General features: G+C 30.9%; 8 protein-coding genes, 1 non-coding gene and 1 pseudogene across 11 annotated transcripts; 5 read left to right on the forward strand and 5 right to left on the reverse strand.

Annotated features, from left to right (window-relative positions):
* The first annotated feature begins 11,359 nt into the window (after positions 1-11,359).
* Positions 11,360-14,328, forward strand: HDR (4-hydroxy-3-methylbut-2-enyl diphosphate reductase). The gene is made up of 10 exons (XM_028053696.2): positions 11,360-11,685; positions 12,020-12,216; positions 12,394-12,573; positions 12,691-12,822; positions 12,915-12,989; positions 13,079-13,184; positions 13,284-13,378; positions 13,512-13,697; positions 13,785-13,871; positions 14,139-14,328. The coding sequence occupies exons 1-10, from the start codon at positions 11,421-11,423 to the stop codon at positions 14,202-14,204; spliced, it is 1,389 nt and encodes a 462-aa protein (XP_027909497.1). The 5' UTR covers positions 11,360-11,420; the 3' UTR covers positions 14,205-14,328.
* A 315-nt stretch (positions 14,329-14,643) lies between these two features.
* On the reverse strand, positions 14,644-19,698 carry LOC114168769 (cytochrome c biogenesis protein family). Of its 2 annotated transcripts, XM_028053698.2 has the most exons (9): positions 19,189-19,698; positions 17,538-17,757; positions 17,345-17,456; positions 16,457-16,729; positions 16,066-16,331; positions 15,818-15,974; positions 15,647-15,730; positions 15,213-15,393; positions 14,644-14,852 (listed from the first exon to the last, which is right to left on the reverse strand). In XM_028053698.2, the coding sequence occupies exons 1-8, from the start codon at positions 19,619-19,621 to the stop codon at positions 15,238-15,240; spliced, it is 1,701 nt and encodes a 566-aa protein (XP_027909499.2). In that variant the 5' UTR covers positions 19,622-19,698; the 3' UTR covers positions 14,644-14,852; positions 15,213-15,237. The 2 variants fall into 2 exon arrangements, with proteins under 2 accessions (XP_027909499.2, XP_027909498.2); XM_028053697.2 differs by having other exon boundaries at positions 14,644-15,393.
* A 678-nt stretch (positions 19,699-20,376) lies between these two features.
* Positions 20,377-31,017, reverse strand: LOC114169752 (transducin family protein / WD-40 repeat family protein). Its single transcript, XM_028055038.2, has 23 exons — positions 30,810-31,017; positions 30,368-30,693; positions 30,111-30,214; positions 29,830-29,898; positions 29,413-29,473; positions 29,170-29,309; positions 28,397-28,586; positions 27,989-28,050; positions 27,340-27,428; positions 27,120-27,189; positions 26,974-27,033; positions 26,014-26,160; positions 25,870-25,908; positions 25,713-25,750; positions 24,839-24,925; positions 24,260-24,425; positions 24,006-24,083; positions 23,307-23,443; positions 22,830-22,906; positions 22,194-22,263; positions 21,494-21,559; positions 21,206-21,372; positions 20,377-20,729 (listed from the first exon to the last, which is right to left on the reverse strand). Exons 1-22 carry the CDS (start codon positions 30,867-30,869, stop codon positions 21,238-21,240), a joined length of 2,271 nt encoding a protein of 756 aa, XP_027910839.1. The 5' UTR covers positions 30,870-31,017; the 3' UTR covers positions 20,377-20,729; positions 21,206-21,237.
* A 1,827-nt stretch (positions 31,018-32,844) lies between these two features.
* Positions 32,845-36,396, forward strand: LPAT5 (lysophosphatidyl acyltransferase 5). 2 transcript variants are annotated; one of them, XM_028053867.2, is made up of 5 exons: positions 32,846-33,068; positions 33,552-33,630; positions 34,187-35,024; positions 35,331-35,461; positions 35,817-36,396. In XM_028053867.2, the coding sequence occupies exons 3-5, from the start codon at positions 34,450-34,452 to the stop codon at positions 36,257-36,259; spliced, it is 1,149 nt and encodes a 382-aa protein (XP_027909668.1). In that variant the 5' UTR covers positions 32,846-33,068; positions 33,552-33,630; positions 34,187-34,449; the 3' UTR covers positions 36,260-36,396. The 2 variants fall into 2 exon arrangements, with proteins under 2 accessions (XP_027909667.1, XP_027909668.1); XM_028053866.2 differs by lacking the exon at positions 33,552-33,630 and having other exon boundaries at positions 32,845-33,068.
* Positions 36,397-38,329: 1,933 nt separating this feature from the next.
* Positions 38,330-40,455, reverse strand: LOC114168954 (UPF0496 protein At4g34320-like). The gene is made up of 2 exons (XM_028053948.2): positions 39,887-40,455; positions 38,330-39,664 (listed from the first exon to the last, which is right to left on the reverse strand). The coding sequence occupies exon 2, from the start codon at positions 39,653-39,655 to the stop codon at positions 38,534-38,536; it is 1,122 nt and encodes a 373-aa protein (XP_027909749.1). The 5' UTR covers positions 39,656-39,664; positions 39,887-40,455; the 3' UTR covers positions 38,330-38,533.
* A 4,219-nt stretch (positions 40,456-44,674) lies between these two features.
* LOC114168913 (putative lipid-transfer protein DIR1 pseudogene) lies at positions 44,675-45,242 on the forward strand (annotated as a pseudogene).
* Positions 45,243-46,933: 1,691 nt separating this feature from the next.
* Positions 46,934-47,069, forward strand: LOC114170960 (small nucleolar RNA snoR83). The gene has a single exon (XR_003601310.1). It is a non-coding gene; the product is annotated as a small nucleolar RNA snoR83 (small nucleolar RNA).
* Positions 47,070-48,862: 1,793 nt separating this feature from the next.
* Positions 48,863-53,201, reverse strand: DGL1 (dolichyl-diphosphooligosaccharide-protein glycosyltransferase 48kDa subunit family protein). Its single transcript, XM_028055450.2, has 13 exons — positions 52,870-53,201; positions 52,557-52,693; positions 51,813-51,938; positions 51,541-51,594; positions 51,327-51,440; positions 50,898-50,953; positions 50,764-50,805; positions 50,487-50,562; positions 50,297-50,368; positions 50,068-50,193; positions 49,873-49,977; positions 49,386-49,469; positions 48,863-49,042 (listed from the first exon to the last, which is right to left on the reverse strand). Exons 1-13 carry the CDS (start codon positions 53,135-53,137, stop codon positions 48,995-48,997), a joined length of 1,308 nt encoding a protein of 435 aa, XP_027911251.1. The 5' UTR covers positions 53,138-53,201; the 3' UTR covers positions 48,863-48,994.
* A 1,193-nt stretch (positions 53,202-54,394) lies between these two features.
* On the reverse strand, positions 54,395-56,158 carry LOC114168298 (putative NAD(P)H dehydrogenase (quinone) FQR1-like 2). Its single transcript, XM_028053054.2, has 2 exons — positions 55,227-56,158; positions 54,395-54,860 (listed from the first exon to the last, which is right to left on the reverse strand). Exons 1-2 carry the CDS (start codon positions 55,790-55,792, stop codon positions 54,635-54,637), a joined length of 792 nt encoding a protein of 263 aa, XP_027908855.1. The 5' UTR covers positions 55,793-56,158; the 3' UTR covers positions 54,395-54,634.
* Positions 56,159-66,769: 10,611 nt separating this feature from the next.
* On the forward strand, positions 66,770-69,043 carry LOC114170414 (uncharacterized). Its single transcript, XM_085668580.1, has 4 exons — positions 66,770-67,051; positions 67,833-67,910; positions 68,374-68,499; positions 68,721-69,043. Exons 2-4 carry the CDS (start codon positions 67,899-67,901, stop codon positions 68,826-68,828), a joined length of 246 nt encoding a protein of 81 aa, XP_085524706.1. The 5' UTR covers positions 66,770-67,051; positions 67,833-67,898; the 3' UTR covers positions 68,829-69,043.
* The last annotated feature ends 1,976 nt before the right edge of the window (positions 69,044-71,019 follow it).

A 71,019-nucleotide genomic window follows, 5' to 3' on the forward strand; every position in this document is an offset into this window, starting at 1 on the left:
CATGTTTTTTATTTTGTAATTAATGTCTATGGAGGTGAATAGAACACATAGAACACATAGTCGAGTTATATATTTCATGTCCCAGGTACACTTCAAAATCAATACTTAATATATTCCGATCTTATTTTATTAAATATAAATCCGCTAAATTAAAAATTAATTAAAAAATTGGATAGTATAATTTAAAACACATACAGGTTATATTATAATTCATCGTAGAGTTTCAGATATCATAAAAAAAACATTTATCATTTAAAAATAAAATAAAATGAAATAATATATATATATATATATATATATATATATATATTACGTTATGTTTGTAAAATGAAACACCCAATTTTTTAAAATATATTGGAATAAAATGTAAGTTGTACATTTGCAATACAAAAATACTATGACAAGAATTTTAAAATTTAGGCTTAAATAGTCATTTGATCCTAATTTTGGTGGACTTTTTTCACTTTGGTCATACTTTTGAAATTGTTTTCAATTTGGTCCTACCTTTCGTTAAATTTTTTCAATTAACTTCTTTTCGTTAACTCCGTTTAAATGATTAACGGAACAGTGGCCAACATGGTTATTTTCTGTGACGTGGATTGTTGTTCAGTGACATGTCCGTTTTCACTGCATGCATAGAGCAGATGTTATAATTGAAAATTAGGGTTTGTGTATTCTTGAATTGTGATTGTCTTCCATCCATCTTCAGCTGAAAAGGAATGTCTCGTGGGGCATCTTCCTCTTCTTGCAATAGATGGGTTCACCGAGCTTGCAATTCATGCCATGGTGGTTCTAGGGTTTCAGGCTCACCCCCAATTTGCGATTGCGGAGACATTGCAATGGTGCGCACAACTAGAACTACAAAGAACTTGGTTAAACAATTTTGGGGCTGTGCGAACTTTAAGGTTTGTTTCTCATTGTTTCACTTTCAGTGTTTCACTTTCATCTTCTTTTTCTGTTTGCAGAGACGTCAATAAACCCTAATCATTAACACTAATCCCAAACAATACTTAGCAAAAATCAAACCCTAAACCAAAACATACCTCTGTGAACAACACCTTCAACCCTCCGCCAACGATTCTACAAAGATCAGCGTCAATTGGATGGCAGAAGTTTATCTGAAATGGCCAATTGAAAGATATCCCCAAATCGACGAACTAATCCCCAATTGGACACCAAATCCCCCAATTCGACAAACACAACCATAAACCCAATTCAATTAACCTAAACCCTAAATGATTCTGCAATTACAATTAAATGGTCAGCATAGTAATTAAACAGACACGTCATTGAACAGCAATCCACGTCACAAAAAATAACCATGCTGGTCACTGTTCCGTTAACCATTTAGACGGAGTTAACGAAAAGGAGTTAATTGAAAAAATTTAACGAAAGGTAGGACCAAATTAAAAACAAGTTCAGAAGTAGGACCAAAGTGAAAAAAATCGACCAAAACTAGGACCAAATGACTATTTATGCCTAAAATTTACGACTCACAAAATTATAATGATGTGAGAGAGTTGCCTTAATTTATGAGAGAACTTAATAAATATAAGTACTTCTATCTCTTTTTCCCAAATCTTTCTTTTCTTGTCTTACACATTTTGATAGTTAACAGATAAAAAAAAAACTTATATTAAAGGCAAAATTCTTACTTTTTTTTCGTTTAACTAAGTGTCAATTTTAAAAAAAAAATTCTCATAATCTATAATCCTCTTTATTTTATTAAATCACATTTAAACTTATATTTTGTTGGAAAAAAATGCATTATCAATAAAAATTCTTACCGTCAGAAAATAACACTATGTGAAAATTTGTACAACCCATAGACTACCATCCCATGCCTTTTGACTTCAAGTACACCCACACTTTCCAAAACAAAAATTAAACTCAAATCTCACAACACTATAAGAAAAGTCAAATACAAAGTTAAAGTGTGTTTAATTGAGGCAAAGAACATCATAGACTTAGAGCCCATTATATAGTCACTAACACTCACTCCCTTGGTTATCCTAGGCAATGTGAGACTTTTCAAGACGTGTTATTTTCATCAACCCAACATTTGGTGGGCATTGTTGTGGGTTGCACAACTGTCCTATGGCAGAGACCAGGTGGGCTAAGTCGCAATCGAAGAGTGAGATTTCTAGTAGAACAATTGTTGAGGAGGAGATTGTTGTAGGTGCCATCAATTGTCCTGTGGCAGAGATCAAGTGGATCGAATCACAATCGAATCATAGTGTTTAGACTATTACACTCTTAAATAAAAAGAGTTGTACCCTAACTATTGATTATATCTCTTAATCTAATGGGTAAATGCTCGATCTAATATATATATATATATATATATATATATATATATATATATATATATATATATATATATATATATATATTATTAAACATATTTATTTGTTAAATCAAATACAAATTCACATTTAATAAAAAATAATATTCAAAAAGTAAGATTTAGTAATTAAAAATGTACAAATTAAAGCATCTTTAGTGATGTTAACGTAAACAAGTAACTTGATTTTAAGTAACCTAAAAGGTTTTCACTTCAATAAAAAATTATTGTTTTATAAGTATACAATAGGCTGTGATGCTCCATGGGAATATATGAACTTTTCAGAGACAGAGAGAAGAAGTTTGTTTTAATTTGAGTGTATCAGTAGCAATGCAGTGTGTTTTATTCTCTGGTACAAAATGTAGTCTTTCCCAGAATTTATTTTATAATCCGAACCATATTTTACATATGATTTCAAATCTTTATTTTATGATGAGAATTCTCGTTATAAATTTGGTTTAATTATGTGTTAATTATGTTTTAAATTTCATGTGAGAACTTTCAATTGAATCCATTAATTAATTTTTATGATTTTTGAGTATTTAATAAATTTAAAATTTTCAATTAAATCTTCGGTTAAGTAATTAATATGGTTATTATTTTCCATGTTACTTTGTTAAATTGTTACTACATCTAATTTTATTATTTTTACTATTTTTAAAAAATTATAAATTATAATTTTATAATTTATTATTTTATAATTTTGTAATTTTATCATCATATCAGTATATTGTTATGATTTTATATCGTTATAATTAATTGACGAATTAATTATTTTATGTGACTCATTTGAAATATTATGATAGGCCGAATGTGTTTAATAAAATATAAGGACCTATTGGTTATTATGAGAAGTCAAACTAAAATAAAATAAAGATAAAATAAAATTCAGCCCAATTTGATGGGCGTTCGCTTATAAAAAGGATCAGGGTTTTGTCTCCGGCAATAAGGTTATTTAATAGTAAGTCATGAAGAACGTGTAAGAGAAAAAAGAAAAAGCCATCAAGAACTTAGGAGAGAATAAAGAAAAGCAAAGAGATAGATTGGAAAATGGCGGTTAGAGAACAAATAAATTGAAGAAAACATTCTCATAGGATCTCTTATGATTTATGTTTGTGAATGTGCGGTTGGAGAACAAACACATTCTCGTTGGATTTCTTATAGATCAAGGTTAGTATCTTACTATGGATGTGTGAGAATCAAGAATCGTAAGATCCTATACTAGTTTTCTATTATGAACTGATAGTATGAAAACTACAATTTATTTACATATATCATCATAATGTTGTATTCTTATCGCTTATCATCATAATGTTATTATTTTCCATGTTACTTTGTTAAGCTGTCACTACACTTAATTTTATTATTTTACTATTTTTAAAAAATTATAAATTATAAATTATAATTTTATAATTTATTATTTTATAATTTTGTAATTTTATCGTCATATCATTATAGTGTTAGGATTTTATATCGTTATAATTAATTGACGAATTAATTCTATTATGTGACTCATTTGAAATATTATGATAGGCCTGAATGTGTTTAATAAAATATAAGGACCTATTGGTTATTACGAGAAGTCAAAATAAAATAAAATAAAATTTGGCCCAACTTGATGGGCGTTGACTTATAAAAAGGATTAGGGTTTTTGCTTATTGCTTATCACTTATCGCTTATCGCTTATCATTCCCTTCTCGCTTATCGCTTATCATCCTTTTATCGCTTATCGCTTATCATCCCCTTATCGCTTTCGCTTATCATCCCCTTATCGCTTATCATCCTCTTATCGCTTATTGCTTATCATCCCCTTATCGCTTATCGCTTATCATTTCCTTATCGCTTATCTCTTATCATCCCTTTATCGCTTATCGCTTATCGCTTATCATCCCCTTATCGCTTATCATCTCCTTATCGCTTATCGCTTATCATGCCCTTATCGCTTATCGCTTATCATCCCCTTATCCCTTATCGCTTATCATCCCCTTATCCCTTATCGCTTATCGCTTATCATTATCTTATCGCTTATCATCCCTTTATCGCTTATCGCTTATCCCTTATTATCCCCTTATCACTTATCCCTTATCATCCGCTTATCGCTTATCATCCCCTTATCGCTTATCGCTTATCATCCACTTATTGCTTATCATCCCCTTACGCTTACCCCTTATCGTTTATCGCTTATTCCTTATCATTTATCGCTTATCACATCCCCTTATCGCTTATCACATCCTCTTATCGTTTATCGCTTATCCCTTATCATCCCCTTATCGCTTATCACTTATCATCCCCCTATCGTTTATCGCTTATCCCTTATCATCCCCTTATCGCTTATCACTTATAATCCCCTTATCTCTTATCACTCCCTTATCATTTATCGCTTATCCCTTATCATCCCCTTATCGCTTATCACTTATCATCCCCTTATCGCTGATCATCCCCTTATCGTTTCTCGTTTATCCCTTATCATTCTCTTATCATTTATCATCCCCTTATCGCTTATCGGTTATCCCTTATCATCCCTTTATCGGTTATCCCTTATCGTTTATCATCCCCTTTATTGTTTATCGCTTATAATAAATTTGACTATAATTTTATTATAATTATATACATTTCGAATTAGGATATTAAATAAATTTTAACTATTACCAAAATATTTATTAAATTTGCAAACATTAATGAAATTGTAATTTATAAAATGTAAAAATATTTAAAAAACATATATATTCAAATTAAAAATTATTTTAAATATCTATTTACTTCAATTTTTTAAATTCTAATGAAATTTCGTTTTTTATATACTAATAAAAGTTATATTACATCAAATATGTACATCCTCATTTTCATCTCCATCCTCATACCCAATTCAAAAAGTCGTGTATTTTCTATATCTATAATTATACTTAGTCAATGCAGAGATTTCTCGTCAGAATATGTACAAGTTCAGACAATATTAAGGAAACCAAATTTATTTGTCATCTCTACTTAACCATCACATCACTAATTTAGCAAAGGTTGTGAACAACTAGGATTCAATTAAAATAATTAAATTTATTGAGTAATCAATAAACTATAAAAAATTATTAGAGATTCAATTAAAAATTTTCAAAATTTTACTGGAAACTTAAAACATAATTATACCTACATTTTTTTTTGGTAAACATTCAAATTGGTTAGTAAAAGAGAAATAAACCAACATCTTAAATTGTAATTATAATATGTATAAATGAAGTTACATATTTATAAATATTTTTAATTAAATATGTACAAAATTGTGCATTTATTAACGAAATATTAAATATTAAATAATTCGTATTAAAAAATGTTTAGTATTAAATATGAGTACTTAATTTTTTTATTTAATAGGATGATTTATGTACTCACTTGATTTAACTTACCCAAATTTTATTAAAGAAAACAAAATTAGGATACAATAATATTATGAATTTCAATTCGTAAGAGTATGTTTAATGCAGATTCTAAATAAATTTTCTAAACTAAAGACTTGGGTTTAAATAGAAAAGTTATATATATATATATATATATATATATATATATATATATATATATATATATATATATAATTAATATGGTGTCATTAAATTAATGTTTTAAGTTGTAAAATTAAAGTACAAAGAAAAACCATTAAATAAGATATTATTATTGAAATAAAACTTGCAATAAAATTTTAAAAAATAATTGACGTAATAGGAGTTTGATAAAATAAACTAAAACTTCATAAAAACATCCTATAATACTTTTATATTATGATTTATGATGCACCGATATTTCAATTTGGGTCACGTATCCGTATCTGACACGTATCGTGTCGAATACGGATACGGGTATCCACGGGTACGAATACTATGATTCTCGTACTCGTCCCGTTAACATGCGGGTATCAACAATATTCGTACCCGCGGGTAGCGGGTATCCATTTTTAATATCTGTTTTCTACCCGTTGTAGGTTTTATTCGCGGATACTCATGGATACAAATTTTTTTGACATTCCTAGTATAATTGTTTTTTAACTTTTAGGATTTGTTTAACAGATAGATTTGAGAGAAAATAGATGAATTTAAGTGGTTTTAAAGGATTTATGATCTATTCGCTTGATATGATGTGCGTAGATGAATAATTTTTTGAAAAGATTTGCTCAATTAATCTTGTTCTTTTTGAAAGATTTGAGATGATATGCAGGTGTAAATTTGAAAGATAGTCATCTCTCCAAATAAAGAATATTTGGAAGATCGATAGATTTATCTTTAATTATTATACATATAATTATTATTATATATTGAATAAATAATAATATGTAAATAATTATATTATCTAATTAATAATATATAATAATTATTATAATAAATACTGATAATAATTTTTTATTATAATAAATAATAATAAATAAATATAATAAAATATTAATTTTATCTATCATATCAATCTATTCATTTACAAATTTTTACACACTTCACTCTCAAATCCACTTACTTTACCTTCAAATCTCTTAAAAGAAACAACTAAAATTTATTCACTCAAATTCACACAAATTCATTCAAATTAATCCAAATCCACTATTTCAATAGAACACACCTTTAGGGCATGTTCACTTGAGTAATGAATTTGAGGGAGATGGAGTGGATGGGTTTGAGTGAATTTAAGAGTGAAATGTGTGTTATTTTTTTTTAAGAGATTTATAGGTGATTGTGAGTGAATTTAGAATAAAAGTTTGTGAGTGATTTGATTGATGTGATAGATTAAAAAAAAAATATTTTAACAAATGTATAAAGTAGATTACCATATTGCCCTTTATGTAATAAGTAGTGTAAATTAGTATTTGTATCCGTTACAATTTTTTTTAAAATTTTTTACTACTACAATTGAAAGAAAGAAATTATAAAAATTAATAAAATAATTTATTTTTTCATAGCATATTGTAAAAAATGTTACATAGGAATTGTGGAAGGCATTTTATTTTAAATAATATTAATAGTATGGAAGAATCTCACTCTCCAAGTTCACTAGATCCGTTCCAAGCAACAAAGGATTGGATCTACCATGTTGGGATCGATTCCAACGAACCACAGATTGATCCACTCTACACTTAAACTTCCCAGATCTGTTCCAGACAACCATGGGATTGGATCCAAAGACCCATGGATCGTTGGATTGCAACAACTTGCATCACGAAATCATGAACAACACAACTTCATGCATGGATTCACACTCCATTAAACCATGTTCTCCTCCATTACCATTCACATTTCATCATATGATCTATGCACCAACATACCAAGCTCTACATTGCTACATACAACACATGAACAAATCGTGAGACCCAAGGTAAAACAATCATTGTTGCAATAATCCCCTCAAATCTGCTATACACCCAAGAGATTACAAAATAGATGGATCTCGCAAATCACTGCAATCACTCACCCCTGATTCAACCCAAACGAACGTTGTTGTCACCTGTTAATCCATCTTTTACTTTCGTTTCAAATAGAGAATTGTTTAAAGTGAACAAACCCTTAGAGATGAGTGTGAATATATTTGAAAATAAAGTTTATAAGAGTTTATGAGTGATTTGATTGATGTGATAGATTAAAAAAATATTTTAAAAGATATAAAAGATAGATTAGCATACCGTCCTTTATGTAATAAGTAGTATAAATTAGTATTTGTATGGGTTATAATTATTTTTAATTTTTTTTATTACTACAAGTGAAAGAAATAAATTATAAAAATTAATAAAATAATTTAATTTTTCATAGTATATTGTAAAAATATGTTACAAAGCAATTGTGAAAGGCATTTTATTTTAAATAATAACAATAATATGGAAGACTATTATAGAATCCACTCTCCAAGTTCACCAAACTCGAATCTAGTATGTTGGGATTGATTCCAACCATCCACGAATCGATCCATTCTACTCTCAAACTTACCAAATCTATTCCAGACAATCATGGGATCAGATCCAAAGACCTATAGACCGATCCTTAAGTGGATTGCCACAACTTGCACCGTAAAGTCATGAACAACACAACTTCATGCATGATTCACACTCCATTATTGACTACCATGTTCTTCTTCATTACCATCCATAGTCACATTTTTCATATGAATCACGCACACATACAAATATAGACAATAAAGAAAACAATAAAAATAACTCACCACAAATGTAACATGTGAATAAATCATGACCTAAGATAAAAGAGTCTTTACTATAATAATTCTCTTAAATTCGCTTTACCCATTTAATTAAAGAAAGAGTGCATCTAACAAATCGCTGCAATCACTCACCCTTATTTCAACCCGAACTCGAAAGAACTCTCAATTACCTGATAATCCATCCTTCAAATAGAAAATCTTTTAAAGCGAAGAGTCCATTACTACTTTAAATAACTACTTACTTTATTTACAATACAAAAAAGTCACAAATAATAAACAACAAACTAAAGTAAACTAAATATTTCAATTTAAAATCTGAAGATTGTTCACATAATTTATTTCACAAATAATGAACAAATAAAAAATTTAAATAAAATAATTTTTAATTTAAAAAACTTAAGGATACAATTTTATATGTAATTTGTCTGTTTTGCAAATACACCTGATATTTGAATCGTGTGAACCTGAGTTAAAGAGTTTGCATCCTCAAAATATCCAAATTAAAAACTTGCCGAACCCGACATATCTGCGAGCAAACAGTTCATACAGGTACCATACGAGGTTCAATTCAAATACCTACTACGTATTATCTTCTTCTCAAACATTTTTTTTTCTAAAATAATTTAATGAAACTTTGACCTGGTGAAGAGAAAATAATTATTTAATCTAGGGTGCTTCTTTAGTCAATAATGACCAAGTCCTAACATTTTTCTCTTCACAATATTATGCTTTGTGCTTCCAAATCAATAAAGTCTTCACACATACACATATTGACGAGATAAATTAAAAAAAAATGTTTTCCTTCACTTTTTAAAGGAAATTTTGTTTTTCTATACGTTATTTTTTATAATTTTGGGATAAAAAAAGGAAATTTTATAGATTTTTATTTAAAATTACATTAAAAATAGAACAATTAAATACTATCGTGAAAGAATCTTAATATATTAATTAGACTATTGTTCTGAAATTATGAGCTGTTGTACAGTCAAAGACGCTACAACAAATAAAGTCAAAGCTACCCGATTTTGAAAACCCTAATGAAAATTTAAACATAGTTTTACGCAGCCAGACAACAAAATAAAAAAAAATAAAATCTTGACCTTATTGGTGATATTTTTTTTACTTAATTTGCAGATATTTTTATGGATGAAGCTTCTAGGAAAAGAGAAAAAAAAAACAATATTCGAGGTTGGATAAAGTTCAAATTCCTATTATTTATTTTAATAAAATAATAAATTCTCATTATAGTCTTTTTAACAGTTCATGCCACTTGTTACGCATGCAGCACCTACCTAGTTTTTGTCCTATTAAATTAGACTCAGCTTTTAAGAAACTAGGCGCGGTCTTTTAAGCACATGAATTGTATTTTAAGTAATTTTAGTCTGCTTTAATATCAAAAATATCTCTTAATAATATATTTTTCAACTCAATAAATAAGATATTGGATGACATGATATTATATTTATATTAAATAAATTAATTTCTTGAAGTATATATTATTAAAGATATGGATATTGCCCAATTTTAGTGAAGTCATATTTAATTTAAAATAAATGATTCTATTAAATTTTGCACTAGATGATAAAAGCATAAATAATATTTATCATAATTCACGAAAATTTCTTTGTTTAGCTCTAAAAGTTAAATAAAATTTTTCAATTACATAAATAGTTGTGTAATAGCTGTCTCCAAGAAAAGTTAATTATTTTTTCAACCGTTTGCTTATCCAATTAAATAGCAACAGTAATTACTGGCATTGATCACACGTGTCAGTACGTGTCAGTAAAAGGAGTGTTTTTGACACACTCTTTAAGGATTATAAGAGACATGTGAAATTTCAATATTTTGAATTCTTAATTAATATTTAATGTGTTTTTTTTTCTTTCTCTGTTAAATTATTTTAGAGAAAAATAAATTATTTAGAGTATTGTAAGAAATTGGGTGGCAGCCTACTCACCACTCTTTAAAGTAAAAAATAAAATAAAACTATTTTTTCTTATTCTGAAAACTTCCTTAAAAAGCTGCTTTAGAGATGTCTAGTTTATTCTAAAATGACACATCAATAAAAAAATATGTGGTAATATTTTTATGTTTTTATTTTTTTGTTAATTACTTTATATGTATATAACAATTATTGAAGTAGTATGATGAATCTCTTTACTTTATCCACCACCTTAAGGTGTGTTTGGTGATCAGTTGCATTCAATGCAACTTCAGAATCTACTTTTCTTGGAATACCAAAAACCCCCTTGAAAGGGATTTAAATGGTTTTCCAAACACACATTATCTTGTACAGAGGCTAATTTGGCATTAATATTAGTTATATTTCAATTTCACCTCACTTTAATCTAATTTAATATTTTATGTTGTCTAAAAAAAAAAAAACTATACTTGTGATTTAACTATAGAACATGTTAGGTTCATTTCTACATTGAAAGGATAAATTGTATCAATGCATCTCTTGGTAACCCTAAACAAAGAAAAAAATGGGATTTTTTTTATCATAAATGAAAATTAAGATCATTAAAAGGGGATTTTTTTTTTTTTTTATCTTTGTAGAGTCAGGAAACAAATAAAAGAAAAAAAAAATTTAATCCAAGTCACGGGGCATTGGGAAGGGTTTAATATGGTCAGCATCCTAGTCAGCTCAAAAAACAACGGGAACCTAACCAGAAAAAAGGAAACATTATAAAAAAACAAATTTCAAAATGAAGTGTAAGATTTCATATTACATTTCATTATATTAATGTATAATAATAATAATATAAAAAAAGGCTGCTTTGAACAAAAAAAATAAAAAAAATAAAGAAAAGTTGAAAATAAAACAGGGAAGACGAGTTTGCAGCCATAAAAAACTGACGCACATTGAGACATTGTTGTGTTGGGTTGAAGTTCTGTAATGCTATCTGTCATGGCTTTCTCTGCGCATCTTTGCCGTCTCCCTGCCTCACGTGCCGACATCGCTTTACCAGAATCTCTCACCAGAATCCGATGCCGGAAACCTTTCTCCATCCGATGCTCCGGCGATTCCCCTTCTGCGTCTGTGGATTCCGAGTTCAACCCGAAGTTGTTTCGGAAGAATCTTACTCGGAGTAAGAATTATAACCGCAAAGGCTTTGGGTACAAGGAAGAGACCCTCCAACTCATGAATCGCGAATACACCAGTACGTCTCCTTAGATTGAGTTCAGAATTGGTGCTTGACTTCTTTTGATGTGATTTTGAATTGATTTGCATGAAAAAGCTTGGTACTTTCTTTCTGGGCATGCGTTTATTTGGGTTCCGAGTTAGGGGGGAGAGAGATTGGATAACTTGTCGTTGGTTGTATTCTTGTGTTGGGACGGTTTTCTTACGTTTCATGGAAATTGAACTCTTAGTTAATTTTTAGCTGTTTTTATTGTTGGGGGTTTACCTGAGATATGCTCCTGTGTAATTGCATGTCATGTTTTCTTAGTTGTTGTACTGATTTTTTTCATGTGTACTATTTTTTGTAATTGTAGGTGACATCATTAAGACTTTGAAGGAAAATGGGTTCGAGTATACATGGGGTAATGTCACAGTGAAGCTGGCTGAAGCATTTGGATTCTGTTGGGGAGTCGAGAGGGCTGTTCAAATTGCTTACGAGGCCAGAAAACAGTTTCCTACTGAGACAATATGGCTCACCAATGAAATCATCCACAATCCTACCGTTTCTAAGGTCTCTTTGGATTTTCTTCCCCATCAATAATGTCGATTTTTTTAATAGGTAGTTTGAAGTTATGCCATTGTTCAGGAAGTTGGTAAAAAAGTTTATTCATGTCCTGAATTTGATGGTCGATTGCCGCCCTTTTTCTTGAACACACTGTTTTCTAATGTTGATAAGTTATTAATGCAGAGGCTAGAGGATATGAAAGTTCAGAATGTTCCTCTGGAAGACGGTTCTAAACAATTTGATGTTATCGACAACGGTGATGTAGTCATCTTGCCAGCTTTTGGAGCAGCAGTGGAAGAGATGTTAACTTTGAGTGAGAAAAATGTTCGGATTGTTGATACAACTTGTCCATGGGTTGCAAAGGTGCTCTTTTTTTTTGTATATATGGTTTGATATTGTGCTGATTTACATAACTCCAATTCATACTGTCATGTATCAGCAAATACTGAGATTTGTTTCTTCAATAAATTGTCTTTTAAGGTATGGAATTCTGTTGAAAAGCACAAGCAAGGAGATTATACCTCTGTAATTCATGGTAAATACGCCCATGAGGAAACTGTGGCAACTGCTTCTTTTGCTGGAAAATATATAATTGTGAAGAATATGTCAGAGGTCTGTCCTAAGTTGCTGCTATGCTCAATTTGTGTGTGGTGAATGCCTTCAAGAATTTGTTGTAATTTTTATATGACTTTTACTTTATACAGGCTGAATATGTTTGTGACTATGTTCTTGGTGGTGAACTTAACGGGTCCAGTTCAACCAAAGAAGCATTGTTAGAGGTACGGTTTTGTTATCATGTGACTAATCTTGTTTTCTAAATCCTGTGGTTTTCACTGTCATGATTATTTACTTATTTATTTATGTGCAGAAATTTAAATTTGCTGTTTCCAAGGGGTTTGATCCAGACAAGGACCTGATAAAGCTTGGCATCGCAAATCAGACAACGATGCTCAAGGGAGAGACAGAAGAGATTGGTTTGTATTTTTTTTGGGAGGGTGTGTTGTGGGTAGTGTGTACCTCACGTATCTTTATCATAAATCCTTATGGAATTTATTTTACTGAACATTTCGCAGGGAAACTACTGGAGAGAACTATGATGCGCAAATATGGTGTGGAGAACATCAACGAGCACTTCATGAGCTTCAACACAATTTGTGATGCTACACAGGTGTGGTTTCACTCCCCTTGTCTATTGTGATGGGCATGCTTGTTAATTTAGCAGCATACATGACATAATTGCGGGTCAGTTCTGTTCTGTAAGCTTTCTGTCTATTCAACAGCTAAGTTGAATTTTCTTTCAGGAACGACAAGATGCTATGTACAAACTGGTGGAGGAACATGTGGATCTTATATTAGTAGTTGGTGGATGGAACTCTAGCAATACATCACACCTGCAAGAGATAGCTGAGGAATATGGAATCCCTTCTTATTGGATTGACAGTGATCAAAGAATTGGTCCCGGAAACAAAATAGCACACAAGTTGAACGTAAGCATGCATACAGAGATTTGTACCTTGTTAAAGTTATTAGCTCATTTTAGCTTTGTTATTGATAAGAATTTTCTGGACTATCAGCATGGAGAGCTAGTGGAGAAAGAAAACTGGTTGCCAGAAGGTCCAATAACAATTGGTGTAACATCTGGTGCATCCACTCCAGACAAGGTAAATTGTAGCCTTTCATTCTTCATTTTTGTGGATTTCTTCAGCATAGTTCTACATTTTTTAAACGTTTAGCAAATGTAGTTTTAGCTCCTATTTTAAACCATCGTGCTAAGTCCAACTCAGATGGTTACTTATCCATGAAATATCTGATACAAGTGACCTTGTCATATTTGTTTAAATTTCTAATGATGCGGTGTGCTTTCACTTTTTGTTAGTATTCTATTCATTGTCATTTAATACTATTTTGCATAATTGGTTTTCAAACAGGCTGTTGAAGATGCGCTCATCAAGGTTTTTGACTTGAAACGTAAAGAAGCTATGCAACTTGTGTAGAGTAGGTCTGCATACATACATTGTCAATGTATACATGAAACGAGGGATTTATTTCATAGGAGTTTTACAGCCCATGTATTGTTGAATTTATTATCAATAACAAAAGTTCAAGAGTTCTTATAAATGTTGCCATATTACCTTTATATTTTGGCTACAAGATCTCTGATTATGCCTTTGTCACTACAATGGAAATGGGAATATCTTAATACAATAAATGGAAAACACAAGAGTTTTCATCTTAGTGCAGTTACAATAGCAACCTGTACATTATGGACTAATCAAATTTAAAACAGAAAAAAGCTTGATTAGCAGAAGTCACACTCCGCGAGCATATAGATTAATCTTTTGCTTGTGAGTTTTGGGATATTTTGTGGACCAAGTTTATGAATAAAAAGATTTCAAATTCTACTTGATTCTCTTTTCAACTAAAATGAGGAGCTAAAACAACAAAACAGATACCAGTGTTGATTGAGTTGGCTCTATAGATAAAAAAAATACAGGAAATATACATGTATGTTGGACTGAGTGTACAGTAAATATACATGTATGTTGAACTGAGTGTATCTAAATAAGGTCATGCATTATAACTGTAAATGTTTTCTTGAGTTGCTTCTGGAAGGCATCCTTCGAGCATTTGTAAATCCTTAGCTGATCAAGTAACAGGGCACTTCATTGATGGAGTTTATGTATTTGTATGCCAAAGTACTTTATCAGTTCTATATAGGTCTAATTTGGATAAAATTTGCAATAACTACTTATGAACAAGAAATAAAGAAGTGAAATGAATTAAACTTCAACATGATAAAATCAACCAAAACATCCCCAACTTTTGAAAAAGGTTATGAAAAATTTGCAAAAAGGTTGAGATGCACAAGTTGATTTTAATTCATAAGTTTGATTCATTTACTTTTTGTTTTCTTTTCTGTAAGTGTTAATGAACAAATTTATCCAAATTGATCATAATAATCCATTATAAGTTGCAGTCATTCAACTGAAGAGCAACTTTACCCATCTTGATGTCTCAAGCCATAAGCTAACCACTAATGCTATCAGCTTGCTTAGGCAGAGTTGATTCAACAATTTCAGGGACTTTATCAAGTAAGAGGTTCATCTCCTCCGGAAACTCCATCTTTGCTCTGTTAGTCTTTCCTCCAATGAAGACTGTTGTTCCATCTTGTAAAGCCCATATCTGTGAGTTGACCAATAAAAAAATTGAAAAGGTCAATCATATGCAATTTTTCAGTCCTGGTCATATAAATCATGCTATTTGTTCAAAAATGTATGTGCTACTTTGACATTGACATTTCCTTGAATGGAAATTTTCAGATGATATAGCAATATTATTTAGCCAAAAGTCACTATCACTTGCTTCTTCGTCAGAAAAACGCCATTATCACATGGAGAGAGAATGGACAATGTCAAACAATTAGAAGAAAATTCACCTGTGAATGAGATAAATAGCTGATGCAAGTAGTGATCATTAGAGCACCAAATCCAGCATATACAACTGGCACACCAGGGTCAGTCTGTATAAATAAAACAATGAGTTAATGACAAAGTTGAAACACCTGCTCAATGTTGAGTTTAAGGTGGTTTTGACTTTAAGGTGGCACCTTCAAGTCCAAGCCACTACTTCCTATTGCATCAACAATGAGAATTTCTGAGCCATCAATATTGATTGGGAGCTTTGAATTAGGGCGTCTAACTCCCACAAATTTTCCTTCTTTATCATAAAGGACAATTGACTGTAGATCACGAGCAAGCATGGATCTAAAATTCAACACAACACAAGAAAGTAAAAGGGATGAGAAGAGAGATGAGGATGATGTTTTGGTATCACACCTAATTTCCAAAAACTTACATTCCCTTAACGTCAGGAGAGTTAATATCTCCAACCGGTAGAAAAGTACCATAAAGTTTCTTATCTCCATTGATCTGTAAAGGTGCCATAGCCAAGTTATACGGTCCTTCATTATCCTTAAGAATTTGCAGAGCCGAAATACTCCAATCTGTCTGATATATGGTGATACCACCGTATCTTAAAGGGTCATTTACACTGATTGTCTTCCTCATTACTTCTTTCCCATCCATGTTACGAAGGGAAAGATCAGTGTAGAACTGTGAAACCTGTAACATAAGCCAAGAATCAACATTTTAGAGACCTTTTCAGGCTGATATTTCATGAATAATAGTTCAATTGCAATTTCAAGTATCATTATGACAATTTCATAGAAAACAAAAATCTCTTTTACCTCTCCACTCTCATAATAATCCATGTAGAATCTGTTGACATGAATCTCTGTATTAAAAGCCTCAGTTGGAGAGGAGAGAAAGCCAGAAGGAACCAGAACATCACCAACAACAAAATTCAGCCCCTGGGGCACAGTGACCGAACCTCTGAAGCTCCCAGCAGCACTAACAGTTCCTCCAGCCATTACAAGTAACAGTGCTATATGAACTCCAACAGGGGCCAATCGACCTGCAAGTCCTTTAAAGGCATATAAAGATGGTCCTTTCAAGAATACCTGTCATCCAAAATTACACTTTTATCAGCCCAAAATTATTCAAGTTCAATGTTGGCCAGTAACAATGAGAATGAAGTAATATTTTATGGTAGTGAATATTAGGTTTTAAAGGGATAACATAACAACAGAAAAAAGGTTGGAAGAGCAAGGATGAGAATGTTAACATAGATAGATTTGTGAACAGTTTTATATAAACAAAAACAACATACAAAATGATTGCGTATGATGAGGCATTGGTGAGGCACCGATTGATGAAAGATGGCAAAAAAATCAGTTAAAGTGGTCTTAACATTTGTAAAGAAGATCACTAGACACACTGTTGAAAAGAGTATTGCATGGATTTTGAGTCTATGAAGAGAGAAACCTAAAAACAATTGAAGGGAATTGTTAAGAGAGATCTTATGATGAGTAAGTATATTAGTGATAATTTTGCCTTTAACTGACTCCAACAAAGTTATGTAAACCATGTAGCCAGTCTTAGTAACTGAAATAATGTTTTGTTGTTACTGTTGTTGGTTAATAAAAAATACTTTCGTAAATGTGTCCAATGGAATGTTTGATTCTAAAGGATATAAGGAAAAGCAAATAGTTGAACATGAGTAGGGGAACTACAACCTCGTATCCAGCTCCCATCAAAATAGTACCAACATCTTGGATTGATGCTCTTGGCAATGATTCTGAAAATTCTTGCTTGCGTATAGCCTCAGCAGAATGCAAAAATGACCATCTATGGAACAATTTAGGCCTTCAGTGGAAAAGAAACTTCCCAACTCAGGCATTATGGATACAGAAAAAGTGAGAAACTAACCTTCTAGAAACCGTGATGAGAGGGAGTTGAGTTGTGTATGTGCAGGCCATGAGTGATGCACCCAGGAGAGCCAACACTCCAAGAAATACAGGGGACGAAAACATGTGATCAAAACCAAGGGCGAGAATCCATCTCCAAGTAAAAAATCCAAACACAGGATTATCTTCAGGGTATTTCTGGATATAAAAGTCAGGAGCTTCACCTTGTTCAATAAATGTTCCTGGCATAGAAGGATAAGTTTAAGTCATTGTCATCATATTAAAGCAGATTTTGCAGTCACAGAAAACTGAAGTGATAGTATGTAAAGTTAAAATAGCATCCCTTAAGCCATTATAAGATCTCCCAAAAATTTTAGAAGCTTCTGCTTCATCATCGATCCTCTAAATAGTAACAAGGATAAACGTGACAAATATTTATACAGAGCACATTTTGATTTACCACGGACTTCACTACCAATAAAATAATCGGGTATGAGCTATAAGATCATGGTTTTATATGTTAGCAACAAAAGCTAAAGATGTTTGGTTCTTTTGAACGAACTTCTCATATACATGACTAGAAAAACTAGAATGAAAGTGAAATCAATTATTCTATAAACTAAAAATAACTTATACATAATTTGTAGAAGTTACTTTTGTATTAGTAACGATAAAATTATAGTTTTAACCGAGGCATAAGCTAATATAGCTTATAGAAAAATTAATTTTTTCTTTCTCTTCTAAGTGTTATGGATGAGTTTTCTCTCCACATGCCCCTTGTCTCTAAAAGAATTCTAATGTTAATCTTCTAGAATACACTTAGTCAAGAAAAATTAGATAGTTCACTCGAAGTTCTATATTTCTATATTTTAATCTTCTTGTTGCAATTGCAGTTACAAAAAGAGAGGGAAAGAGAAAGAATCTCAATTAAGGAACACTCTTAATTCAAATATCTAAAAAGAGCCCATTGAATTAGAGAAAAAGGGACTGAAAGAGAATCGAACAAACTAATCATGTATATCTTCTAGGAACTGGTTTCATCACAATAGGCAAAGATGAATTCACAAAGACCACCATTTGTTTGTTTCGAGTAAACATTTCATGTTTTCATATTCTATTCTACTATCAATTACAAAATGGTACTCATTTCGTCCCTTTGTACATATAAATCAACAACAAACTTTCATGATTTTAATAAAATATTAAAATTGCTTATTATTTTTATGTCTATATTTAAATTAATCATACATTAGATAAAGGATGAAGGTTTAAATAACTAAAGAATAATTTATGTCGTCTTAAACTTTAAAAATGATAGCTAAAATAGAAAAATAAAAAATACGACACTTCAAATATATAAAAACACAGTTTTTACATTGCCCAAACTACAAAATTACTCCCTACATCACTATTCATAACATTTTTCTCAGAAATTTGCTGTAAGATATTTTTAGTTGAATGATGCACTAATTATATTTTCCCTAAAATTCTCTTAATTAATTGACAATGTTTGTATATTTACATCTTACAAAATTGTATGCTTAATGAAGAAAAACAGTGGAAAGGTTTGGATACTTAATGCATACTAATGACTTATCATTGAAGCATAGGTAACATATGGTTAATTGATAGTAATAGAAAGAAAAGAGGAAAAGTGAAGCATATATGCATACCCAAAGCCATCAAAGCAGCAGCAGCAAACATGTCCGCAATAGCCAGTGGCAAACTAGAGAGAATCTGCAAAGTCTTTCTTCTGAGCATGTTGAGCAACCCAAAAGGGCCTCCCTTTTTTTTCTTTGAGCTTTGTGGAACATTCCCAGTGTCACCATTGGTGACATCATCCTCAGTGAGTGGTGGAGGGGAAGCTTCTGATAAGACAATCTTCTGGGCAACGCTCTTCCCTTTGTTTTCCACATCTCGAGAGCTTTTCAGCTTGCAGCTGATGGTGAATGGAAGCTTGTGAGCTCTGTTTGCGGCGTGGCCATGGACGTTGTACGGTTGTGAGAATGGATTGAATTTGAAGAAGGGATGAAAGATAGGGACTTTGAGGAAATGGGTATTGGGAAGACATGGATTTGTGGAGTTTATGGCACTCAAAGCCTTCATGGATCCAAGCTTCGAGAACACTGTGTGTTGAGGATTCTTGATTAGCTCTCTGCGTGTCACCCATAACGACCACACCAGTTTCTTTATCCATATGCTAGATATTTCTATATAATATATAAAATAATAAACAAGAACTCTTTTTTAAATTACTTCACATAAGAATTTTTTAAGATAACGAATATTATTGTTATTCCTGTTGATACTCTTTTGATTTTATAAGGCGCATTTTTCTGTAACAAAAGAAAAATGTGCTTTTCAAATATAAGCAAGTTTTTTTTTATTATAAGAGTATATAAATATAAAAATTCAAATTATATAAAAGTTTGTATGCCTCATCATTTTTAAGATAAAATCACAGACTCAATGGTTAGATTAGTAATTTTTTCACATGATAAAAATTACAGGTTGGAGTAAGTGTAGAGTAAATTAACTCCTTCCCTTTACTGTGACAATATATTATAGAAAAAGGATGTGATGAAAAGAATAAAGTGTGCATATAAATTAAATTTAAAAATAATTTAAAACCAAAAAGGAGAGGAAAAATAAAATATTAAAGTATAATCACTTTAATTACAAACTTTCTAAAATTATTATTTAAAGTGTGGTTGAAAGGAAAGACTTATCTAAAGATCTAATTTTTTAACTTGCAAGATAAAAAAATAAAAAAACTTTACTAAGGAAACTACAAAGCTATTTATGAAGTTTTGAGTGACTATCGCATTGACAATAGACAGATAGTATGTTAAGTCCGTAAATGATAATTTAAAATCGTGCATTCTTAAATAGAAAAAACAAACTCGCAGGTCGCACAAAGACTTCATTCACGTCCCCGAATGTTAAATAACCTAATATTAAAGCAAATGATAGAAAAAGACTACAATGTTCTCAATTGGCTTACACAATCTATCTGATAAATATCTCATAATTTTTCAACTATAATGATCACAGTACGGTGGAAATCTGTAATTGTAGGTTACTGCTGCTGAGTCACTTTCAGGGAATCTTCTAAAATGAAACAGCTCCTTGTTTTGAAATTGAAAATGATGTCAGTTTTACACTCTAAACAATGATACTGGTTGCTGACATCCTTTTAGTTCAAAAAGTACTCCTGCGAATACAGAAAATGCAAATTAACAGCGTAATCTAAGCATGACTATGATAACGTGTTCAAAAGTGCCCCCTGTGGCAGGAACTAAAGACGAAGTTTGATAATTTGATTATCGTTATGAATTTTATTTTATAGGAAACTTGGTTACTAAGAACGAAATATTACACAAACTTAAAGCTCAGTTGACGGTTCTCTCTTTTCTCATACTTCCATTCTATTTTCCATGAAGATGACGATGGAGTCTATTAGTAAAAGAATGTAGATAATGAAAATAATACAATATGTACCAAATTGAATTTTGAATGAAACTGAAAATTCAATATATATGCGACAGAATTTGGAAAAGGATTTAGAAATGCTGTACACAGAATAATTTCCGTTTCCGAAGACAACGCCAAGAACAATAAAAAAGGAACCCTGTGTGCATGTGCCCCGTTAGGGGTCACTAAGATGAGCGTAATCATTCTTCTTTTTACCTTCATTTTATTTGGAGGAGCGGAACACCACATCAGCTCTGCTTTGTTAACAGCTCAATGTCAGATCCGACTTCAGCAATCTTGGCATCCTTAGAACCCTTAGCTGCTTTTGCAATGTTCAAAACATCAAAATCCAGAGCTATTTTTCTGACAAGACCCTTAAGCATCTGTTTGAAGAAGATTAGACACAAAAAAATTTAGTGAAGCATTTAAAACAGTTTGCCTTGTATAGATACAAAAGAATGTATATTATCAAACACAAGGCAACTGATAAAAACTAAATATTACCAGAGATCCAACAGCAACCAAAGCACGAAATTTGGAATCAACTTCTACATTTTCATCCTCGGCAAGCTGCACCGAAAACAAAATGCGTAGTTTAAAAATAATAACATTAAAAGGTGGGATATTTGATTTTGAATAATCCAGACACGTACAAAATGTAAAGCAACACTGACTAGGTCCTTTTTTATCAAGTGTGGAGTGGAGAAGCTTTGAATTTGGAGGTTTTCTATTTATGGGGAATATGGCAGTGCATGAGAAATGCCGGTTTATTATGACAAAAATTAGCATTATTTAGTGGTAGAAATTTGAACTATTTAGATATAATATTGATGGGGATGCCACACATATAATTCAATATCAGTGGATGACATGAGCAAATGTTTGCGAAGTCCCTCAAATCTTGATTTTGAAATTCTACAAGACAAGTATAATAATAGACCCAAAGATTATCCTACAAGCGGTTTGATCATGTGAGAGGAACAATAGAGCCAACAGTAAGAGGAGGGAGAGAGTCCAAGATAATCTAATTAACGAGAGTTGAACCCCAGAAGGAATACTGAAGAAAAAGGATGAATAATTTTTGTCCTAAATGGTTTTATTCAAATCTTGTGCTAATTAATTTTATTCAAATTTACCTAGTAGGAGAAGGTTTAGGGATGTAGTGGCAATTGTCATAGCTAGGTAAAAACAGCATAAGCAATACCTCAAGAGCTGCTGATAGAACTTGAGATTGACCTTCTTGATCATTTGACTCAATCAACAGCACAGCATAACTGCGAGGACCACACAAGGAAAAGTTATTGCATACTTAAATTCTGGACTATTAATATTGCACTTCTAAAGGAAAATAGCTGCAATGATGAAATGTGAACTGAGATCTAAATACGTAAAAGCCACCACCACATTTCATGTCTATACTTTTGTTCATGCAGCAGGATAAGTAGAGTGACAAACCAAGAAAAAAAGAAATCCAGATGCGAATTACCCTCCCTTCCATTATTTTCACCCACAAAGATAATAGAATTCATTTGATCTTTCTTTTATTTTCTTGAAGTGGGAAGAGGTAATAAAAAAACCAGAAAGCACTGAAGCACTGCTGCACCTGAACATAGAGACTGTATCTTCTATTTGGAATTAACACAACCAACACAGAGAGAAAGAGAAATTCCAAAAAGCTAAACTAGAATTATAAAAAAAGTATATCTAGATGAACAACTAATAGTGGAATTATGTCAGCAAAATAATAATGATTTATCATATACAGTTTTTTTCCAAAACAATGTGCACTAACTTACAGTCAAGATAAGACTAGATAATTTGTACCAAAAAAAGGACTTACTTTAGTAACAAGGTAGAGTATGACAACTGCAAATTTTTGTTTGGAGATGAACTACAACTTGAGAAAGCATCAAGTATCTGGTCAAGTAAAAGATGGAGAAAGAATTGTAATCCTTCAGAAATAAATTTTGTTAAGCAAAAATAACAATATAAGATAGCCTGGCCATTGAATTAATGAATTGATACCGGTCAGTAGAGATGAATTGTGAAAAATTATTAAAAGACACATTGAGAAGTGGATGTATATCTTCAAATTAATGAATATCACTAAAAACACATGAACACGGGAAAAATAAAAAGTTCTAAACTCATCACATAAAACATGCATTCATGAATCTTTTTTACTTAACGTAATATAATTGATTTTTTTTTCACAACAATGTTGCATAAGAAAAATTTCTACATTAATGCTAGTCTACCAAGCATTTCTTCAAATCCTTCAAAAATTCCAAGAAAATTACAATGAAGAGGTGCTAACCTCACTACGATGTTTCTGCAACCAATTGTAGTAGCATGAATTCCTGAAGAGATTAGTCACAGCACGAATGCTGGTCAACAGATTTGCAGGAATTGTCGGACTTACAGTAACTTTCTTAATCACTTCCACTAGAATGTCTGGATATAACACAGGAGAAAATCAATGAAAGATTACAAACCAACAGAAAGGTAGGGAAAAAAATATTATACAAGATCAAGGAGTATCAGAACTTGTGCATATTTCTGGTAGAAACACAAGGATAATCAAAGTGTATACTCAAGGGGTCGAAAGGGGCACAATGTGGAGGAACAAAACTAAGGGAGAGGAAACATAACTAACTACTAAGGTAACTGCTGAAAGCATATATACTAACTGGTATAAATCTTTTCAGTCTCTCAACTGCAAACAAGCAGTGTGGGGTGGTACCACTTACATAACAATGCTTACGTGTGACTAGTCAAAGAGTTAGTGTACAGACAGCCCACGTGTACTGGTGCAGGGGAAGCATGATGAGATGCTACTATGCTAGGATTCAATTACAAGGTATGGGACGTGAGTCTCACACTACAAGCATGGGAGTCTAGAGTGGTTCTCACTTCTCTCAATGTTCAGACCAATTTCACATAAAAAAAAAAAGGGATTCTATTGATTGCTATCATAATTTAATGTCAAAAAACAAAATGATGGCAACATTGATACCGTTTCCTGCTTCAAAATGCTTGTGAAGTAAAATAGCCCCATCCGGATGAAGAACTATCATCCTTACGATATCAATGACTGCATAGAGAAAGCACAATAAGTAAGGAGACCATTTTCCTAAAGACTAGAGAAGTTCACTAATTTAAGTGAGGATAAAAATATGAAAAAAAGAAATTCCAATGATTTTGTCAAATTAGCAATGAAAATTTCTTGAAGTACAACGAAAAGGAGCAACACAAGAGACAGTAACTAACCAGGAAATATCATTGCAGTAGGCCATGATCGAAGAAGATTCAGTAACAAGTCTATATCAGAATCGGCAAATTTACTAGAATGATAATGTGAAGTATCTTTCAGAATTTTAACAATGGCACCCAGTCTGGAAACATTGAGCTCAGTCAAAGACAAGTTCTGCTTTTCCTGCATGAGATTGACAAAATATAACCAATTTACGCACAGCACATTTGATTTTTGAATTCATGTATGCTCCCTAAAAGTTGAAGCCTACTTGCTAAAACATGCAGCTCAATTTTTATTAATTCTTATACATAGTTCATATGCAGAGTTTCTCTTTAGGTAGTTGGAAGTCATGTTTAAGTCCATTGTATTAAAGGACATCATAACCTGTGGATTTCAAGTCTTTAATCAAAAGGCATTTTAAGTTATCATCATCAACAAGTACATTGGAGTTCGAAATGAATGGATAAAGCAGACATGGAAGATTAAAACATTCCCCAATCCTGACCATCTCAACTTTGAAGTTCCTTTTGCCAAAAGTATGTATGTATAACAAATTAATAACCAAAGAAGACTAAAACATCTACGATATCTACCTGGTCAGATTGTAATGAATTATTGAACTCAATAATCTTTTTAAGGATCCCGTCAAACTGAGCAGCATCAAAAACAAGCATCCCTTTCTGACAACAGAATTAATAACAGGGTATGAGCTAAAAAATTACATGATTAACTCAAAGAGGGAAAAAGTACATAGTTCCTCACATAAATTGCGTTAAAAGAACTATTACACTACTTTTAGCACCATCCACTTCCAAATGGAATCAAATTACTCGTCCATTGAGCAACATTCTATAAAGATGATATGCTGGCACGTCTGACTGCTTGTCTTCTTATAATAGTAGCAGTAATAATGAGCTAATAATAATAGCAAGACCATAAAGGCCAAATTACGATGAAATCAAAACTTTAGAGTTACTTGACACCAATTTTCTAAAGTGAAACCTTATTTGCAACTAATAAACTAGGGCATCATCAAGAAACATTAATATTCATTTCTTCCTATTGAGCTCCATTTAGAGCAATATTCTCCATGTAACGATTCAAGGAATCCCTATCTTTAATACAAAGAGACAGTAGGATACATAGACCACAATTACAGCAAAGTAAAAATTTACAAATTGCTTATGCCAGATCAGGTGCTTAGGTTAGGGCACACAAAATATAACATGCTGGGACCAAGGACTTTGCTACATAGCCTGGCTTTAACTGCCCACATATCATGTAACCCCAGCTAAAAAATAAAAATGCATTTTTAATTTTAATAAAAAGGAAAAAAAAAAGTTTTACTAAGTAAAAGATAAAACAGATCATTTGCATTTTCCAGACTCAAGAACTCCCAGGTTGAAATGTATTTCCCAAAGACAAAATATGTCAACCACATCCAATACAAAGGGTATGAAAGCACACCTTAGGAATATGCTTGAACGTGGGTTTTGCGGAAATATCTGTCATTAAAAATTTAAAATAATAATAATAATTGGCAATAGTCATACAAGCACGAGATAAATACAAGATGGACATGATGAAACTCATGAATGACAACATAAAGCTGAGTTTTTATTACCAGACAAATGAGAAGGTTGTCCTGGTACGTAAGCATTGGCTGAAACAGAAAGTAAAAAGCAATTAAGTTAAAAATGAGGACTACAAGGATAATGTACGTCATTGACCACCATCAATTCTTTTATTTAACAGACACTATTCTTACAGCCAGTATAGGGATCACGAAATGAGGCATCAAAAGTAACATTGTTTTGTCCTGTATTTTGAAGAATGAACTGTACAATTTGCTCACGAAAAGAAAGTGGAAGATTCTCCTTGAGTAGCCATTTATCAGCAACATCATATGGATTATCTGGAGACATATTAAAGTTTTCTTTATTAGTCAGCAATTTTCATTCGCAGGCATAAAATTCTTACCATCTTGCATGAGTCAAATAAGACAAACAATTGCAAGTGACATGAAGGCTTAAAGCATAAAACGGCAATAAAGTGTCCTATAAAGCTTAATGGATAAGTACATTAAAATGATGTCGTAGAACCCACATTAATCTTCTTCCAAGGTCCTAATAATTAAACCACTCATAAAAGAGAATGGTATATTCACATCACAGACAAATAAGGGACAAATATTTTGAAAAGGTTGGCACATTCTCTTCTTCATAAATATCTCTCTATTATCTTAAAAGTATTGTGACTCCAGAGCATAAGCGAAAATCAAATGCAAAAAAAAACAAAAATATTTGAGTGCTATTTTACTACCACACCTCCTTTTTTTTCTATACAGGACAGGGCAACTGCTTTCTTTTCATTAGTACATTGCCCAAGTATACACAGACACACACATTCTGGAAACTGATGCAATCTACCATAACAGTTTTGATAACTTTGACCAGAGTAGTTCATGTTACACAATCCAGATTTTCTAGTGGAATATGAACAAATCCATCTACTTCTCCAAGTTTTCATAATTGAATTATACAACACATAAGGAACTAATGAAATAATAATTAATACGTTTCTACTGACCCTATTAAGTCGGTTAAAGTCACTATTCCAAAACATTTATAGAACAACAAGATAACTACTCCTGATGTGGCACAAGAAAGTGAATCCGTTCATTATTAAGTCAAGATTAAACATGCTGCCTGGAGGTTAAAACGTGTACCTGATCGATTGTATGGCAGCTTACGGATAGGCATACCATCACCAATATCCACATCAAACACTGAATAGACACAGGCAAAGTTTATAAGAAATGAATCTGAAGAAGGCAAACCTAATTAAGTGTTCAGGGAAACAAAGAAAACTGACCATAATCATACTGAATACCATCAAACAGTTGGCGATTTGATTCCTCAGGTCCATCAACAACTTCACCGATCTTTAAGTAAACGTGGATTGTTAATATAAAAATCTTATAATATCATCTATATTTGCCACTGTAACTTGGATTTGAAATAACAGAAATAGATAGTTTAAGTGAAACACAAAAATATAGAAACTAAAAGTTGTATAGAACAAAGGGAATTACTTTATCCCACTTCTGTTCTCTCATGTTCCATCCATATGCCACCCCATTATCCCCCTCTCTCACTATCTTCGTCTGGCCATCAGTTGTTCCTGTTCAGAACCAGAAGATGCTTAAAACAGAAACCATGACAAATAGGGATGCTCAAATATGCAAGAATATTATAACACAGTTAAAAAGAGGAGGGGGTGTTCATTCTAACCAGTGGCGGACCTATATATATACAAGAGTGTACAGGTGCACCCCCTGATTTTGTTAAAATTATTACTATGTATTTGAAAAAAAATTATATTGCCCCCCCCCCCTAATGTTATATATTTGAACCATGTATCATGCAAATGTATAAATTACAGAATGTGATTAGCCAACAGGTATAACAGAACTGTTGAAAACCTGTAAGTTATGACTTATTTAATGCTACAATTTCATTCAACCAAGCTTGGCTCTCCTATCTGAAAAGACATTCAAAACTGAAAATAGCATCTGATTTACAAAAGGTGGGCAATCTTTAACCAATGTGATGCCATCACTTGCAAATTACATCTGTCTCCCCAGCCCCAATCCCAACACTTCAAAAGAAGAAACAAATGGTGTGGGTAGGGGTAACGCTTATGCTAAATGGAATTTAAAGAGAAAACAGTTAAAAGTATACCTGGGATCTTCAGTGCCTCCAATCCTGGTAACTCTTCTAATTTCAATCCTCCAACCTTCTTCCTAGCAAAAATAAACAGATCAAGCTAAGTTCATCAATAATAGCAAGACATAGCTAATCCAAGCATAACATAACATAACATAATATATATATATATATATATATATAGATAGATAGATAGATAGATTAAAATTTAAAAAATAAAAAAAATATTTGGACTTTCAAGGTGTAAAATGTTCACAAGAAAAGGAAGCCATTTATTCACCAAGGACAAATGAACCATATATTACCATGGTCAAGTGAAAATCTTGGTTAAGAAATTAACAATATGGACAGACAAGAAATGGAAAAACTGATGTTACAAAAGGGTAGCCAGCACATTGTGACAACCAAATAAACAGAACATACCTACTAGATTTGTATAGAGAAAGTTGTGAAGTGTATAAATCAAGCTCTTGCTGTTCAGCAACATTATTCTGATCTACAGTCCAAATGCGTACGACTCCATCTGAACATGCTGTCACAATATCCCCATTTTCCATAAACTTTGCATCCCAAACACAACCAGGATGTTCTATGCTCTGAACACAAACTCCATCTGAAAAAGTTTCAAGAGAAAAAAGTATGTTGATTTCAAACCAGAGATACATAAGTTAAGGCAAAAAACCAAAATAATAGCCCGGTGAAGTAAAATTGATTCCTTTGAGCTTCTTACAACCTTGGAAGATTCATGTACATGGCAAGTTGAATGGTGAAAATGAAAGAGAAAGGTTTCTTCATATGACACTAGAAAATAAAACTTGTACTCTTACAAAAAATAATTTATATTTGGAAAAACAGTTGCAAAAATTGTGGATATTGACATAAACCCGAACCTGTGAATTGTAAAATTTATGGCGAATGAAATATAATATAACTGATTAAAAGAAGAATAAGTAGTTTTCTGAATATATGAAGCAATAGATGACACACACACCCTCCAAAAATGCTTTCCCTTTACACTTCCTGAAGACCAAACACCGACATTAATTTTGTAGCTCACTTGGAACTCCCAAAACTGAACCAGGGCCATTAAACTTGTAAGTTTTGATTATTGCTTGTCACTGAAGTAATACATGGTGATAATGTTCCATATGATCTCTGTCACGACGATTCACAAGAAGCAATAAAAAGGTAATTACCTTTCCAAACTTTGGCAAAACGATCTTCGCTACCACTGACAATAAGTCCCGATGCATGTGAATCAACTGAATAAACAATAGCAGTATGACCAACCATCTCCATTAACACTTCACCACTTACTGCCCATAATCTAAGAGAACTGTAACAACAAAAACAAGAAAGGCAAGGCACATATATTTTCTGAAGCACAACCAGGGATTGACTTATTAGATCAAGAGGAGTGTGAGCAGAAATGAACCTACCCGTCATGGGATGCAGATAGGATTCCAAGACCAGACATCACAGACAAGCCACGAACTGTATCTGTACACTCCTCAAAGGTCATCAGCATTAGCAGATACATTAACAATAACAGGTGGATGGGAATGTAGTCCCTAAAGACAAAAGAATATAGTATGACTGCTAAAACAAGTTACCAAGGTAGCATAAATGCTACAAGCTTACAACCTCTCTGGCGCTCATTTATTTCAAAAACACTAGCGAAATTCGCAGAAAACAACCAATTTGATAAGATAATATGTTTCCAAGATAAAATCCACTCACAAATATGTACAAGGAAGATCTAAAAATTACAACACATGCATACAGAAACAAATGTAAACTTCTGAAAAAAAAAAGAATAAAATGCAACATGCATGTTGAAACACAGTAAAACAAACCTGAATGTCCTTCAAAGGTATGTACGCAAGTTTTTCCTCTCCAAAGCTTTAAAGTAGTGTCACTTGAACCTAAAATTGTGAGACCATAAGTTTAACAAACTTAATTCACTCCATATCATTCTAAAAAAATAAAAGCCTTATAGCTAACAAGATCTCACTACACGTAGGCAAAACCCCAAGTATAAATTTTCGCTTTAAAACATTACTATAAACTGACAAAAGATAATAAAAAAAATTCCTGCCAAATGAATTAACGAGTAGCTATACTATACTATGCCTACCAGTAACAAATTCCCCTGATGGCAGCTTTATAACTGCTTGGACTGGTGCCTTGTGAGCTTCCCACGTCTCTACAGGTTGCCCATTTCTCCACCGTTTTAAGGTACTATGCAACAGTGAAGAGTGCAAAAAATGGATCAAAATTGAAGCAAAATCAGTTTCAACTTTTAGGAGACATTGAAACAAGGAATCCAAGCAAACTGAAAAAGAACTAGGATCAAAAGAATTGATATTGTTAAAAAAAAAACGAAAACCCTACCAGTCAACAGAAGAGGACACAACATCCCCTTCATCAAACACAATGCCAGTGACCTGCAACTGATGGCCTTTGAGAGTATGAACCTTCTCACCAGTGTTCAAGTCCCAGACAAAGACCAGAGTGTCCATGCCGCCAGACACAATCCCACCAAGCGGAAACTCCGAATTCGGGGGAATCCACGCCAAGGGTCCCACAAAGCTCGTGTGCCCCAAAAGAATCTTGGAACTCACGAACTTGCGGTTGCTGTCCAGAGACCACAACCTAACCGTCCGGTCCCTCGACGAGGTCGCAATGGCCTCGCTGCCGCAAACGCATATTCCGCGAACCTGAATTCAACCAATCAATGCAAATTGAAATGAAAAAGGAAAAGAAGGCAAAACGACGATTTTTGAGTTTTGGAAGTTTGAAGATTTTACATGAAGAATTGAAAGATAAATCTTACATCGTCTTCGTGGCCCCGAAGCTCACAGCGCAACTGGTAGTCTTTGAAATCAATGTCCATTTGAATGTGATCGAAGAAGAGAGAAAGGTTTGAGGATCGCTACACACAACACAGAAAAATGCTTCCTTGCTTGCTTCTCTTCTTCTACTTCCTTTTTATTTCGATTTTTCTTTTTCTTTTTCTTTTTCGTGTTTTGGGCTACAGAGTTTACTTCTTCGAGTCCACTATTATAGGAGAGATAAAAATAAATAAAAACTTTTGTTTTAGGAGGTTATTTTGAAATCAAATAGAATTATTTTTTAAAATACTAGCATAAATTATCTACTCTTTAAAATACTTTTTTTTTAATTTTTTGTTAACCGATAATTATTTTAACAGTCATTATCAATGTATCTTTTTATCATTGTAAATAAGTTCACTTTTAATATTTTTAGAAATATGTCATCAATAGTTAAAAGTAATCTTGGACGATAATTTATTGTAAGTCTATAAAGTAATTTATATTAAAAGTTATGAAATTTAATTGTAATATAATTTATATGTTGACATTTTTTTATTTTTTATTTGTACAGTTTTCTTTTCTTTTATTATTTCAATCATAGTAAACTTTATTTTCTTTTCTCACACCCTCAATTTTGTTTTCTAATTTGGACTTGAATTTTATAAATTTTGTTAGTTAAATAGATTATTTTATGTTAGTTTGAAAAATATATTGGTTTGTGAATCATATCTTCTATAAAACAAGATAAAAAAAATTCTAATTTTGTTAATTTTTTTTACGTAGAATGTAAATTTATGAAAGGAGAGTTGATTTCTTAGAAAAGTTATAACTAATAAAATATGTTTTTTTGTCAATTTATGCAATCACTTTATATTTAGCGTAAAAACTTATTTTTACGTAAACACACAGTGATTCAAACGTTATAATTCGATCCTGGTTTGTTCCACCGAACCTGGTCCCAACAACAGAAACAAGATGAAACAAGTTTTATTGAATGTGTAGATCATGTAAATAAATGTGATAATAATCAAATATTTATATTCAAATAACACATTCTTCTTTGATTTTTAGAAATTTTATAAGCATAAAATAATCATTCTTAAAAATATAATTTCCGAAGGTGAAAATTGTCTCTCCCACCAACGTCGTGAAATTACTTTTATCAATCACGTAAATTAGTTACGTGCTTTTAAAATTCATGATAATTTGACTACTTAATCCAATTTTTATTTTTCATGTATTTTAATGAATAAAATGTAAATTAATTTAAATGAAAAATTAGTCATTAGTCATATAACGTTCCATGTTATATAACTATTTACATTTTATTAATTTTCTTCTTAATTACTTACGGAAACAAAATTAAAGGAAAAGCAGGGAGATACCAAATAAAATTAATACGATAGATTGTGAATAATTATAATAAAATGTTATATTTAATAAAAAAATTTAACGTAATATACTTATGAGTTGTTTTATTTATATATTATCAATTTCATCCATCTTAAATTTCTAACATTTTTTTTTTAGTGTGAGTTTTTTTTATAGTTGAAACAAAATCCTTCCTTTTAGATAAATATATTTAGTAGACATACTAATTAATTCAAGATGAGTTAGAAATATTACATAAAAAAAAAACTTAATTAATATATATATATATATATATATATATATATATATACATAATCCACTTTTGATATATTGAATCATTACAAAATATTACTTGATTACTAACTAATTTTAATAATAAAGAGTTGTTAGTTAATATAATAACAAATTTTGATATAAATTCATAAAATAAAAAATTATTAATCAGTAAACTAGTCAATATTATAAATAAAAAATAATATATATTTTAAAATAATATTATTTTAATATTCATCGAATATTGTGAAAAAATTTCTTATTTCAAATAATAACACCGTACAAATTTTAATCATTGAAAAAAAATGAAATTTCTTTGGAACATTAAAACGTACCGTGAAAGCAGGTGGCACGCGGTGTAGTTTCATACATTTTGGAGGCTTTTCTTTCACCAGTACTGTGTGTTGTTAAACTCGAAACATCAGTAGTGGTGATGAGAGTACTATTATTGAAGGAAGAACACTCTCCTACCCACATTCTACACTTTACTTCTAACTTCTATCCAATCTCACTGTTCAACCAAACCACTGCAACCTCATTTTTTCACCTTGTGTTTTGTTGATCTCACTCACTGTCTTTCTGGGGCCGAAAAAATGCCACAACATTGATCAAAGGTGAGGATGTTCAGCCTCATTGCATCATTCTCTCTTAGCTCGACACCTCAGAGGTTTTTGTTGTTTCCAACTTTGCAAGAGATCAGTGTTCTTTTCCAAAGTTACAAGCTTTTGAAAAAGAAAAAGAAAAATCCGAGCTTGCATAACAGTTCCTGCAACCGTAAGGTTTTTGTAAATGGGGGTTCCCTTATTTTCTAAAATGGCAAAAAAGAAGAAGAAGAAAATACCCTTCCTGCATAATGTGGTTTTGTTTTGTACACAAGGTCATCAACAGTGTCCCAAGTGGTCGTGTTTTTTTTTTGCTGTGATCATACTTGGTATCATAAATAATGTTACGTGTTGCTAGGACGCTGGATGCATGTCATTTTTATCTGTTTTAGTCATGTAATGTTTATGTTTTTGTTCCCTATCTGATGTTACCGTATGTTGAGATTGAGGGAGATTGTGTCTTTATTTGGGTGGAGTTTGACTTGATTTACATAGGGGTTTCCATGAAGCCTTATTGCAAGGATCACCAGAAATAAAGGACAAGGAAAGATGCCGTCTAGTCATACATTTGGATGTGAGTTTGTGTCTTAGTTGGTGGTAAAATCCCGATTTTGGTGCATCATGTCTTTAGGATATAGAACAAATGTTTCTCTCATGCTCCCACACTCTCCTCTTATAACTTATCCAAACAGTGGTGTTATTATTGTGATAGCAAAGTTAGTTTATTTTCCCCACAGCAAACCCCTTTTGCATCATAAGGTACTTATCTCGTTGCTACTCTAACACATCACACATGCTGGATGCTTTGATTGTCTTTCCTATAGTATAGTATATAGTGCTGTCAAACAATTGAATTATTTTGGCCCAGCTGGAAAAGAATGTTGCTCTGGCATTGGCTTTATGGAAAGGTTGATTTTTCTTAAGATTACTGTTTATTTACTCCTTCATCCTCTTTTAGTCAAGTTATTACAAGTAATGACACCTTACCATGTTTTATTTTGCATATGCTGAAATTGTTCTCTATTAGATATTGTAGGCTTTCTTTTTTTGAATTCTTTTGTTCTCTCCACTTTCATGCTTCATGATACTCGATGTCCTTCATGGTAAAGATATGCTGGACTTTCTTTCAGGTGCATTCATTCTGTGCCAAAATTGTCAAAAATCATTCTCTTATTGAGTCATCAACTACAAGGACAAAACAGCTGGCAGAGTCCAGCTGTTTTTGTCAGCTTCACTACCAGAAACCCAGTTGCCAGAGCAATTCTTTCTGTTTTGCCAATCCAGGATCATTGATATCTCATATCATATTTGGTCAATTGATTGAGGAGGCAATTCTGGAAGAGGCAGTGCAGTATTTTCCTCTTGTATTCTGTGATTGCTTCTGATATAGGATATGGCTGTTCATACACCTCCAAGTTCATGTTTTGGAGCTAAGAAGTATCAGGCTCTAGCACCATTGAGAATTTTAAGGGGTCTGGTGTGTCTACTGGTTCTGCTTTCAACAGCATTTATAATGTTAGTGTTCTTTGGCTTTATAAGTGCTGTTATAGTTCGACTTCTTAGTGTCCGTTACAGCAGGAGAGCAACTTCCTTTTTCTTTGGTGCTTGGCTTGCCTTGTGGCCCTTTCTGTTTGAAAAGATCAACAAGACTAAGGTTGTGTTTTCTGGAGACGATGTTCCTTGTAGAGAACGGATCTTACTGATCGCGAATCATAGAACCGAGGTTGATTGGATGTATTTATGGGACCTTGCCTTGAGGAAGGGATGCCTTGGATACATAAAATATATACTTAAGAGCAGCTTGATGAGACTTCCAGTTTTTGGTTGGTCATTTCACATACTAGAGTTCATCCCAGTGGAAAGAAAGTGGGAGGCAGATGAATCAATCATGCGCCATATGCTTTCAACATTCAAGAATCCACAAGATCCTCTCTGGCTTGCTCTTTTCCCAGAAGGCACTGATTTTACGTAAGACACTGGCTAATGCCTTTTCTTTTTGCCTACCTTATGGCAATCATCAGCTAAATCTTTGATACACTGTTATATATCTTTGATTATGATCATTGCTTATTCTGGCATAAAAAGTCAGGTCTATTTAAGTTTATAATCTTGCTATTTTTCTCTTGAAAAATCCATAAAACAAGTTAGTAAAAAATATGCTGTCACCACTCTTCAAATGGTGATTTTGAAACTAAACAACCTTCATTCCCAGTTTCAGTTGATGTAGCATATGTAACTCTGTATGTGTGTTCTGTTGAAAATTTCTTCTTGCAGTGACCAAAAGTGCCTTCGGAGTCAAAAATATGCTGCTGAACATGGGTTACCAGTTCTGAAAAATGTTCTACTTCCAAAGACAAAGGGCTTCTGCGCCTGCTTGCAAGAGTTGAGGGAATCTCTCACTGCAGGTTATCTTGTTTGTCCATATTTCCTATCTATATAATTATTGATAAAGTGTTTGACATTAGTTTATTCATAGTTAGTCCGTATACTCATTCAAGAATTGTTCATAGGCTACTTTGTTCTTCCCTTTTGATACCATAATGGAAAATCTGCAGCATTGTCATCTGTCTATATCTTCTAGCATTTGCAAGAACCAACTGATGAATGTAGGAGATCTTAAATGAGCCTTTTTTTTCCCCTTTTGGATAAAATGGTATATATAGTGTTATTTGCAATGATATCAATCAATAGAAAGTTGAAAGTGTAACAATGGTAAATCATATCATCCTGCCACTAAAATTCTTCTAACTTTTCATTCAGTTTATGATGTTACCATTGGCTACAAAAACCGCTGCCCTTCTTTCTTGGACAATGTCTTTGGGGTGGATCCTTCTGAAGTTCATATACATATTCACCGCATCCCCATCGATACTATCCCAGAATCTGAAACTGAAATGTCCACTTGGTTGATAAATAGATTCCAGTTGAAGGACCAGTTGCTTTCAAAATTTCAAGTCCAAGGTCAGTTTCCTGATCCAGCAACACAAAGGGACCTGTCTAGTGTGAAGAGCATTTTGAACTGTATGACAATTGTTGCCGTGACAGGCACATGCATGTACTACAGTTTTTCCTCTGTCTGGTTTAAACTTTATGTGTCTCTAGTCTGTGCTTATTTGGTTCCAGCCACCTATTTCAATATTCGGCCACAGCCCATTCTTAGCCTCTTGAAGATGAGATCAAGTTGCCACCTTTCAAATACATGAATAGTTGGAAGGTACTGTCTTTTGTTGTATGACTGCTGTTATAGTATACAAGTATGGAACTTGATATTACCACGTTTTGGCTTATTGTTCTCATTGCTCAAGCATAATTTGCAACTTCACAGGTCTTATGTTTTTTATACCACCTCTTTCCTGTTTAATATGTAACAAGTTTTTGTCACAATATTCGGTGTGCCAGTGGTTTTATCTGAACAAGATCTTCGCGTGTCAAAGCAGTAATATAAACATAGGTGGTTGTGCAGTTACAAGTATGAGATGTAAAAGTAGTAACTACTAAGCAAGCAAAGGTACAGTTTTGATAAATGGTAAGACATCAAAATGAGTGCTTGTGCCTTCTCCTTCTTTGGGTACCAATAAAGGTGCATGTGGGCAAAATCACCAAACCGGTGCAATTATTTTTTTCAAAATTAATAAAAAAAAGGGGAGATTTAAAAAGAAAGTTACAAAAGCAGACAAGTCGTGTTTTTTAAATTGAAATCGTGCTAATTTGACATAATTTTAAAATGTTTTGAAGTAAAGTTTGTTGGTTTTGTGTTTATCATTATGTCAAAAGTTATAGTTATTAGTTAGCGCAACTCTTATCTCGCATAGCAATTGTCTGTTGGTTCTTATACCAATTGTTGGATCAAACACTTATCATTAGATTAAAAGATTAAAAGTTATAATTATTAGTTAGGGTGTAATTTTTCTACTTAATAGCGTAACAGTAATCAAAGCGCCACGATATTGTGACTTGTTTATTTGGTATCCGTCACAGGATAATTGATGTTCCCATGTTCCCTGAAACAAAGTTATGTAGTTATGTCATTTTATCATGATATTTCTACATTGAAGTCGTTATCTTATCACAACTTATCTAATTTTGTAAACTTTTATTTGAAATCACCTTGATGTTTTTGGTAATTTTCAAAAATAATTACAGAAACTTCATAGCAGTATTAAGTTGATATCAACTTGAGTTGTACGTACCAAAGATGTTGAACGTTTGTAACGTTATTGGACTAACGTTAAGAACTATTGAAGAGAATTTCAGATAAAGTGAGTGGAAACTACCATTTTCTTCTATTGAAGTACCAAATTGAAACGCAACAAATTTAAAAGAAAAAAAAAAAAAAAAACGATGCAACCCAAATTTGGTAGCCATTTTCAGTTTCTGTAATCCTTATTTCAGCACTTCCGTGTTAGTTCCAACTTGGTATTTTCTTTTACGCACGAGAATTAAAGGAAGTTATGACTTATAAGATACCGCCCCCAAATCACGTTTCAAGAGTTCCTTAGGGTCAAAGTTTACTCACATTTGGCAATAATTATTCCCTTAGAGGAGAAACTCAACTGATCTTAATAAGAATTATTATCATAAATAATATGTACAATTGTATATTATTTGCTAAATATGTCAATAAATATTTTCGGATTTATCCTCGAGATAATTAATAGTTTACAGAAAAAGGTTAGACATTTAAACATTACTAAAAAAAAGGTCAAAGAATAAATTTTACAACCAGTTATATTTTTTTCACACGGTCAAAGTGCATTTGAACAAAATTTATTCATTAAGACGTCTTAATATAAACTTAATTATACTATAGACTAACACAAGTATCCATGCATTACGTAATGCATGTATAGACTAACACAAGTTTCGTTGTTTTAATTTAACTAACAATTCTAACATATATAATTATCTGGGAAGAGAGAGTTTATTGCTCTTACAAAACTCTAACATGGCGTTCTTACCATAATCTAGCAAGATTACCTTAAGTAAAGGACGAAAGAAAAAACAAGTATATCATTATCATAGTGATAATGAAAAGATACTGTTTGGGAGATTATTCCAAGAACAAGTTCTCTGACAGAGTAAAACTGATCACAGGTTCGGTTAAGCTCACGTCAAACTTAGCATGCAAGTATTTGTTTGTTTGCAGCTTAACGTTTGGTTGCAGTATGAACCTAGTAGATATTTGTCTCGGTTGTTGAATTGATTTGTGAATATAAAGACTCGAAATTGAGTTTCACATTTCAGCAAACTAAGAACCAAATCAAGTCATAAAATGAACAAAGAATAAATATTTACATCAGTGCACTATTATGACATGAATTAAAGAATGGATGCAAGAATCAAGGCATATCAAATATGCCAGGTAAATTATTCCTTTAACATGAACCTATGAATCTAGAAAATTTATTATAGGAGAAGGTGTATATTCTCCATCTATCAGTTTCTACTAGCAGATTAGACATGACATGAGACTTTGTTCAGTTGTGGGGATGCTTTATGATCCTCTGCAGGACCACTGTCCTTGCTCTCCTAATGTCACGGCTGCACATATCAGCTTGAACTCCCAAATCTTCAACATTCTTCATGAACACTCCAAGCTTTTTCTTGATCTCCTCTATTGCAACTTTCACAGCTCCTTCTTCAATGGCAAAATCCACATTCTGCAACAGAGATTCAATCTCAATTTCAAGCCTGTCAATGAGAACCCTAATGCTGTCCAAGTCCTTTATAGCAACATATGTTCCAGCCTGCATTGAACTAATCACTTCCTTCTGCCCCTTCAATGCATTTTCATAGTTCTTCCAGAGAGAGTCCATCCACTTTCCCATTGACCCTATTGGGATCGATGTAGCAGCAGCTATTGCAGCTGCAACAGGTGGTGCTGCTATAGCTGCTGCAACAACGGAGCATATCAAGACTGCAGCAAAAGTAGCCACAAAGATCATACTCGAAACCTTCCTCCAAGACTTGATGTATTTGAGCTTCTTATCAAGCTTGTTCTTCCTCAGTTGCAACTTCTCAAACATCACTATCTGGTGCCTGTAAACAGATTGAAATATCTTGAAGAATTCTTCAGTGAAAGGATCACCAGCTGCCTTGAAATTCTTAAATTCTTGCAATGTTCTCACGTAACGGTTGTCACCCAACCCTGATTCCTCCTCAAACTGTTGAAGAGCCACAAGGATTAGCAGCTGACTGTCACGAGAACGTTTGAGGCACTTTTCCAATGCAGTGCAGAAGTCTAACGTTTGCAGACTGTTCTCAAAGTATTCCTCAACCAGTTCAAACAGTTCTTGACTTTTCCATATGTCTTTCTTGCAGTCCAAGATTACCTTCACAACTTCCTGGTTCATCTCCAGAAGACACTCTGTGACCTGTTTTAGAGAATCAAATGAAAGAGCTCGAACTTCAACACCAGCAGCAAGGGTATTGATAACCTCATTTGTTCTAGCTTGAAGTGTGGTGTCAAAGAACTGCAAATCAGAATCAAGCTTGCAAGCAGCCTCATAAGAACTCAACTCGGTTTTGTAGTGCAACAATTCGGTGCCGAGGCCAACAGTAGAAGTTTCAGGCATCTTCTTGCTCATGTGACTCCCCATTCAAACGATCTAATAACCAAAACAAGTCAGAACTCAGAAGTCAGAATCGTGTGCGATTAATTCCTTACCAAGCAAACAAGTGAATCATGATTCATAACCAAATTTACTATTTTTCGGTCCAGTTTTCACAGAAAAGAAATGTGATTTAAAAGAACTGCTATCAGAAACATAAATATCATTCCAGTCACTCCAAAAAGACTATACAAAGCGAATAAGCAAATAGAAACAGACCCAAATGGAGATTTGGAAAAAAGTTCACGCCTTTGAAAACGATTGAAGTAAGGGAATCTGGGACAAGGACAATGAAAGGCGATGGAGCAAAAAGGTTGGATTTTGATTTTTGTGTTGTGTGTGGGGAGAGAGAGGAAAAGGAAGATGATGAATCAATGAAATTGAGGTGGAGGAGGGAATGCAGAATCTTAAAGACAAGTAAAGCGATTAAGAACGAAGAAATGTGGGTGGGTTGAGATTTTAGAATGGCTTGCACGCATTAGGAAAATGAGGTGTTAAAAGATGGAAAACGCTGCAAGCAAGGAAATGACCCTTCTTCTCTCTCTCTCTCTTGAAACTGGACCCTTTTTGTTCTGTGTCCCCCTTCTTCCCATTTACACCACAGAGTACACAATTTTAACGCGCAAAGCAACCAAGATTGGCGACGAGAGAAGGCTTCAGAAGCAACTTAGCGAAGGTGAAGAAGCAGAAGAGCTAGCTTCACCTTAACACCACACATTTACTGAACAACCGACTAAGGTTGTTTGCTCAACAAGTTCCAAAGGTTGTCTCCAAACGCGGTGGGGCGGCCAAATTTCTCTACTCAAATTATTTTAACGAAAACCTTTTTGGTTTCATATTTCATTTAGAATGGAAAAGTAACATAAAAGCACACTCTCTTTCATCCTTACAAACATTTTATTAATATTTTTTTTTATTTTATTTTATTTTTCGACGTGTTATTTCATTGATAGGAATAAAGGACCAAGACAGTAAAATTGTATAAGTGTTTACTCAACAAGGAAAAGATGTAGGGGTGAAATTATTATTGAACATCTCTGCATCACCAGAAAGATAAAAAGGAGAAAAGATGAATAAAAAAATCCAATTTTTATTTAAATCTTATAATTTATGAGTTTCTAAATATCACATCTAGATAGATATAATTTAAAGGAACATACAAATAAATATGATACGCGTATAGTATGATGAGAAAAAATAGTTAAAAATGGTGGATATTAATAATTTAGAATAATAGAAACTATTAATAATTTCACTATATCTATTATTTTTATTATCATATTTATTATTGTTTGCTTTTCTACTAGCTTACAGGATAAGTTTAGGTTAAAACAGCGTTACTTTTCATTTACGTTGAAATATGAAAAAGAAATGGAAAATATATTTAGATATAATATTTTTATCAGGTTATTTGGTTAGTTTTCAACTTTACTTTTATTATTTAAGAGGTTTGTTTAATCTAACTAGAAACTGTTTAACAATTTTTTGTGATAACTATCAACGCCATTTGAAGTGGTTTTTTTCTTAAATATTAACTTCTATTTTTTGTAACTATTCTATTTTTATTTTTAAATATTTATTAAATATTCCGGTTACTTTTTGTTTTCAACTAAAGTGAGTTATTTCTAACTAGTTTTGTAAAATTTTTAATGGAGATCCGAACTAAAAATATTTTATAAGCATTTAAGTTTTGTAAAAATAAGGTGACTAATAATAACTGTGGATGAGATTAAAAAAAATGTAGTTTGATTTTTGGCATAATTAATTGATTATACTTGTAAGGCTCCTAAACATGATTTCCCGGGGCTTGTGGAAGAAAATTTGAATATTTTTGCATTAACTAGAAAACAAAAATACTATAATTATGAACATAGCTTTAAAGTTATAGTTGTAGAAGAGTATACACATATATAAACTAACCTACGAGTTGCTCCAAAAACGTTACCACTTTACGTAGCGCCCGCAAAACATACCACCATTTTTGCATTCGTGTTTATATAAAATATCTTTGTTTCTTTTTTTTTCTCTGCACGAATTTACTGATAATAAATGCAATAATTAGTTTTTTCCTATAAACGCACGTTACATTTCTCCAAAAGATAAACTAGAAGTAATCAGTTTCTCAGTTGAGTTTTGTTGTGTCTTCTATTCTCTTCTAAATATTAAAAATACACAATTTTAATATTTTAAAAATAATTTAATATATTTTAAAATTTTAAATTAATAGTCATTAATATATTTTGAAAGTACAGTAAAAAAAACAACAGAATAAAATCAATAGAAAATTCTAACTCTAAGCCAGACACAAACTAAGTCGTAATTTGCGATGCTATATAAGAAAATAATTAAAAGAAGTTATAAAACTCATAAAATGTAATTTATGGTGTAGTTTGGTTTGATTTTTGGACAAAAGTAGTGTTTACTTTATTTTGAATCACTTTAGATGCAATATCAAACTCAACATAGATCAAACTATAAATTTATGCAAATTTGGATGTTTTCTTTTGTTTTGTTTTGTTTTTATCTTGTGATGATAATAAGCCACAAAACATTGAACAGATAATATTTTTATTTTTTTTCTAAATCTATCTAGCTAGTTGGAATTTTTTTCATAGTTTTCTACTTTTCCAAGCAAAAACATGATTGGAGAAATTATTGTTTTCACCTAATACAGAAAACCAATTCGAATACAAACATATACCATTATTATTATTATATATCCACCACGTTTCTTTCACTTTCTCGGTCAGAAAGTGTTAAGCATTAGATATTCCTTCATAAAAATAAAATTCACACGTAATCTTTATCCTAATAGAAAAATGATTTCATAACTTTAAAAAACTTGTTTCAACTAAACACCCATAACTATGATCACTAAGACATTATTTTCATCATCATTATTGTTGGAAGTCTCACATCGACTAGATCTTACAAGTTAGTTTTGTGGGGTTGAGTTAGACTTAAAACTCATTTCTAACATGTAATTTTAGCCAAGTTAAAGCTTATCCTAACCACCAAGTTATAGTATATTTTAACGAACTTTTTTAGATATTTGGTTCCACCCGTTATTAGACTACTAATGAACCATCTACTAATTTCTAGTCTCACGCACGAAATTAATATAATATTTATGAGATAATTATAAGATTTTAGACGATCTAGTGCGATCACTGAACTTGTCCAACATCATCGTTTTTGCAGTGAGTTAAGTTAACAATGAAGCCAACAACAAGATCCTGAGTTGAACCAATGAAATCTAGGACCTCGTTCTTCTGACACGTGTTGCGAATTCACTGGTTTTCACTTTCACCACCCATGAGTTGAAACTGATTGAACTGGATGGTTTGTTGCTGACTTTGCTAATTCTATTTGCTGACTATGACCCCACGTTTTGAAATATGCACTAGATGCTTTGTATGTAGGTTTAAAACTTAGAAAAATGTGTATAATTCAATCTAAATGCTTTGAAGCAACACATTTTCTTCGCAACTTGTCATTCTTTTCTATCATCTCCCATCACTTCCCACCTTCTTACATTGTTCCAACCTTATTTTCATCAAATCAAACCCAACAAACATTATATATTATCCCATGCACATGTCGATTACTTCACCCAACTCTTCTTTTCGTTTCGTTTTAACTAACTTTTTTCTTCATTTCTCACACGTAATTAATCTACCTCGACCAATACTAAAAACTACACATCATTATTTGTTTTGGACATTGTTTGCATGTTACGCATTTAAATCGTTGTGATTTCACTTGAATGGGTCGTACCGTACTACTATCTGATAAATTTGGAGATAATTAAATATTACATGTTGGAATATTTGAAATTAACTGTCGTTATATATGGATGTTGACGGTTGTGATAATTGCATGTGTTATATTTGTGGTCACGTCAATCTAAACTCTCGTGCCGTTTCACTTTGGTAGTGTAACGGAATGTGCTGATCAATTCATTATTATCATTATTTATGGAAAGACAAAGCAATTATCACTCTAACTATATCAAAAACCATACTAAATTCATTGTCACCTAAAAAATAATGTAAGTTAGGCACTCACATCCCAAACATGTGGATCATTTGGTTTAGTTAATTATAAGCTTGGCTGCTCAATTTAAATTACATGCCGTCTATTATCTTATTTATTTATTTATTATTAATATAGTTTTGAAATTATCTTATTACTTGATATTGCTGATTTTTTGATTCATTTATGTTTTCGTTTGGAGGAAACTCACTATAATCCTTACGACGAAAGGGATAACGTAATATGAAAGGTAGAGTATTTAAATCAAATTATATTTATATATACACTCATAGTTTATGTTCCGCTACCAATTAGGTTTGACTACTTTTATATTATTTCTACACACACAAATAAATAAATAAATATAAATAATGTTTTTGCCGATAAAGAAAAACGCCACTATATATTAAGATTTTAAATTAAAAAATAAATATAAGTATAATGAAAATTATTATTTAAGATTGTAAAGTAAATGTTATTGATTTGACGGGTGTGAACGTAATATCACCCATTTATATTTGTTTACTGTGTTCCCCTAATAAAATATTATCTTTTAAAAAAATGGAATAACAATATAAATAATTCTGTTTTGTCTTGTTTACAAAAATTCTCTACACTCATTTGGCATAAATTTAACTAGTTTCTCCTTTTATCTGAGTTAAGATAACGTGGTTGGAGATAATATTTTGTAGTACGCTATGTCCAGTGTGAAGCTTCTTCTCTCATGGAAATCCAAGTGTATTCACACTCCACTTCACATGTGACTATGTTACATATTATTATACTACATTAAAAAAAGCAAAAACCACCTAGAACAGTGCGAACATGGAGTTATTCCCATGGAAGCAAAGCAAGAAAAACAAAGAGTTGCATGCCCGTGATAGGTGGCCCCATATACTCCCATGGTATTGCGAATCAGCCAGCACACACTATGTCACGGGACTTCTATACTCTCTCTATATAACAACTCTCACACTTGAAATCACAATGCAGTGCAAAACACAAGAGTGAATCAGATTCAGCAGAGAAAATAGGATAATGGAGGCATGCAAGAAGACGAAGGTTTTGATGGTGGTGATGATGGTGTTGGGCACTGTGATGATGGAAGCGAATGCGCAATATTACTCGTTCTGTGGCATGCCGAAAGATGGGTTGAAAGCATGCTTGGGAAGTGTGAGTGGGGAGAACCCTGGTGATCCAACCTCTGATTGCTGCTCAGCCATCGGAAAAGCTGATCTTAAGTGCTTCTGCCGCTACAAGGATTCGGGGTTGCTCTCTATCTATGGTGTTGATCCCAACAAATGCATGCAACTCCCTGTTAAGTGCAAGCTTGTCGACTCCTTCCACTGTTAGAGACACTTTCTTATGTACTCTTGTTTATGTTTTCTTTTTATGCTTTCTAATGTTATCTGTTTTTGTTTGTTGCTGTTGGTGTTGTTGTAATGATGTGATTTGCTTGTTTCGCTGTTTCTTTAGTTTATGTGTACATCTTATTTTGGTTTCTTCTTGTTAATGTACTTGTCGATCGTCCTCTTTGAAAGAGCTTTTCATTTTTTTTACCCTAACAAATTAATTTTAATTTAATTGAATACAAAATTAATACAAAATAAAACGAATAATTAAATATAAACTAAAAAAACTCCTACTAACCATATTATGTGACTGATTACCAGATAAAAGAATGAAAAGGATATCTCTTGAAAACATTCCCGACCAAGTGACCACAAACGCACCCATAAAATAAAATAAAAAAATGATTTTTTTTTCATTATTAAATTTTGACAACTTTCTTTTATAATTTTAGGTGACATCTTTTAAGTGATTTTTCATTATTTTATTTTTTCATTTTCAATATTTCAAAATTACTTAAAAGATGACACCTCATGTTATAAAAAAAAGTTGTCAAAATTTAATAGTCAAAATATCATTGTCCTTATGTAAATTTTATTATGTAAATTTTATTATACTTGTTAAATAAGGTTTATCTTATCGGTTCTAAAACTAAATTCACTAATTAACTTGTTGGGTTGATTACTAAATAATTCACAAAATAAGTTATGTTTACTATTTATGCAAACTTTATGGGTCGATTATTAAATGATTGAAATAATAAGTTATTACTTATTATATTGCTTTAAAAAAAAATCGACACGAAACATAATTTATGTTGCAAAAATAATTGAGAGAACCAATTAATTCAGTAAAGTAAGATTTTCAAATAATTTTGCATGATAATTGATATAAGAAAAACAATGAAAAGTAGAAAGGAAAAAAAAAATAATGGAAACGTGGATACATTTTTATATTTATTTTATGAAAGACCATTATGTTTAAGCAAATGTAAATAGTTGGTAATTATTGATCTTTTCAATTATTTATTTTACCATTTAATTGGGTATTGGTTTTAAAACTACTTATGATAAAACACATTTGTACGCAAATCAACTACATGATTTGAAGTAATTTAAAATTATATAATTTGACAGATACCTAGTAATTTGGCTAACATTCAGCCTTGGAGTTTCACTTAAAAAATGTCACAAGTTGGGTGAGAACGTGGGAGTACTAGAAGGTTCCAAACAGTCAAATACAATAATAAGTGTTTAAATAAACACAAAACATGAAAAAAAAAAAGAGAAAATTTTACAATTTGAATTAAGATTTGAAGAATATATTTTTAAACTCTACAAAATTATCAAATTATGTGCTTAATTCAATAATTAAGAAAAAAAAAGCTTTTTTTGATAACTTTTTTACTTTATTATTTTTTTTATTTAAATATTTTAAATAGTCCTTTTGAAACTAAAAAATATTTGAAAAGTATTAGAAATAAAAATAAAATTTAGTAATTTATTTGGAGTTAAATATGTAGTTAAATGAATAAAAGAATCATAATTTTTGTTCAAAAAAAAAAATCTTTCGTTCTCTTTATTTTTAAAACATGAGAAAATAACTATAATGTTTTTTTTCCTCTCTCTATTTCTAACGGAACAAATATTTTGGGCCGGGTTACCTCTATGCTTTTGCTTTCTTGGGCCCAACGATTATGGGTTCAGCTTGGCAACTCTATATATATCTATCGAGAGAAGCCTAAGTCGCAGAAAAACCCTAATGTCTTTATCTTCTTCGCTCATTAAACTCTGTAGCAGCTACGAAGGTTGTGTTTCGTGTTTCTTCACGTTTTTCTTTTAAGATTCTGATTTGCATTTGTGTCTGGTATAGGCCTTCATAATCCCAGATAAGCTTCAGTGTGAAGTGCTTATTCTGATTCATGGGAGGCCCAAATTGAATCTTGGAAGTTTCGCTGATAAATGCCTATTTCTGATTCTTACATCAAGGCGTTTACTAGTAACTTTACCATATACTTTCCACTCAAATCATTCACATTCAAATACTATTATTCATCATTTCAATTACACACTTTTCTTAAACTTTTTAATAAACTATTTCAGAGTTTTTAAATTAGATTTTCTAAATTGCAGTGTTTAAGAAATAGTTGATGATTTTTTTTGAATAAGTGCATAGGATCAAATGACAGATTCTTATTTTCTACATAAAGTTGTGTTTCTTACCACTTTCAATATACCTTTTTGTTTAGTTATATAATTGTTGTTCATAGACTTAGATGAAGTATTAGACTGAGATATCTGGTTTTAATTGGAACAGATGGCTAGGGAGCTTTATTCTTGATGGAAGAAATATAAAGTTATGTTTGGAAAAATTAATTCAAGAAAAGTAATAAATATTGTTCTTTCATAAAATACTTATAATTTTATTCTCGATGGAAGAAATATAAAGTTATGTTTGGAAAAATTAATTCAAGATAAGTAATAAATATTTTTCTTACATAAAATACTATGTAACATGTGATACTAAAGCATAAATTGAAGTTATTTTTTTATTTTATAATAAAAGATTAAAGCATAAATTGAAGTTATCAAAAGTTATTTTCAATATTAGTTTATATTAAGTGAATACTTATTTTTTAAAATTATAATAAATAAATAACTTGTATAAGGAAAGATCTATCTCCTTATTATTGTAATTTTAGGTAAGGTTATTGGTAATGTCTCTCTGGAACTTTAAACTACACCAGTTTTCATACATTAGAATATATTAAATTTAAAAATATTTTAATTTTATCAAAATTTGTTTATTTTGAATGCTCAAAACCCTCAATTTCAATCTGGATCCATTTCTTTCTAGCACTGCTTCTCATAAAATAAGTGTTTTTTTGCTTATTACTATTATTTTGTTCTGTTTTAGTTTCTTCACTTTTGGGAAAAAAATTCTTATATATTCTTTTTAAATTTAAAATACATCTATAATAATTTTTTCTTATTACATACCCTTATGTGTAATATTTTTTAAATATTTTACTCATTCATTTATCATAATAAATGACAAGAAATAATAACATAACTATTTATTACAAGAAAACATGAAAAAAAAAATCTTTGACCATAAATGACATGAAAAGAAAATACAAATTTCTTTTAAATTTGGAAGCTTTTTTTCAACTACAAAGAATGTTGGCAACACGACCTTTTAACACTTTTAATTAGTTATTATCATCTCTCAACATTAAGCAAATGATGAAAAAAAAAATTGAAGTATAAATTAAATTGAAAACTTTTTGCACCCCACGTAATCTCTTTTTTTTTGCATCACATTGGAAGAGTGACCAAAGAAATATAGTAGTCACTAGATAAATCACCCCGAGATTAATTACAGATCAAATTTAAGTCGACCCCATCTTGATTCAAATTCAAATATATCAAATCTTAAATCATGACTACAACATGGCCCCGCAAAAAATCCATTATAAGCATGAAAAAATAAACCAGATACCTTACTACTTTTTCAAATATGGATTTATTTAAATTTTTTTCCCTAGTGCTACTATGACCTGTGTATAACTCATATTTCCACCTTTACTATGTTAATTACTCCAAGTAACCATTGTCCACAAAATCCATAAACTTAACTTGGTTATAACATCCTTTCAAACAGTGTAAACAACGATTATTTTAAAGCTAATCCTTAGATCTCATATAAAAGATGGCTAGACAAATAGGCCAATCTTTACAGTTAAATATCACGAATGATGCTTACTGTAAAATAAAAACAGTATGATGTTAGAATGCAAGGCCCGTAGGATTTAAGAAAGTAACGCATCTATCATAAATTAGAAACCATACGTTTATATCATTGCCTAATCAAAATTTTCGATCTCAAAATAGGTCCAAGCCCGTACTACAGACTACAGTATCTTCAACCAAAGCTTCACATCTACTTGTTGTATAGATGAACGGCAGTGAAGACGAAGAAACCTGCCATCTGGAACAAAATCAAAAGGTTTCATTACCTAAAAGCCATTTAGAGATAGAACAGAACATGCATAGGCATAATGACAACTTCACAACTGAAAATTACAAAGGGACATTAACAGAAGGGCTAACCATATTTCACCAGAACTGTTTCTAAAAGCAGTTCAGTCATTAGAAGAAAAAGGTAAACTCTCCTATTTCTATTTTGAAGGGAATTATTAGGTGGTTTAGACCGAACCACCTCAGTTACTACACAAACTTCAAGTTAAAGTTAGCTGATTATTGAACTATATTTCCCAATTTGTAGATTAACTTAATCCAACGAGAAGAAATAATAGGAGAGAGATCCTTACCATCGAAAATGCTGCTCCATAATAGGGATAAGCTGCTGGTATAAATCTTTCATATTCATTGTGTCTGAAGGGACGAACAGGAATCTACATGGAAAATTCAACATTCTTTATAAACACTGTTTACATGACTGTTTATTATAATGTATTTACTCCAGCGAAGAAGTTTCACAACTGATGCCAAAGATTAGCATTCAAACTGATTTAGTAGGAAGGAACTCTAATTTGGCAATTAATTCTGAAATACGACTGCTTGAACTGTATACGCTAGGAAAAACTACGTACCATAAAGGTAACTTTAATTAGATAGTCATTAGAAAGAGATATTCTTAAACACACAAAGGTGCAGGTGTTACTGTGTTTGTAAAGTTTTTATATATGGAGGCATGCAAAGATGTAAAACACAAGTGAATCTAAATGATGCAGAAAAGGGGGTTTTGGTAAAATGGCTTAGAAATACAAAAGAATAATTTAGAGCACCAGCAATTACCTGCTTTGATAGAGATAAGCTTGTATATCCTAGTTTTTCGTACTCAACTTTAAATTGGAAAACACCATAGACATCTGGAACCTTAAATGATGTGAAATAACGGCCCTGAAAGAGATCAGACAATCCAGTGAACTTTACATAAGGGTTTATCAGAGAAAAATATAAGAGTGTGGCCATTAGGAAATTTAGAAGCACCTTCCCATTAGTCGATAAAGTCTTCAAGACATAGGGGCTCATCATGTAAAATTGCACTTGAACATCATCAGCTACGTAAGGCTCCCAAGATGTCCCAGACCACTCGAAAATTTCAACAGAGAATTCCTTTACAACAAGATTGGACAAATGAGTGGTGGCAACAGAAAGAAATGTAATAATTTGAGAAACCATGACGAACAATATATCAAAATTGGAACATTTTAATCACCAAATCATCATTGATCCTATAGATGGATGGTTCACTAGATTCCCCAACTTTGTGATGTTGCAACTGCAATGCCTATATATCAAAACATGAAACGTAAACATATTAATTAGTAATGATGCTAAATGAAATGTCAAATATCAAATAAATGAACAATGACAATAAAATTGTCTTCTAGATTTTTGTTTCTTACCTTGAGGTGACCTCTTTCATGGAAAACCCATTTGCTAAGTTCAGTGAAGAACTGCTCATTACCTGACTTTTCATGTCTGTTATTCCAAAAACAAAAAAGAGTTAGCAAGTATTTCTTAGCAGAAATGTCTGTTATTTTTTTTTTTCATGTCTGCTCATTATGCAATATCGCTGATAGAAACCATATATTGGTCATATTAAGAGAGAAGGCAGCTAGTAAAGCAGTGAAAATTGACAGAAAACAGAGAGTAAGAAAAGGCTTAAAATTCTTTACTCACTTGGTTGGACTCCCAGCCTTCTGCACACCTGACCTGAAAAATCTGCAGAAGTTCCAGTTTACAGAAAAATGAGCTTCAGATCTTACATATTAGTAAGTACAAAACAACCCTGATAGACTAGTGAGCTTCCCTACCGGTTGCTGAACATGCTTAATGAGCCAGATACCAATATCCGGGCATTATTTCTTGCCTACCATAAAGAAAAAGAACAGAATATGTGAGTAATTACTGCATGGATTCCCAATTAAAGTCCACAAAACATGCAACGAAGAGCAAAATGTTTTCAGCACATTTAATGAAACAGGTTATTTTATTCTGTAAACCTAACAACGGATATTTTGAAACTACCTTGTTGTGTATAACTACTGTAAATTGTACTACCAAAAGGGTAATAGCAATTAAAGGAATGAAAATAACATCAAGAATCAGGCCTTGCTTGTGTTTTTCAAATCCATAAGAGCTAGGGTATGTTAAAAGACAACCAGAAATAAACAAATGAGGGTAGTAAATAACACACACACACACACACACAAGAAATAAAAGTGGAGGATGAAATAATATACCTGTATAACTGAAACTAAAGAGATCGAAGATCCAGTGAGTGATGGAGGACTTGTCAGTTTAGATTTAGGGTTAGCAGAAAAGGCTGAAGGAGATGCAGAGAGAGCTTTCAACACCTGGATTGAAACACAAGAAAAAGTGTAACCAAACTAAATGTAAACTTATAAATGCAATATGGCTAATGCCAACATGTGAACCGTGATAAATAAATATTACCAGCCTATTGGTAGGATTTAGTGAATGCCCAATCCCTTGGAAAAGTATTGGAGCCTGTCATATGTAGTGAGAAAATTCAGAAAAGAACACTGCAGTGTGCAAGAAGCATTTGCCAGTAACATACAAACCTCACCCCATTCAGAAAAAGGACAAAAACGGCAAAGGAAAAAAAAAACACGAACTTTATGACCACAAACAATAGTGCAAACATAAGTGCTTCAGACATTCATCGTGCAGAACAGAGTTCTTAACAAATTTAACAATTCACTTGCCTCAATCTTTTTGCTTCCCAATATCACGTCAGACTTGATAAAATCATCACTAGCAATCAATGTATGATCCCCTTCAGTAGCAGATGCTGCATATCCAGAATGATCCACAACCATGGCAGCCGGATCCTAGAAAAAATACAGAAGCAAAGTGTAGGGCTTCAAAGTTTAATGCGCCAACATAACATACAAATAACACCTAAGGAAATTACAGCACCATTAGTAGCAATTCAGGCCCAACTGGTCAAGGTACATGAGTGGGGAGTGAGGCTACTGATCTTACTGAGGATCAGAGGCCTAAGAGAACGACTATGCGCCCTCATGGTTGAGATGGTTTGTTCATTAATTCATGCATTGTAATTTTTTTATTTTCTCCTATTTCATTATGTTTGTTATTTTGATATTCTGTCAGAAACCGTTATGTTTGTGTGAGTGAAGTTTGGCATATATGTTAATGGATGGTAAGAAGGTTGCAGGCAAAGAATATTTAGAAAATCTATTACTCTCCCACTCCTTTCTAGAGGTTCCTCCAGGCCTCGAACTCAGAAAATTTCTTCTTAATTTCGTTTTGGATTTCCATTCTTATCGTTTGAGTTGAAAATACCAAAATAAACACACAAATAACAACAACTAAGCAAATATAAGGAACGTAGTACAGCACAGGAATGGAACACGACAACCACACTGGAAGGAAAACCATGTACAAAAAATCAATTCAGCTAATAAAATCAAATTGATTGCAAGCACCTCGTCGAAGTCCACTCCACACTCGGTGGCGATTTCCCTGATTAAATCAGATGCATTGGTATCAGCAGCAACAATCAAATCATGACCCGAATCAACAAAATCCAAAATTGCTGCAGCGTCAACGGATCCTCCAAAACCTATTAAAAACCTTCGTTTCAGCTAGCTAAACATAAAAACTTCGAAACAAGACAAGACAAAAACCCGCACATCCTCGAGACCCACTTGCAAAATGGCAACACAAATCAAGATCTCAAAGGCTTTCAGAAAAAAATGAAAACTCATTGCAAGGAGGGGTGCGGAGTGGAAAACTCACGTTCAACGGTGGGGGAAAATAGAATTAGGGCATCGTAGAGATACTGGCCGTATCTCTGAAGCGCAATTTTGGGGTCATCGGCAAGGTGGAAATGGAGATCGAAGCCTCGAGATTTGAGGGAGTTGAAGAAGAGAGAGTGTGAGGATTTGACGGCGAAGTCATCGAGTAAAACGAGAACGCGCCGATCTGAGGGTCGCTCTGGGGTGAAGGAAGTGCAGAGAAGAGGAATGAAAGCGAGGAAGAGGAAGATGAAGATGAGCTTCGACATTGCTACCAACAACACTGCCACACCTCTCTCTACTGCGAGTCAATCTCAGACTTTCACAGGGTCCTCTTCTTCTACGCTATCTTTCACAAATTACCTTTCTCAGCCCCTTAATTAATCAAAATTATCATTTTCCCCATTTTAATGGACTCGGGCCGCTACAGCCAAATTCTGCCTCCACCCCCATAACTTTCTTCCTGCACTCCCATATAAGGAAAACTCTACGGTCTGAAAATGGGAACCACCCACCTGCATTGTACACGTGCTGGAATTGAGAAAACCATCTTTTTCGTTTTTAAATTATTAATATATATATATATATATATATAATTTTATTTATCTATATATTTCTATATATAAAAGATGTTATTTTTTATAATTATTTTTTTGTTTTATTTTTATCTCATAATATTTGGTCCTTAAAAAAATTATTATTTGCTATTTAATAATTTTGTATAGTCTTCCTATTTAAGAAAACTGTATTATATTTTTCATCTTCTAAAGCATCATTTCTACAAAATTATTTCCTTCTCAAAATTTTATATTAGTGTAATTGAACTGGAGACAAATCAACCCAATTTCTATTAATATATTATTAAAACATTATATATATATATAAAATGTTGACATTTTTTTCATCAAAATACAAACAAATTATTTACGTAATCATTTAATTGTTTATTAGAATAATGTTTCTTTTTACTTTATAATATATGCAAATATTTAATTTTTTCCGGTAAGATGGGTAGTTGATCCGACTTGATAAATCACTTAACAAAATGTGTTGGTTAATTCATATTTTAAATAAGTTGCGATTTTTAATTTCGATTTGACTATAAGTTAGATCAATGAACCATTTTGACCCGCTTAAAAAAAGAAGTTAAAAAGTAAAAAATAAATTATTTTATTTTTAAAATTGTGCGGATTATACAAAAATGAATTTCTGCTTTCTAAATAATAAAAAATATACTTTTGTTTTTCTTTGAAAAACTCAATTCTTTGAAAAACTCGATTCTTTGAAAAAAAAAAATACTTTCTCTAATATCTAGCATATTAGAGAGCCTTTCAATGATTAGTCAATAACCAGTTTCACACCATTTCTTGTTTGAATCCATTAAGTCACCAATTCCTATATACCAATCGCAACATAGATTTTGAATGTCACATCCTATTCCTCCATTTTTCATGGAATTAATTGGAGCACTTTCTGCAATTCGTTAAAACATGTACCCTCTATTTCTGAAAAAAAGACATCGACAATTTCTGAATCCCCACCAAGAATAATACCTCAATTACAAATGTATCAAACATAACAGAATCACGAACATCAAGTTTACAATGTGTACAATTCATGAATATCAGAGACAATGTGTTAAAAAAACATCAGAAACTATGTTGTTCTTAACATCTGTCTTGTGACAATTAATCTTGTAGAAACAAACAATAAACACAACAATTGAAAACCCTCTTAACACTGAATGAGAAATTGAAAAGCCAAGTTCAGTGGCTTAACTTCTTGACTATTGTGGCCATGTGTTTTCCTTGATACTCTGCAAGGTCATGTTCTGTTTGACTAGCTTGCCTTGAGCCATCGCCAGCAAAAACTCCAGCTCCATATGGAGACCCACCTCTGATTGAGTCCATTTCGAACATTCCAGCACCAAAGGTGTAACCAATAGGAACATAGAGCATTCCATGGTGGACTAACTGTGTGATTGCTGTCCAACTATAATAATAGTCATAAAAAGCCATGTTACTCATTGTTCTTCTGTCTCCCAATCATTATGCTCACCATTTACAACATTATGTCACCATTCAAATACCAACAGTGCTACATTACTATAATTGCTAGTTATTGCACACAACCTATTCGACCAATTGTCTCTAAGAGAGACATCAACATTTTCAAACAAGGTTTGTTAAATTCAAAGCAATCCAAAAATTGTTTACTATTTATGCATTTTCAAACAAGATTTGTACTCACTTATATATTGCAGCTGATTATTTATATATTGTAAATTGAATTTATTTCTAGTCGGATATGAAATTTCTAACAATGATGGATGAAAATAAAGGGTTTTTTTTTTCTTACGCTGTGGTTTCTTGACCTCCACCCTGTGTGCCAGTGCTGACAAAGAAGCCTGCAGGCACCCCTGCCAGTTTCTGCTCTCTCCACAACTGACCTGTTGAATCGAAAAACGCTTTCATCTGTGCTGCCATGCTTCCATACCTTGTTGGAAATCCAAAGAGCAAGCCATCAGCCTCCACCAAGTTTTCAGCAGATATGAGTGGCACCGTTTCATCTTTCTCAGGTGCCTTCATGAGTTGCAAAACCTCCTCAGGAAGTGTCTCCAGCACACGGTACAACACCCCTTCAACTCCTTCAATTGAATCAACCCCTTTCTTCAAGGACCTTGCCAATGACTCCACATGACCATAAGTTGAGTAGAACACAATGAAAACTTTCAGCTTTTTCACTGCTTCAGGTGTTGCTGTTGCTGTTGTTACTGTTGTTACTGTTGCTGTTGCTGGATCCTCTTGGTTTGTGCTAATTGGATCATTTGCTGGGATTGGACTTTCAACACTAACTGGATCTCTCTCTGATACAGAAACTGGTGCCTTTGTCTTGCTTGGAAAGCAACCACCTCCTTTCCCCATTGAAATTCAAGTCTGTGAGAATACTGTCAAATATATGAAATTTCTGAAGTTTGTGAAGTATAAGGCCACTCTTGTTTTACTTGCCAAACAAGATACAGAGACAGAAATTGGAAGAAGAAGAAGAAGAAGAAGAAAGAAACAGATAGAATGGAATAAAATGTTGGTTAAGTTTGCATCATAGGCCTGCCTAAACTGCAATAAGAAAACAAAAAGAAAAGAGCAGAAAAAGGAAGAGAGAAAACGTGTAACGTGAAGAAGATTGGATTTGACTTTACCTATGAATTATAAATTGGCTATTGGCTGGCATGCTACTTCTTGAATTATTAAGTCAATTATCAGTTTTCAAGTAATTGTAAAAGGGTATAATTAATTTACCAAATAATCGGAAGATCTGATAAAAAAAGTTTAAACACTGTTTTTTCTGGTTTATTTGTTGGTGAAAGAGTGCAGTGTGGCATCTTAAGAAAATTATATAGCAGCCTAATTAGACAAAATTGCAAAGAATCAAATGACATGTGTGGACTCAAAAGAGATTAGTTGAAGCCTCTAAGAACATATTAGTAAATGAAAACTTCGTTTTCATTGACAGTGTCAAAGTGCTGTTTCTTAAGGATAATATTTCTTTTTTAGTGGCCAGAAGGTAGAAACTGAAACTCTGATTATTCTTTTCCTTGACAGATAGCAATTAATTTCTATGATAATAATATATTAGTTTCCTCAATGATGTGTAACAAGCCATTATTTTTAAGCAATTATTAGTAAGTTCTACCTAACTCAGATTATTCCTTACACAAATGCAAGTGCACAAGCTTTCAAATTTCAAGTCAACAAAGACTTCATTTTTTCAAATATCATCATCATTTTCAAACATAATTCGGAGTAACTTATCCAAACTTTCACGCATATACTTGAAATCAGTTTAGTAATTTTACATTGTTCTTTTTGTGTGTTTAACCCATTTTGGTGTTAAATTCCCTCTAAGATTGTGACAAATGTTTCCACAAAAAAATGGCTTCATACCTTCACAACTAAGTGACAAGTATGACTTTTGTTGCAGCTTGCATTTGATGTTACATGAATAATGATTTCTAAAACGCAATGATTAATAATTCAGATTCCATAACTAGATTATGTTCATAACCGGTTTTAGCTCCTTTAAGAGAAGAAATTTAGAAGAAAAAAATAATCTTAAATGATTTATGATCACTGTGTGACATTAATGTCATATTTTTTATGAATAGGAAGTTTCATAACCTAGGATAATCAGAACTAGGTTGAATATGCTTTTTAATAATATTAGGATGATTTTTTTTGTCTCACTGATTTAAATATTCTTAATTTTGTTTGATTTTAGTATACATTAATATGATTTTTTTTTTCAAATTGATAACAACAACTCCTCAATAATACTAATAACAACAAATGACACTTTAGTAATCAAAATTTTGTTGACGAAGATGACACATAACATATATACAATAAATATCATGTAACATTATTATAATATTGTCATCATGAATTTAATAGCAACAACTACATTAACTCTCTTTTTTTATATAAAAATAAGATTAAATTAAAGATTCAAAATAATGCGACGAGATTGGCAAAATTATTATAATACTACAAAAAAAAAGTCCATTTAATCTTAAAACTACTAGTTATCTTTCTAACTTTTTTTTTTTTTTATGATTTTGGTATTAAAATGTGATGTGTTATAATTGTTAACCAATTTTGTTTATTTCGTTGTTTCGTCTTTTGTTCATCAACCCAATAGTGAGTTGGTCAATTCTTTTTATTTTATTCAAAATTTCTTCCTAATTTTCTATCAAACAATAATTCGACACCACTCTTAAATCGTTTTCCTCTAAAAGAAACAAGGACTTTATGTGGGTTCACCTCTTAATTTAAAGGTTGAGATACCATTTTATCATAATGCATCAAAGTAAACTCTTTAATTTAATATAATACTTTTATTAATTTTTATCTTCTGCATGTTCTTTAATCATTAAGATTAACAAATAAATTATTTATAACAATTTTTGAAAGTTTCAGAACTATAATTAAAATTCTTAAATAATAATGAATTTTAATAACAATTATAATAACAAATTTAAATACCAATTTAAAAAAAAATTATTGATCACTAAAATAATCATTATTATAAATAAAAAATTATAATTCATCGTTAAATTGTTCATTAATTAACTAGAAACTAATTTATAAACTAATTCATTTTGTAGCTAAAATCTTAGTAGCTAATATTTAAAAACCAATTTATAAACTAATTTTTTTTGGTAGTCGAAATCGTGTACCTAAATTTTAAAGATAAAATATATATTTTTTATTTATAACAGTGAATATTTTAGTAATCCATAATTTTTTTTATTTTATAAATTAATATTTAAATTGATTATTATAATAATTAATAATTTTTTATCACTAAAATTAATTATTAATAGAAGATTTTCTTATAGTGTTGGTTAAATTGTATTATATAAAAAAAGTGAAAAATGAGAGTTTCTCGTCAGGTCAAACAAGGGGAAAACATGAATTAGAAATAGTTATGTGCAAATGTTTATCAATACATTTAATTTCATAGCTTTAACTATATACTTCTAGTTATAATAAAGTTAAATTTGATTCTTATATGTAATTTTTTTTTCTTTTATTGAATATCACTTTACTTATCAATTCCTACATGCCTATATGAAAATTATCATACGTTATTTGATATGGTGATTTCTTGTAAAAACAAATGATTTAATCACATATTGTTCTTGATTTTGATATTCGTACAAAGATATTTTATTAATATTATGCTTTCAATAATCAGTATCGAAACTACTATATATTTCTTATATGAATATGAAATATTTTTGTGTAAATTAGAGAAAAGGAAAAAGTATTGGATCTTTCTTCCTGTACCTCCAAACTTTCTTTAAATTCCTATAAAACTCTTTGACCATTTAATAAACTCCACAGATACCACACTCTCAAAATTATGTAGACTTTTAAAAGTCAAAATGTATCACCAGAAGTCGACTTCCGGAAATTAGAAATCATCACCGAAAATCGACTTCCGGAAGTCAAAAATATTACCGAGACTTCCGGAAGTCAAAAGACATTACGGAAGTTGACTTCCGTATATAAAAAATATTATATATTTTATTTAATTTAATTTTTTAAAATACGTATACAAAATTATAGAACATTTAAATTTTTAAAAAAATTACTTTAAAAAATAAAAAAATAAATAATAAAATTACTAAATAAAAAATTGAAAAACAAGATTGAAAAATAATTTAAATTCAAATAATAAAACTTTAAATAATTTAAAATATGATATATATATATATATAAAGTTTTATTATTTTAATTTAAATTATTTTTTAATTTAATTTTTACTTTTACTTATTTTATTGATATTATTATAATTATTTTATTTATATATTTCATGTATATTATTTTATATTTTATTTGAATTTTTTAATTTTGTTTAAAATATAAATATTTAATTTTAATCAAATTTTAATTTTTTTAATTATATATATTTTTTTATTTTTAAATTTAAATTTATTTTTATATAATTTATTAAAAATGTAATAAAAATACAAAAGAACTATAAAAATGATATTTAAAATAACATATATAAATAATATATAAATAATCAAATTTAAAATAAAAAAAATACGAATATTCTTGAAAATCGAATTCCAGTGACATATAATTTATTTTAAATTTGATTACTTATATATTATTTATATTTGTTATTTTAAATATATTTCTTTTAATTCTTTTTAATTTTTATTAAATTTTTAATAAATTATATAAAAATAAATTTAAATTTAAAAATATAAACATGGTAGTGCATTTAAAAATCATGGGGTTGCAGAAGCAAAACCCAATCAAGATATATACATGTGCCCATTTCACATTACCACTGATGTGGCCACATGAATGAGATGAAGAAAACTTCCATTGACCTAGAATATTAAGTTCATTAAGTAATTATTTAAAGTTTTATATTAAATATTTAATTATAGTTTAAATAAAGATCGAATGAACCATAAATAAGTGGTGGTATAAGATTATATAAAGAATACTTTTAATTTAAATGTGGTTTAATTCTAAATTTATTTTATTGTTTATATTTTGTTTATTATTACTAAGATTATGCAATTTAAATTTGTGTATACATATAAGAGTTTTGTTAAAGATTTTATGAAGAGCTCTTATAGTTACTCATTTTAAGTGTTTTAAGAAAAAAAAAAGTTTATATTTACTTTTCAAACTTAAAATAATATTAAATGAGTATAAAAATTAAATTTCATGAAAATTAGTTTCAACAAATAATAGACATGATCATACTTTGTTAAGTGTAAAAATTCAATAAAACTATATATAGTTGATATTGAATATTTAACAATACAAATTCTTTTAAATTTTAATTATAATTGCTCTGAATTTAGAATGATCACTATTGTATCTCTTTGCAAGAGTAGAAATATTTTATAAGAGACTTAAAAAATGAAAAAACAGAAGAAAATTTTATTCAAATCAAGTTAATAAAAAGAATTCGCTCAAGCGATACATTTTTACTTTAGCGAAAAATTCATTCATTAACATTTTTATCTCATGTTAATGATTTCAATTTGTTCTCAAATGTTTAGAGGAATTTATTACTCATATTTAATTGATTTAAATTGAGGTTGAAAAACAAATGTTAAATATGATATTGAATCACATCATCCAAAATATTTAAATGCTCGGAATAGATACGAGTGTGTTGGATTAAATTTTGAGCTTAACATGAAAATTTTAGTATAATGATCTGAGAAATCAGATGTTATGATTAAATTCTTAGATCTTCTAGATTAACTAGATTTAGATAATTGATTAATTGCTTTAGATAATTTTTAAAATTTTATTATAAATATTTTTTACTAAAGATACTTATTTTAGTTTAAAAATAATTAATTTAAGAAAAAAATGAATGAAACAGTTAAATTTAATAAAACAGTTAAAAAAAGTCAAACAATTGTTTTAATTTAAACAAACACTTATTTATTAAAGAGCAAAATTGAAAATAGAAATATGTAAAAAAAAATTGGAATGTCCCTTAGAGTAAGTATAGATAAATCTTAAATATTTCTTGCTTTGCAAAGGTTAAAATTATAGTTATTATTATCTAAAAAAATATTATCCTTTAATCTAAAATATATTTGTTTAAAGTTTTAAGCCTACTCTGATACTTTTTTTTTCCAACAAATAATCACTGTTCTAATTAGAAAGGAAAACAACTGACTAGGACATATACAATTTTAAGTTAAATAATAAATATTTTATTAAGAATTATTAAAAGCAGAATAAAATATTTTAAACAAATTAAATTTATCATCTTTACCTATATATTTATACTTATATAATGAAATTTATTTTTTAGTGTCTATATTTATTTTTCAAAATTATCCTTTAAATATTTTTTTAAAATTAAAATAATCATTTTATCAATTTTATTTTTTAAATTATTATTTCTTTATATTTATTTGACATTTCTTAAACTTAATATTTTTTTAATTATATAACTACTTACAAAATAAATAAAAATTATTATTTTTTATTATTATAGAAAAATGATTATAATTATGATCATGTCTTTTCACTAGTTTAAAATAATTTAAATTATAATATATTATCCGTTGTTCTATTTTTCATTAAATAGTCATTGTATTATGCAATTAAAGAAATAAAAGAAATTATCAGAAAGAAGATAAAGTATTTAATGCTTATTAAATACTTAACATTTATTGTATTTAATGTTATTGGAAAAAAATATTTATTGCGACGTTTTCCTTTTTATTGTAGTTTAAGAATGAAGTCGAATTTTAACAAGCATACAAAAACTTATTATTTTACCGGTTTTGAAAACACATTCAGTTATATCTATATGGATAGGGAGGTATATATATCACAGTGCAAATCTGAAAAGTAAATATCAAAATACAAATTCAACAAGTTTTTCAAATTTCTTTATACTCCTACAGTTCAAAAGTTTCATAAAGGAAGTAAATTATTTATTTCCTTAAATATGAATGTTCATACACTTTGGTGGGAACCAAAATAAGACATGCCTACCAATCTTTACAAACAGCGATAAAATACACCAATGTTGTGCATTAAATGTGATGATATATATATAAAATAATAATAATAATAATAATCTATAACGATATATAAACAAATATTTTCTTTTATATTTATATTTTGTTATTTCAATTTTATTTTTAATTATTATTTTAAAAATTAATTATTTTATAAATAATTTATCTTTAATTATTATTTTAACTTTTTTTCTTAAAAATTACTTTAATTTTTTTTTATTTACATATTTTATTTTTCTAATTTTATATTTAATAATTATTTTAAAAATTATATTATATATTTTTTGTTTCAACTCAAATTTTTATAAAAATTAAAAATACGAACACAAATACGGCGTCAGTATTTTCGTTAGCAATGATAATAATAATAATGTAACGTATCTTGTGTGAATATAAGAAGAAACATGCATAATCAATAGACAACAACACTTCATAAAGTTTCGTAAGCACTTGCATTGGCGCCACACACACACAGGTTTGTTCTCTTCTTTTTCTCTCTGATTTTTGATGCAGACACAGGACATTTTATTCATATTGGTTTAAACATGAAATCTGTTTTCAACGTTCTTCTTTCAGTTATGTTTTCTGGATGTTAGTTTTGGTTTATCATTTGTGTTTCATGTCCTCATAGCTGATAAACCAAAATAAAAACAGAAATACTCAAAGCAAATTGTGTAAACTGAATTTCTGTTTGTGGTGAAATTTGTGATACTTCTTCTAATTGGACTGGCTTAGGATGTTGAAAGATCTTTTCCTTTTATTCTTAAACTGTGTAAACTCGGTTTTTGGTGAAATTTCTGCTTGTACAATATTCATTGTTGTGGGTTGACGGGATTCACTTAAGATGTTGAAAGATATTTGTGTTCTTCTTAAACGTGCCTTGTTAATCCAGTATTTTCCTCTACATCAAATGGTTTTTTTGAAAGTTCCATATAAGGATCTTTTAAAATATATAAAGATATGTAAATTTCACCGTAAAAATCAATTTTATAAAATTTAGTTACACTTTTAAAGTTTATTTTTTTAACATAGTTTTAGAATTATAATTTAGAGTTTATCTTAACAAAATTTATTCTCAGTTAAAGTATTACTAGACTTTGATTGGATCATCCATTAATGTAAGCATGACAATGTGGGTCGATTCGGTCCGTTTAGACCCACCCCACGTTTGGTCCACCCGCAGTGAAAATGTGGGCTAAAAAGTTTGTCCACCTTGCATAAGTTTTGGCTCACTTTCTTTTTTCTTAAATTTTTATGATAAAGCTTCTAAAGATTTTCATTATATTTGTACTTGTATATTAGATGATAAATTGATAATTCAACATTTTCATCATATTTGTACTTTTACTTTAACGTAAACGATATATTATTCAAATTTTAGCACATTCAAAAATATATAACACTTATTTTTTTCACTCATACAAAAGTTTGGAACGTTCATACAAAAATTGTTTAGAAGAAAAGTAACCAATATAAAAAATGCAAGTTTTCTTTTTTTATGTCAGCAGGTTCAATATCTCGATCCGTTTTTGTTTCTCTTCCGGACCGCCAAGTCCGCATTGTCACCCTACGTTAATGTCCAGCACACTTATCCATTGATATCTAATTCACACTCGAGATGATTTACTATTCTCAAGTGTTCAGAATAAATTAAAAACACAGCATAAGTTTGGATCGTTAACCACAGATTAGTCACTTTGAATTTTATCACTTCTATTTCAATGATAGGATCTATGAAGAGCACTAATGCGGGCGATTGATAAACCCCACACATGCACCATTTAAGCTAGTCAGATTAATCCTATAAGTTTCACCAAGAGAAACAAATGCAAAGAAAATCAATGATTTTGTTCTCAAATAATATATTGTATTCAAAGCAAGTTTCGAATAAACGGTCACCTTTATCTCTTGTTCAATGCATTTGATCTAAAAGCAATTTGTTCATTAAATCAGATACTGAGTTCATTCCTGATCATCATGAAGGAGAAAAACAAGACAGTTGCCAAGCCTGATGACAGAAGTTTTTCTCCTATGAATGTAAGCAAACATCATATTTACCATCTCTACTGAATTCTTGTTTCTGCAATCTTCTCACACCATGATATACACATTCTCTTGTTTGAATCTAATTCTCTTTCTCTAACAGGAAATACCAAACCTTCCCAAAAGCCGAACTCCTTGGTCTACTTCTCAGGTATCAGTGTTTCATTCTTTTTGAGACATTTTATACTTATTCTCATTGGAAACAAACACTTTGACACACTCATAATTTTTAATTAGGCTTCCGCTTTTCGTAATTTTGGGTCCACTCCAACTTCCGGTTTAACTCCATCCAGTCCTCGCTTTTATTCCCCACGGTTCGGAAGTCAGGTAGTGATATATGTATTCATGCATATTATAATTGGAGCTTCTCGTACCAGCGAGATTTGTGTTTGTTGGACATATAGTTTCACCTGTTATCAGACTACCTATTAATGTCTAGTCTCATGCACGTGATGTATATACCTTAACGTGAAGGAGTGTATTGGACCAAAATAACACTTGTTTTCTTCTTATATCTTGTTTGATCCAGATGTGGAATAGGCCAGTTCAATATGGTTCTCTCCATCAAAGTAGTTCGTTCTCCAATTACCCTATGATGGCAGCAAGGGTAACTATAATTCCTCAGTCATTTGATAGGTTTATAACTTCCATGATGAATGTGTTTGAATATTCACAATTTTGCAGGTTGGTCAGAGTTCTCTATCAGCTTCTGCTGAAAACAACATGCGTTTCAGGAACCATTCTTACAAGATCTCACAACCAACAAGTAACGTAGCTCCCAAAGCCAAAGAAAATGAAAGAAGGCCTTCAATCCAAGGAACCAACATGAAAGGATCAACAAGGAGGTACGTTTGTTCTGCTGGTGAATATCACCATTGCATTTTTTTCAACAGTAATTTTCAAATTGTTTGTGCACAGTGTGACTATTGAAAGCAAGGAAACAACTGTTACATGCAATGATAATAAGAATAACGGTGGATCAACAAAGGTGCATATACATTGCAATGTAAGAAGAATTAGAGAAAATGAATTTCTTTTGATAATACTTTTCAGAAAGTGTTACGGTTGCTCCATTGAATTCTTATTGATGTCTGCTATTTCCTGCTGAACTGTTTGACAGAAAAATAACAACACAAAAGAACAAAGAAAAAGAAAGGCAGAGCATACATCACCCAAGATCTCAAGCATAAAGAGAATAAATGAGGTCACATAGTTTAAATTTTTTACATTGAACAGTACTGTATATTTTCTGCACGATATATTTTAGAGTATTTTCACTGTGTTTGAATATTACAATCAGATATAGAATATGATTCAACATTGTCACTGTTTATATTTAGAACTCGTAAAGACCAGTAATTTAATAAAACATTAAAATAAAAACATGTTAATGTTTTAGTTCAAGATGCTTATAATATTTGGTCCTTTCAGCTGCTGGATATTTCTTCAACTAAGCAACAACACTCCAGGACGATGCCTGGAACTGGTATGTTTGAAGTTAATCAATTTGTCATTTAATTATGAAGAAAATTCAAGTTTGATGAACTGAGATTTGATCAGTGTGGGAGATGCCAAGAATGCTGATGATGAAAATACAAATATTGAAACAGGTAACTTTGAAGCAAATCCAAGTGATCTGAATCAGAACTTGCGTATAAAAGCATCTTCCGCTAAACCTCGACTTGAAGAGGTACTAAACTTTTCTTAGTTTATATGTCACATGTTGAGGTTAACCTTTATATTAGGAAATCGAAACAAGGTTCTGAATGAATGCCTAATATAAAGGCAAAATAAATTTAATAGACCTGGTACACAATTTAAACGGCATTTTAAAACATCATCGACATATTAAAAAAAGAAATTATGTAGTTAGATTAAAAAATTATATCTATTTTTTTAAAGTTTAGAACAAAAATATATGAAAACGAAAGAAAATAATGAATTCTAATTTCACGTCTAAGTTTAGGATTAAATACATATTTAACCTAGAAAAGAATAACATGGAATAACTCATTTTTTTCCAATAATAGATATATATCATAAATTCGTTAAAATCTAAAAAGTTCTTTTTAATATTCTTCCAGAAAGAAAAAAATTTCACACACAACGTTTGTAATGTTACTGGAAATATGTACTTACCAATTCAACTGTACTGAATCAAAAAGCAGAATTTAATTATCGTGTTAAACTACCATTAGTTTACAATTGCATGATATGATGGTCCGAAGTTACAGTGATTCACCTCATTGATGTCTTCCATATTTAAGTTTATTAAATTCCTTTATAGCTACACCATTTATATGGTCTGGTTTATTCAAGTATCATCAAATCTACATGCCACCCAGTGTGGCTTATTGCAGGGGGAATATTATGATTTTCTGATTGCATATGTTTATACTTTCTAAACTTGCGTTCAATTTTGCACTGGCTTTACTTTTTCTACATCAATTCCTTGTCAATTAAGGTCATTCTGATGAAAAAAATACCACCATTATTGTTATCGTGATGTGTGCTATAGTGAACATGAATTTCTTTGATAAGTACTTGCCAATGGTTTGTGCTTTTAATTCTTAGGGATACCTACTTACTTTAACAGGAAAGCGATGATACAAAAGAACAAAGAAAAAGGAAGGTGATGAATAAATCATGTAAGAGACCAAAGGTGAAGATGATGAAGGTATACATGCATATTTATTGTACAGTAGATATACACTGGCTGTCACCTTCACAGTTCATAATGCTTATTAGCATGATTCCTTTCAGTTGAAGGATATCTTTTCAGCTAAGCAAGAACAATCCAGTGTGACAACCAGAAATGGTATGTTCTGAGTTCATCAATTTGTGATTTGATGTATAAAAGAAGAAAAATCACTGTCTTATGATCTATGAGATTTGATCAGGGGGAGGTGGAAACAATGTGACTAGTATTGGAAATTGTAATTCTGTTCAACACAAAGCAAATATTGGGTCGAATCATTTTGAAGCAAATCCAACTGAGAGGAACAGGAACTTGAGTGCAAAACTATCTGCCACTAATCCTAAACTTGCAAATGAGGTACTGAATTTTTGAGGGTTATATTATGTCACATATTATCTTTCTGGTTAACTTTCTATGTTAGAGAAGGGAACTTGATCTTAATGAATTCAAAAGATAAAGGGAAAGTGAAATTAATAGGTAGTATTACCTTGGAAGGAAATTTATATGTACCAATTTAACTGTGTACAAAAGGAGAATTTAATTATGATATTCAACTATCAATGGTTTAATATTGGTGTTATAATGGCCCAAAGATACATTGCATGGATTCACCTCGTTGATTTCTTTCATGTTTAAATGTGTTAAATATGCTTATACCTACACCATCTACATGATTTGGTTTATTTAATGTTGGAAAAAATCATCACCAATTAAAAACATTATCGTCTTTATTCCTAAAAATCACCCTATTAATAGATAAATAAAATTAATATAAAGAACACAAGAATATAATGTGAAAACTCCAAATACAAAGAAAATGAAAGAAAGTCTTCAATCCGAGGAACACTAGCTCAAAGTATCTTTGACTTGGAACAAGGAATATTTTAGACTTAGAGTCCATTATATAGTCATTAACATTTACCCCTAACTTATTTTAAACGATGTGGGACTTTTCATCAACCCAAAATTTAAATATAAGTATCATCAAATCTACATACCACCATGTATGGCTTGTTGGAGGGGCTTCTGCAGTATTATCTTTACTAATTCTTTGCTAAATACATGTCATAGTTATAGTTTTGCTTTTAATCATTACTCATGTCCACTATTTCCAATTGGTCTGCATTTACTTTGACAGGAAAGTGATGATGCAAAAGAACAAAGAAGAAAGCAATCAGAGGAGGAATCAGCTAAGCGATCAAGGATGAAGATGAAGGTACCCAACATATTTATCATATGCTATATTGATTATACAAAAATAAAGATATACAAATTTGTAGAGTACATGAGGTGACAAGACAATGATAAATGCACTTGAATTTTCTGGCATAAATTTGCACATGACATCTTTCCCGTCAGGATCGAGTCCTTACCACTAAACTAAAAGTTGTAGTCATTAATCAGGGCGCAACTCTTTTTTACTTAAGAGTGTAACAATCCAAACGTCACGATTCGATTGTGATCTGATCCACTTAATCTCTGTCACAGGACAATTGATACCTTGTATTCTAGAAATTTAAACTTGAACATGAATACACTAACAAGGGAAAACATAAAATAGAAATACATCCAAATTGATTATGAAATTTTGGAAAACTGATCTTTGAGCACTTTCGTATACCCTTCCACTCTTATCTAGTCCTAGTGTTTTCTATAACTTTTGTGTTTCATCTTGGCAGATGGAATGTGAAAGGCTACATGCTTCCATTAAAAATCTATATGCCAAAAATGCTGCACTCAGAAAAGAGCTTCATGACCGTATGGATGAGTGTGATAAGATGATAGAAGATAACGATTCCTTACTGGTATGCCATCTGAATCCTTATTTATCAAGCTATTTTCCTGTTACCATAGATTTTTAAGTTCAATGACTAAGTACATTCTTTCTTTGAAGCAATTTGAAGAGATTTAGCTAATTATATAGAAACATAGTAAAACATAAACATAATTTACCTAAACCAGGAAACGTGATACTGATACACCACAAACTTCAGCATCTGATGTGATGTGTTATATATGGATACAGGATGAACTCAATGAGATGTTTGGTAAAGAAAAAGTAATGGAAGGTTTGAATATGAAGTCTGCTGAATCAGATGCTGATGATGATGATCAAAACTCTAATGACAGATGAGGATTCAAATTTCAACTTATCTAAACTAAGATCTATCATTTTCACATTACAAGCCATAATTGCCTTTCCTTGTAGACATCACTAAAGCTTTTATCTGTTAGCTTTCAAAACTTTTACATTATGGTCCTACTCTTAAGGTAATGGTTGGCATTTTCCTTAATTTCATAGTAGTATCCAATTTTTTTGGTTTCACATTGAGATTATTCTTTTAGGATGACATTTTGAGACTTTGTTATGAAGTTTTGTGATTGTGTTTTTCTCCTCCAAGCTGCTTTTTTTTACAAGTAATAGAGAATAAATAAGAGGACAAAACTTAGATTTAGTACTTAATACTGTTTGTGTTTTTTTCCAATCAAAGTAAATGTTATTATGTAATAAATATTTGTATTAAAATATTTAAAAAAATATCAGGATGATAGTTTAATTAAATAACATTATTGAAGATACTATCCTTAAGTTTTCTAACTTTTTTTCCCTTGACTATATTCATAGTTTCCATTATTGTATATAAGTAGCATTTGACTATTTTTGAAAGGGGTATTTTTGTAGCATTTGTTGACATATTTCTCTTGACATGCTTTTTATATAGCTAAAATTTATTAAAAAAATACAAAAAATTATTAGTAGACTCATTGAATAAGAGTTATACTTTTATGTTTTATAACACATTTTAATAAATAAAAATATTTTTAAAAAATATGTGAGAGATTGTGTTTCTAACATTTCAGTTTTCGAATCGACAGGAGGAAAATATCTTGGTCACTTTAAGTCTGAGATTAATGTTAACCAGTACTTTGCCAACTAGAACTCTCGTAAAAAAATTATTCATTTTAATGCAAATCTTCTAAATTTCTGAAGACGTGTTTATGATAAATAAAATCTATACATGAATAGGAGAAAGTAATTAATATCTTAAAAACATTATTTAATGAAATAGAAATCCTTATCATCGAATTCATTTAATTTTTTAAATAGTTTGTTTAGATTGATTAATTAAAATTAAAGAGTCTAATGTGGATGAGTCAACCCGTAGGCCTAGGCCTCCAAGAAAAAGTGCAGGATGGATAGAGTATTTTAGTTCGTTGACTGCTTCGCTTAATGTGGGCCAGTAATTGGTGAGCCTGCATTAATTAAACTTTTAAAATATGGTGACACCAATACAATATATCGTGTGTGTTTCTTATAAGAAAGTTATCCACTAGAGTTTTTTCTCTAGTCTATCCAAATACAACTTTATTGTTTGTGTTTCTTCTCTTGTTTTATCATTTTTATTTTCAACATACATATACTTAAAAATTAGGAATTCTATAATTTGAATATTACTTATTTTTTTAGAAATAGGCTTACAGAAATTTTTTATTTTTACTAATTTAATTAAATAAAAATAAGGTTACTAAAATCTTACACTTTGGTGAAAAAAATACAAAATAAATATTTTATCATGCGGGTCGCGAACTGGCCCGCAAACCTGCATGCCAAAAATTATGTGAGACGAGCTAAAGAAATTAGCTTGCATTTTTTATGTAAGACGGGATGGGCCAGCTCGACCCACTTTATGCTGCCCAAATGTGGGGCGAGCCAAAACAGGGTGACCCGACTCGCATTGTCATCCCTAATTGAAATATCTTATAATTCAATTTTTTTGTTTGAATAAAGGAATTTAATTTTTATTTTAAAATAAACTCAATTCTATAGGGGTGGCAAAACCGTTTAGCCACGAACCCGTTTTGGCCCACCTCACCCTTAGCCCGCCAAAAGCAAGTCGAGTTAGATTGATCCACCACTATAAAACAGGCTAGGAATTGCAACCCACCCCGCCACAGGTGAGCTGACGAGTTGGCCCGTCACTTTTTTTTTATAAAATTTTACTATTATTTATTTATAAAATTTGTTTGTATATGTACTTATAAATGAATATTTAAAGCATATTTGATCATATAAGTATTTTCTAAGTTTTTAGTTAGATCAAATAATATTTTTAATTAGATTAATTAAAATAATTAATACCATTTATATGTTAACTTACTTTATTATAACTAATAATTGGAACTTAGTTTGTAAGTGTTAATGATTTAAATTATAATAGTATTGCATATCTACATCTTTACAAAAATATAATATAGATTTAATCTTTTTAATTATTTTTAATTTAAAAAATAAAAGTAAGCCAGGGGCGGGCTAGGCAAACGGG

This window comes from Vigna unguiculata, chromosome 11 (assembly GCF_037176805.1).
Source record: "Vigna unguiculata cultivar grain cowpea cultivar isolate G323 ecotype 2 chromosome 11, ASM3717680v1, whole genome shotgun sequence".
NCBI lineage: Eukaryota > Viridiplantae > Streptophyta > Magnoliopsida > Fabales > Fabaceae > Vigna > Vigna unguiculata.

Bases quoted from the DNA above. Each gene is read 5' to 3' on its own strand.
- HDR (XM_028053696.2), top strand. From the start codon at position 11,421: ATGCTATCTGTCATGGCTTTCTCTGCGCATCTTTGCCGTCTCCCTGCC. The intron at 11,686-12,019 runs GTACGTCTCCTT...TTGTAATTGTAG, and splicing joins CATGAATCGCGAATACACCA to GTGACATCATTAAGACTTTG. The intron at 12,574-12,690 runs GTGCTCTTTTTT...TTGTCTTTTAAG, and splicing joins CTTGTCCATGGGTTGCAAAG to GTATGGAATTCTGTTGAAAA.
- LOC114168769 (XM_028053698.2), bottom strand. From the start codon at position 19,621: ATGAAGGCTTTGAGTGCCATAAACTCCACAAATCCATGTCTTCCCAAT. The intron at 16,332-16,456 runs GTAAAAGAGATT...CTTATGTTACAG, and splicing joins ATTATTATGAGAGTGGAGAG to GTTTCACAGTTCTACACTGA. The intron at 15,394-15,646 runs GTGAATTTTCTT...GTCAACTCACAG, and splicing joins GCTATTTATCTCATTCACAG to ATATGGGCTTTACAAGATGG.
- LOC114169752 (XM_028055038.2), bottom strand. From the start codon at position 30,869: ATGGACATTGATTTCAAAGACTACCAGTTGCGCTGTGAGCTTCGGGGC. The intron at 30,215-30,367 runs GTAGGGTTTTCG...ACTGTTGCATAG, and splicing joins GTGTCCTCTTCTGTTGACTG to TACCTTAAAACGGTGGAGAA. The intron at 27,034-27,119 runs GTCAGTTTTCTT...GTGTCTATTCAG, and splicing joins TGGTATTCAGTATGATTATG to TGTTTGATGTGGATATTGGT.
- LPAT5 (XM_028053866.2), top strand. From the start codon at position 34,450: ATGGCTGTTCATACACCTCCAAGTTCATGTTTTGGAGCTAAGAAGTAT. The intron at 35,025-35,330 runs GTAAGACACTGG...TTCTTCTTGCAG, and splicing joins CCAGAAGGCACTGATTTTAC to TGACCAAAAGTGCCTTCGGA. The intron at 35,462-35,816 runs GTTATCTTGTTT...CTTTTCATTCAG, and splicing joins GAGGGAATCTCTCACTGCAG to TTTATGATGTTACCATTGGC.
- LOC114168954 (XM_028053948.2), bottom strand. From the start codon at position 39,655: ATGGGGAGTCACATGAGCAAGAAGATGCCTGAAACTTCTACTGTTGGC.
- DGL1 (XM_028055450.2), bottom strand. From the start codon at position 53,137: ATGTCGAAGCTCATCTTCATCTTCCTCTTCCTCGCTTTCATTCCTCTT. The intron at 51,441-51,540 runs GTAATATTTATT...GTTTCAATCCAG, and splicing joins TAAATCCTACCAATAGGCTG to GTGTTGAAAGCTCTCTCTGC. The intron at 50,806-50,897 runs GTAGGGAAGCTC...GAACTTCTGCAG, and splicing joins TTAAGCATGTTCAGCAACCG to ATTTTTCAGGTCAGGTGTGC.
- LOC114168298 (XM_028053054.2), bottom strand. From the start codon at position 55,792: ATGGGGAAAGGAGGTGGTTGCTTTCCAAGCAAGACAAAGGCACCAGTT. The intron at 54,861-55,226 runs GTAAGAAAAAAA...CTATTATTATAG, and splicing joins GGAGGTCAAGAAACCACAGC to TTGGACAGCAATCACACAGT.
- LOC114170414 (XM_085668580.1), top strand. The intron at 68,500-68,720 runs GTATGCCATCTG...ATATGGATACAG, and splicing joins AAGATAACGATTCCTTACTG to GATGAACTCAATGAGATGTT.